Here is a 58,459-nt window from a genome sequence, read left to right as displayed (position 1 = left end):
TTACAGGATTGCAGAAGAACAGAGGGAAAGGAGCAGGATATGTGCTTGAGCTCAAAATAGAACTCAGTACCACACCACACACACCTCTCCTCCCAGAGCCTTGGGCACTTGAACTACAGAAATCACTCCCATAATCCCAATGCTTCAAGACTTTGAACTGCTTACATCGAGACAGAGAACTGAGGAACAGAGGGAGCAGGATAAGACACCAGGACATGACATGGTGAATGGGGGAAAGGGAGCAGGGATGGGTGTAATTGACTCCAAAAATCCTCAGGGAAAGAGCTCAGCATCAAGCTAGGATCATGTATGTCCACCTAAAAGTCAACTAGGGCAAAGGCCTAGGCTGCTGAATTGTAAATTGAAGTGTTAGAAGAGGCTGAGACCCTTTGAGATCTAGCCCCAAAGGAAACCACCATCAAAGAGGACAGAGTCAGAAAGTGAGTAATAAGGGAAAATGAGTTGGAGTCGAGGAAGATTGAAATTACCAAAGATTTCAGGAAACAGACAAATAAAAAAGGAAAAACATTAACAACAGAGGAAGATGTGGCCCCTAGATCTAACAAATGAGTTTAGACATCTATAAATAAATACTGCAAAACAAAGAAAAACAATTCCAACACTTAATGAGACAGAGGATCTTGCGGAGTGTGAACAGAACCTGGAACCACAATATGTTGTTTGTGAGTGGTTCAAAAGAGAAATGAGCGGAGCCAAGATGGCAGAGTAAAAGCAGTGACATGCTTGAGCTCTCCCTCAAACGCCTCCAAATATCTATAAAAAATGGCTCTAAACAAATTCTAAAGCAGCAGAACCCACAAAAAGACAGAGTGAAACAAATTTACAGCCCAAGACAGCCTGGATGGTTGATTGGAAAGGTATATTGCGCCATGCGGGTAGAGGAGCACAGCTCTGCGTTGGCGTGCAGGCAAGGCAGGCCTCAGCAAACCTGGAGCGGGCCTCAGGGAACTAAATCACAGGCAGCTGTAGTGGTTTCCAGACTTCTCAACCCACAAACGCCAAAGACAACTTAGAAGGTCAGTAGGAAAAGTCTGTGTCTGTGGTGAGAGAGAGAGAAGCGTGGTGGTCTCAGCTCCAGTCCCCCAGCTTAGTCCCAGAGCAGCGGCTGCTTCCTGAGCTTCCAGCCCACAGACTGAGGGGGAATGGAGTGGCTGATCAGAGGGGGATTGCAAGGATCTCTCTGCTGGTGCAGAATTCTCTTGCTTTGCCTGTGCTTGGATCTGGATCAGTTCTCGGTGTTGGTCCTGGGGCGAGGAGGAGAACTGGCGTGGTGGAAATTGTAACGGCTGTAAAGAGGAAATCCTCATAGTTCCAAGACAGAAAAGAGTGCTTGTGGTCACTCATAGACCACACCACAGGTCAGGAAAGGAGTAAACACCTCGCCCTTGATCACAGCACCTTGGAAGAACTGAAAATTTACAGGTCCCTAGAAGTATCTCTGAAAACAGCTGCACAAAATCCCCAAAGCTTGGGATAGTACATTCTCCACACTGGAAGCAGACCCCTACCTTAACAAAGAGTTTATAACTCAAGTAAGTGGCTGGGATTATAAGCAGGCAGTGCAAAAAGAATCATATCCTAGAATCTTACTTTGATGACAAAGAAGATCAAACATACAACCAGAAGAAGACAACAAAGTCAAAGCTTCTACATCCAAAGTCTCCAAGAAAAATATGGATTGGTCCCAGGCCATAGAAGAGCTCAAAAGAGAAATGAGAAGTATGAGAGCAGAATTTATGGTCTGCACAGCAAAAATAATGAGCAGACTGGCATCTGCATTAGCAAATTTCTCCAAAGAAACAAAAGATAAAACAATAGATTGGGAATGCAAAAACATGGAAATGAAGGATGATCTAGAAGAAGAGAAGCAAAAAACAGTAACACTAAAAAAAAAATATGTTTACTATCCAAGCAAAACATACTGATTCCAAAGTCAGGATGCACAGAGACAACCTAAGAATCATATGTCTTCCAGAAGATGAAAAAAAAATGTGAATGCCATAATGCAAGAATAATGCATGAGAACTGCCCAGAGATTCTAAATGCAGAAAATGAAATACCAGTTGAAAGAATTCATAAATCATTTCCAGAAGAGAAAAACACCTCAAGGCTGTAAACTTGAAGACACATAGCAGTTAAATGTAATAATTCAATTCAGAAGCAAGTTCAGTAAGTGATCAAGAGAAAGGCTTTCAAAAGCAAAGGAAAGGAAAATCAAATAACACAAAATCATTCTGCATTCTCCAAAAGACGCAGGAATGAAATAATGTGTTCCAAAGATAAATGAAACTCAGTATGCAGCTCGGGGTAAACTACCTTGCCAATGTGAACTCAATCATAAATGAAAAAAGATGGATGTTCAATAATAAAGAAGTGTTTGAAACATTCTTAGAAAGAAAATCAGGACAGAAGAGACTGTTTGTTTCTCAAACACGCCAAATAATAGAAATGTCGGAGGTGTGCATAAATGCAGTAACCAAGGACAGCAACGGCAACAGGACGACAGCAGGGAGATTTTTGTTGTTCAGTCATTTTCAGTCATGTCCAACTCTTTGTGACCCCATTTGAGGTTTTCCTTGCAAAGATACTGCAGTGGCTCTCCATTTCCCTCTCCAGCTCATTTTACAGATGAAGAAACTAAGGTAAACAGGGCTAAGTTATTTGCCCAGGGTCACACAGTTAGTAAGTATCTGAGGCCAGATCTGAACTCAGGAAGATGAGTCCTTCTGACTCTAGGCACAGCACAGCAGAGAGCTACTTCTTTCTGAATGTACACAAGTGGTGGAGATAATGGCAAAGGCAAAAGTTCAGTAGAGATAAAAGGGAAGAAGCAGTTCTGAGACTTTATGGACAGAGCCCTGTCTACAAGCCAGTCAATATTTTTTGTGAGCCTATATTACAAAATGGGAGGAGTAAACAAAAGAGAGAGAGAGCAGAAAGATAGAATAAAATATGTGATGGACCCAGGTCAAAGGAAGGACTGGCAGTGAGGGGAAGGTAACCCTTGGGGCCTCAGAAAGAGAAGAGCCTTCAGGAAGGGAAAAAGGATTGAAAAGTTGGGATTGGGGAGGAAGGAGACCTCTCTTTGGTCATGGGAGGGATTCCACTGATGAATGCTCCTGTGGGTGAAGAAAAATGTTCTATGCAGGAAGATGGAGACCATATTCTGGGTGTGGTCTGGGGGATCTGGTACTTAAAAAGACCACTCATCCTACCTTGGGAAAGCGGGAGCTGGAACTCCTAGGGGCAACTGACACCTGGGGGAGTGAAAGGTTATGAACCTAGAGAGCAGACTTTGCAGCAAATGGAGAAAAAAGAGAAGCAGGGGGAGAGCACAGATTAATGGTAGGCTGCATAATCAAGGATATGTTAGAGGCAGGTGGGCAGGGGAAGGGAGAACGGGGGTACCATTGGGCAATGATGACTGCACCTCTCTGATACTTAGGAGAATTGATAGTGCTCTGGGAGTGAAGCCCAACGGAAAAGGAGAATAACATAGGGCTAGCTGTACCATGCAATGGCAAAAACTGCCTATGGGGGAGAGCCCAGAATAGATGCCTTCGAAGTTTTGATTGCCTAAGGCATGCACAGAAAAGGGAGAGATCAGATAATTATCGGGGTCATGAGCAAGAGAATGGAGATCTAGGGTGGACAGAGAGAGAGGATGGATAATGAAGAGAATAAGAGAAATCCTTTCGGAAAAGAGGCACAAAAAAACGAAATTTAAAAAACAAGGAACAAGGCTAGTTGAAAGGGAGGAAAGGAAGAGAAAATCTATCTGATGGAGAGGGGATATAAGGGGGGAAGAATTATATAACCAGATAAAAGCAGGAATGAAAAAGGAACTAAGGAGCAAAATACAAAAGGGAAAGGCATGACAAATGAGAGTGTGGGGTCAAAAGTGAGGGGAAAAAAGCCAGTGAGAATGGGCCACAGTTTAAAAATAAAAGATTAAGGTAAAGTAACTGAAGGAATATGGTACTGTGTTTAGAGCGAAAGAGAGGGGAGGAAACCATAACCCCGATATTGGAGACAAATGGAGGAAAATACAAACATAACTTTCACAATTTTAAATGTGCATGGATTGAACAATCCAATAAAATAAAAAGAGTGACAGATTAGATAAGAAAACAAAATCCTACAATTTGTTGTTTATAAGAAACACATTTTAAAAATCTAAAGATATACATAAAATAAAACTGAGGGGATGGGGTGGGGTTGAGGGCAGGAATGTACCATTCATCAAATGAATCCAAAAAAGCAGAAGTTGCAATCATGCTACCTGACAAAGCAAAAACAAATATTCAAAAAACAAAAAGGAATAAACAAGGAAACTACATTAAATACCAAAAAGAATCGTCGACTGAACAAAAAGAAAAGGAACTGCAGACAATAAACTAATATTAATAATAAATGTATGCTCAAAATGTCTTATCCAAGGGGCAGCTAGGTGGTGCAGTGGATAGAGCACTGGCCCTGGATTCAGGAGGACCTGAGTTCAAATCTGGCCTCAGACACATAACACTTACTAGCTGTGTGACCCTTGGCAAGTCACTTAACTCCATTGCCTAGCTCCCCTCCCAAAAAAAAAAAAAGTCTTATCCAAATTCATAAAGGAAATTTTATCTGAGCTACAAGAAGACACAGACAGTAACACAATAGTGGAAAGAGACTTCAAGTCTAACAGAAAGACAAGCAAACAAAATATGGAACTGAGCATATTGCTAGAGAAACTCAAGTGAAAAGGCTTACAGTATCTTCTAAATGATACTACAAAAGAATTTACATATTTCTCAGAACCACATAGAGCTTTTATAAAAATTGACCATGTAGGGCACAGAGATACTACAATGTAAAGAGACAGAAATACCTAATAGAAGCTTTACAGACCATAATACAATAAAAATAGTAATTGGTTCAGGAACAACAGACCCAAATCTTAAATGAGTGAGTTAAAAAAAAACAAATCATAGAAACAACTAATAATTATGTAAAAGAAAATTATAATGATGAAACATCACATCAAAATTTCTAGGATTCAGAGCTAAAGTAGTCCTCAAGGGATAAAATTATGTCTCCACAAATGTACATTAACAAATAGAAAAAAGAAATATAGAACAATAGAAAAAGCAAAATAGAAAATATTTATTCTAAGAATCCTACGAAGCGTATGCATAGAGTGATCTTTTTTCAAGCCACAAAAAGCATCTATTTAAAAACAAAAACAAGCATTATATGAAATGAGGATACCCTGGAACTCTTTCCAACAAATACAGGAGTGAAACAAGGATGCTCACTCTCCCCACTATTATTTGATGTAGTTCTGGACATTCTAGGAACAGAAAGAAAGCCAAGAGAAAGAATTAAGGCATAAAGATTGGTAAAGAAGAGATAAAAACCATCCCTATTTGCTGATGACATAATGGTATAGTTTGAAAATCCTAGAAAATCAGCAAAGATACTAATTGAGACAATGGCTTCAGCAAAGGTGCAAACTACCAAAAAATAGAAACCTTCAAAAGTCAACAATATTTCTAATAATAATAACAAAACCCAAGAAGCAATAATAGAAAGGAAATCTCATTCCAAATAAAGACGAAATACATAAAATATCTGGGGATCAACCTACCGAAGCACACAAAAGACTTGTATAGATTCAATTACAATGTGCTCCTTAAAGAAAAAAAGAACAACTTAAATAGCTGGAGGGATAATCAGTTTTCATGGCTGGGCTGTGCCAATATAATAAAACTGGCAATACTAGTCAAATTCATTTACGCTTTTAGTGCTATGCCAATCAAATTACCAAAGGGATACTTTACAGAATTTGACAAAATAATTACAAAATTCATTTGGAGAAACAAAAGATCTAGAATATCAAGGGAAATGATGAAAAGAAGTTGAGATGAAGTAGGAATAAAGCTTCCAGACCTCAAAGTGTGTTATAAAGCAACAGTCATCAAAATCATGTTAAAACGATATCTTGTTCTGGTCCCTCTGACTATCCTCCCATTCCTAGTCAGTATAGTTAAATAAGTTTATAAGTAGCCAGTATAAAGGAGTACGATTAATGAAGTAAGTATGGCAAATGGGGAACCTGTAAGTCACATACAAACTGTTCCAAAGATCAAAGGAGTATAATTTGCAAATTTTATCAGATATTAAGCAAAATTCACATCCCGATACTATGTGCTGGATCAGGGGAAGCTGTCTAGGCTCTGCTGTCAGGACCTTTTGGTCCTGTGATATGTAAATCCCAGACAAATTCTAAACCTCCACAGTAAGAACCAGCAGATCACCAAAAGGTGCTGACAATTTTGAGATGATATGGGCACATTAACTTTAAAGTTTTACTGACAACTTTGAAATTATTTTGGTATGTTAATGAACAAACTCCAAGGTGTCACAGATAAGAGTTGGCCTGTTCCCTTCAAAACTCTATAAAAACAAGACCTCAGAATCCTGGCAGCCTCTCCCTCTATGCCCCCACAGCCCTCTTCCATGGCCATTGGTCTGTGCAGACTAGTGCTCCCAACTCCAATCCATGGTTAGATGAGTGATAACCTTTGCTTCTCCCCCTCCCATTCTCTTCCCCATGCCACCTGCCTTCCTTCACCATCCCATCCCCTGTCCCCACAACATCTGCCTCTGTACCCCTTTCACTGCTTTTCTTTAAACTTTCTGTGCTGTTTGCCCCCACACTCTCTGTGGTTTTGAAAGTGTAATTATAGCTGTTTCCTGCTATCGTGGGCTTTCCTGGTTAGCACCTACAGAATCAGGCGTACCTACCCTCATTTCATGATTTCATAAATTAATCATCAATTCAAAAAACATCTGGTTTGGGTTAAAGAGAGATCAATGGAACTGATTAGACAAAGGGAGATTCAGAAGCAACAGAACTCAGTAACCCAGTGTTTTTGATAAAGTGGAAATATAAGGTACCTAGGAAAAAGCTCCCTATTTGAAAAAAACTGCTGGGAAAACTGAGAAGCAATCTGGAAGAAATTAAGAATAGACCAACACCTTATGCCGCATTCCATGATACATTCTAAATAGATAAGTTATCTTAGATGTATTAAACATCAGACATTAAAAAAAAATTAGAATAGAAGCAGATAATATACAATTCACAGCTATGGGTAGGAGAGGTATTCTTAACCAAATAGGAGACAGAGGCAATTACAAAAGGCAAAAAAATAGATAACTTCGATTAATCGAAAATAAAAGACTTCTGCAGAGATAAAATTGATGCACCTAGAAAGGAAGTGATCAAATGGGATAAAATCTTTATATCAAATTTCTCTAAGAGTTTGGTGTCCAAATATGTTATATACATATATACACACATATGTTTATATAATTTATGTATATAAATATGTATTTAGTCATGTATATATAAAACATATGTAATAATATTTACGTGTGTGTGTGTGTGTGTGTGTGTATGACTAATTGCTCTTCCCCAATAGATAAGTGGTCCAAGGATGTGAACAATTTAAAAAAAAGAACTGCAAAGTATTCATAGCTACATGAAAAATGCTCCAAATCACTAGTAAAAGAGAGATGAATCAAAACAATCCCTAAAGTTTCACCTCACACTCTGTAAACTGACAAAAATGACCCAAAAAATAGCAGTAATCAATGTTGGAGGGGTTGTAGAAATTTAAAAATACTATTGGTTATATAGGCTGGGTCTCTGGGAGAGGGACAGGGAGGGATACTCTAGATAAACCTGCGTGATGTAAGAAATAGAAGACATCAATGAAGACTTATTAAAAATAATAATAAAATTAAGAGATGGACGGCAGGTAAAGATTATCAAGAATAGGAAAATTATCAAGAATAAGTCATGCCAAATTAATTTCATTTCCTTTTTTTAAAAAACAGAATTATTAAACTTGTACCTGGGAAAAATGCTACGGATATAGCTTTTTTGGATTTTAGCAATGTTTTTGACAAAGTATCTTATGATATTCTTGTGGAGAAGACAGAGGGGTATGAATTAGCTGATAAAACAAGCAGATGGATTCAGATTTAGTTGGATGGCTAGATTCAGAGAGTAGATGGTTATGGCCCAATACCAACGTGGCAGGAGGTCTCCGGTGAAGTGATCAGTGTTTTAACATTTTTATCAGTTGTTTCAGTCCATGTAAGCCCAGAACTTGGGGTGTTGGGTTATAGGTTATATTAGGAGTAACAGGAGTCTTTTTATTTGACTTGTGGAAAATAACACACTCGTAGTCTTGCTTCTTACAGGCCTGGTCAGAGAAAAGGGACAAGCACCATCTACTGGAGGAGAGTTGAACTGCAGACAACAGCAAGCAGTTAAGATCAGAAAGCAGATGGCTTACCCATATACCATCATAACTCGGGGGAGAACCAAGCTGTGGAAAGCAGCAAAGCAAAGGCAGAGTTAACTTCATTCAGATGTAGTCCAACAAGCATTTATGCAGTCCCTACTTTGGGCGAGGAGAGAAAACAAACTGACAAAAACATTCCTGGCCTCAGGAAACTTGAATCCTAATGGTGGGGATCCATGGGTTATATTTCTGCATAATAATTCATGGAGGAAGGAGACAGAGCTAACAAGGGATAACAAGTTTTCTACTGCAGGTGTCTCCTAAGCCTGGAAGGAATCTGAGGACTATAAGAAGCAGAGACCAGCAAAGAGTGCATTCCAGACAGGGGGAGATAGCCCATGAAAGGGAATGGATTGTGGAATTTGGGGTAAAGGAAGTAGATCAGTTTGGAAGGAACATTGAGTATGTGTAATAAACTAGAAAGGAAAACTGGAGCCAGGTTGCAAAGGACTTTAAATACCAAAGTGAGAAGTTAGTGTTTTATTCTAGAAAAAAGTTGTGAGCCATGGAAGGTCCTTGAGCATTTCCCTGGGTAGTGCAATGGATAGAGCATCAGTGCCTGGATTCAAGAAGATCTGAGTTCAAATTCAGCCTCAGACACTTACTAGCTGTGTGACCTTGGGCAGGTCACTTAACTTGCTTACCTCAGTCTTCTTATCTGTAAAATGCAAATAATAACAGCACCTACCTTTGAGGGTTATTATGAGGATTAAATGATATAATTATTGTAAGTAGCTTAGCACAGTACCTGGCACACAGTAAGCCCTGAGAATATCAAAATTGATTCCATATCATTTTCTTATTGATCTTCTTTACAAGTAATTGATTTTGTCCTGTAATGCTTAAGTCATGACTCTTTGTCTCTGAATTTAGCTCAGAGATTCAGCTGGCCTGTAATAGATTACATTTAAAAATCCAGATCTCCTTCTAATTACTGATCTAGTCTTGCATCAAGGAGTTTAACTGGCCTTGGAGGACGCAGGTAGACTCAAGGGAGTCAGGCCTAGTATCTTTACACCACCAAGCTATCCTTCAAGGAACTCTGCTTTGCTGTCCAAAAGGGTCTGGTCTGTTATCTCTAAATCTTGCAGCTACATTCAAATAATGAACACTTCTTACTCTCATGAAAGAAGTGGGAGCAGCTCGGTGGCGCAGTAGATGGCGCACCGGCCTTGAAGTCAGGAGGACCTGAGTTCAAATCCAGCCTCAGACCAAACGCTTGACACTTACTAGCTGTGTGACCCTGGGTAAGTCATTTAACCACAATTGCCTAAAAACAAAACAAAAAAAAGAAAGAAAGAAAGAAAGAAGAAGGGGAGAGGTGTCATTACTAGATCCCAGTAAGAAATTTCCAACTGATTAAGTAGTCCCTGTGCCTCAGCTTTGTAAGCAATCATGTTGTTTCCAATTTCGTGATGTCACCTACCTTGTTCTATTCTTTGTTCTGTACTCCCCAAAACCTGTAAAAGGGGAGTTGTCCTTTGGCTCAGGGTCTTTGGCATAAGTAGAAGCAATCCATTGACCCCCTTGTTGACAAACAGCATGCCCCTGATAACAAACGTTATCTTGCTTAGAGAATTGCCTCCATTTACCCATTTGTTAAATTTCATTCATAAAAGTTTATGATGGCAGTGGTAGGATAGAGGTAGTGGCTCCAGTCCCCCTCAAGTTTCCTGAAGAGCCCCTTTCTTCTCGAGTACTCTCTGGTGAGATTTTTGTCCCTGAAAGGGGGAGTTTTTTCTGAAGGACTATGAGTTGACATCTGGCTCTTCCCACCATCTTAAATCCACAGTTCTGACTCCAACTTTAAGGTGAGCATCTTTGTTGGGAAAAAATGCAGCTTTTTGTCTATGTCTTTTTGGAATGTTATTTGTGTTCAGTGTGATAATATAGTTTAGTGTGTGTTTTATTTGCTGTAGAGGTTGCGAACATAAGATGTGGAAATAATTGGAGAGAGAGAGAGAGAAAGAGAGAGAGAGAGAGAGAGAGAGAGAGAGAGAGAGAGAGAGAGAGAGAGAGAGAGATGAAGATAAAAGCCCAGGTCTGTTCTCCATGATGGGCCTCTAATAGAACATTTTATTAGGGAAGATTTCTCAAAGTAAGATGAGAAATAGATAAACTTGAACCTGCAGTAGCCTTTGATATCCCTTATTTCTGGGAGTTTGTAGGGGTTTCCTATAGCCCCAAGTGTGTTACAGTGTCATTCAGAATTTAGTGGGACCTGGGGCCTTAAATGGTCCAGAGTTGGTGATCTGAAGGAGGACAAATTCAAAATTGATTCCAAATCTTTTTGTCTAAGAGCACAATCTCCAATGACCAAACTGAATAACGCAATATATAAGACTATCAGTGGCATTTAGTTGAATTGAATCCGTAAAAGATTTATTTGAGCAGAGGAGGTAAATTATTAGGAAAGATAATTATTCAGAAGGCTGGTAACTAGTACCTTACCAGTAAAGAAATATCTCTCACAGCTGTCTCTGTGTCTGTGTCTCTGCAACTGTGTCTGTATGTGATCTGTCTGCACCTTCAGAACAAGTATCTCCTTCTCTTTACTTTCCTAAGCTTTAGTGAAGTCCTGGGAGTGCAAGGGGAAAGACAGATAAGAAATAAGGAAATGTTTTCCCTCAGACTGTAGAAATGACATCATAAACTAAGTAGAAACTGAGTTTGTGACCAAAATGTAAATTTTCTGCTGTGAATCTCCAAATTATGGTAATGATTTTTTTTCACCAAGTCAATCATTTGGCCATATTTTTATTGACTACATATATAAACATATACATTACATGCTACAAAAAAATTTTTTAAAAAAGATTTTTAACTGTCAAGAAAGTGTATAGTGTTATAATATGACACATGTTTATATTTTGTTTCAAATTGGTTTACTCATCACCCTTTCCAAACCATTAACAGTGAAATGTTACTAAAGGATAATTAAAAATGATCTATTTGCTTTATTAACAAGAATTCCAACAAATTAGCCAGAATTAATCATGTCAAACATTAACATTGAAAGAACGGGGCTTTGCTGAAAGGAGATTATATAAAACAATAGCAGCCAATTAAAGTTTTCTTTTGTTCTGTGATGTAATGGACGTTTGCAATTAAATAGTGCACTAATATTTTGCTTCCGAAGAGCATTTATAGAAGACATTTGATTTCTTGAGGTCCAGCAACTGCCCATGCACAACCGAATCTTAATGTTCCAATAGAAGAATCTCTGCTTTTATGGTCACAGACAACCCACCATTAAAAATGCTCATGATTTGGGCAGATATGTAGGTCCCAATAATTTTACATGCAACAAAATTATATAACCATTACAAGCCAATCTGAAAGTCAAATGCAAAGCAAAATGCAAAGTTCTCCATCAAGTCTAACAGTTTTATCCACAAAGATTTTTCAAATCCCATACTTCTGGGGAAACACCATTGAGTTAATATGCATTTAGGTTTTAACAATCTGTGCTCATTCACTGAAACCTGACTAACCAATTAGACAAAGCAGAACAAAATGAGCTAAATCTAGTAATTCAGTCATTTACTGAGTGCCTATGTGCATAGCACTGCGCTAACACATAAAGAAAAACTGAAGATTAAAGGTCTCTCAAGTTTTACTGTAGTGTGAGGTAAAACTATTATCTTAATTACAGTCAACTCAAATATTTGCATTGGATTCTCTCACTAACCCAAGGCAGAACACAGCATGATTCTGGGATGCTTGCTTTTCCCTCCACCATCTTTTGGCCTGCTCAGCGATCACAAACTCTCATCTTTTATTAACCTATGAAAACATGATTAGGAAGGTAAACAAATAAAAAAATGTAATAAAACATGTGCTACAAGGCCAAATGTAAATGTGTTTATGTTATCGACACCATTGTTCCCTGCAATTAAGCAGGGACAAGTGGGAATCGATTGTCCTCCCCTGGCTTCATTCAACTCATATCCCTCTGCCAGGAACTTTTGAAGCATCTGAAGTCATCTCAGGGAACATACTTTAAAATCACTTCCTTTTTTTTGGGGGGGGGTGTCTCTGACACATTTTTTAAAACATTTGTAAAAGGCTCACGATCAACCAACATGCATTTATTAAGCACCTTCACATACCAGGCCCTACGTTCTGGGTTTGTGTACTCGAAGCGTTCTGGAACATTTTTGGTCATAACTGTGTACTTGGAACACTTCACCCAATAAGAAAATCACCAATGTCGTGGTTAGTAAGGTTTGAACCTTACATCTGAACACAAAGAAAAACAATGACAGCTGATAATTCAGCCAGTTTACATGTGAGCTACTTCGTAGTAAATTCTCCACTGTGAATCTCCAAATAATGGTAATGATTTTATTTTATTTTTTGAAATGCTGAAATGGTGGATAGAGCACCGGCCCTGAAGTCGGGAGGACCTGAGTTCAAATCTGGCCTCAGCCCAAACACTTGACACTTACTAGCTGTGTGACCCTGGGCAAGTCACTTAACCCCAATTGCCTAAAAAAGAGAAAAAGAAAAAAAGAAAAAAGAAATGCTGAAATATTCTACTAAATTCTGGGTTAACATTCTTTAGAATGTGCTTTAAGAGAAATAACCCAATATGACAGAGTTATTGTTTTGCAGCTAGGAGAAAAAAGGTCATTTTCCTGATTAGGGAGCAGCTTGCTTGGAGGGTTTTCAGTGAAGTCTCAAATTAAAGGGAAAAAAATAGACTACAGCTCATATTTTAAATATTGACTCTGGTTGATAAAAAAGAGAAAAAAATTGTGTAAATGAGGGATATAAATTTTATTAGAAAACCTAATTGCATATTTTGGAGTTTTACAAATTAAAGTGAAGTAGAAATCAATTTAGAAAAAAACTTTTGAACTGGTTTGTGTTTTGAAATTAGAAATTTTGCTGTAAATTATGTGAGATTCCTGCCCACTTTTATAATAATTCATGTATTTGAATTTTTAAGAGCTGTTCTGCTTCTTGCCCACAAAAAGAGGAGATTATTTAAGAAAGCAACTTGAAATGTAAGTAAAATTTTATTTGGATAAATGCTTTGTGTTACATCTCTGAATACTATAACAGAACTTAATTGTTTTTTAAATAGATCAGGTTTTGTAAGCTGTTTAAATATTTTTATAATTACTGAAGAACATCTAAATGGATTTTTTAAACTAGCAACCAAAATTAGCACTGTGAGAAACATTGTACCAAATTCTCTTTCCTTCTGGATAAAGGAGGGAAAGATGAGGTGCTTTCATTCCTCAAGGAATAACAATTGCAGTTGATCGGCCATAATATCGCACCTTGAGAATAAAAGTCTTTCGTAAGTCGTGAGTTTTGTTTAAGAACAATGTGTGCTAAAATTATCTTTCTGAGATTTTAACTATCGCCAGATCTAAACTAAGTTAAAATGTACTTTTAATGGGATAATTGGGGTAGATTAAAACCTAATATCAGACTGCTATTTTACATCTTTGGCAGTGGATTAGCTGGAAATAGCAGGCCCTATAATATGAAATGCTTGGAATAAATGACTCTTGTAAAAAATATATAATCCAAAATAATTGAAATTACAACTTGAGATTCTGTGTTATATCATTTGGGAAATAGATTTAGGTGTGATTGATTTTATTCTGGTCTCCTTTTAAGCAAAATTTGTCTCTCCTAATAGGACAAACATAATAAGTCAGATTTTATTCTACTATTTGGCTTTAAGACAAAATGTTGAAGAAATGCTTAGATTAGGAATTTTGTTAATTATGTGATCTTAAAACAAGCCACCTCAGGTTTTTTTTCCCATTCTGTAAGCTATATGAGGATAGTGCCTATATTGTTTTGATAATTCATTGTATTAACAATATTGTTAAAGTGATAAATTCTTTTTAAATCTGGATTCCTGTGGGTTATATATTTAATTGTTAAAAGGGTGGTGTAAACTGTTCAAAACTGTTCATTAGGGTGACAGTGGATAATGATAATAATAATTTTGCTGTGAATTTGACATGGCAGGAATCTCTTAAAAATGTCTTCATTTGTGAAACAAAGGGTTCTAAGATCCCACTAGCCCTCTAAGTACAGTAAGGAATTTTAGCAACAATGGCTTATAATGTTTAGCCCTGCATGCTTGAATTGACCCAACAAAACAGTTGTAAAGTTAAACTAGTAAAGATATATAAACAGAGATAATCTCTTAGCAATTTTACTATGAGATTTATTTGTCTTACGTGATCTCACTTGACCTATTTATATGGTATTTTTTGCTAACTGGGTCTTTAATGAAATATGTTTTGTACCAATACTTTCTCCAAGCTATGAGGATTGTGAATTTAAAAGCCACTTGTAATAGGATGAATAATTTTCTATGTAAGGGTAATTTGGAAATCCTTTGACTAAGTTAATATCAGCTGATTAATGTGAAGTTTTGTTTTATGTTTTAAATTCATGATGTAACTATTATTATCATGTTTCTATATTTTCTTGTATTGTAAACTCTGGGAAACCATTATATAAAAAATGTTAAGAGAATGGTAATTTTATTTCATTAAGGATTTTATTTTTTTAAATTTGGATATTGTGAAATGATTAACTAAGTTATTGGGGTTATTGTGTAAGACCTATAAAGCATTCAACTGGACATATTTTAAAAGGGAAAAATATAATTGCTTACTTTTGGAAAAGAAAAGTAGTAGGAGAAAGACCTTGTAAAAAAAAATCTTCTCATGTATAAGCCTGCCAAACTCTGACTGAAAGAGGTCACGCAAAGCCTATCAGCCCTGTGAAAGAATTACTAAATTGGTTTGTTTAGAGAACAGGATCCCCCTCTACATTACAAGCACTCTTTGAATAAGTGGAAATTTTTTCAGGTTTGTATATGGCATGTAAGTTATTTGTGTGCTGATCTGTGATTATGAAAATTATTAATTTATATCTGCAATGATCTATACTGGAGTTACATCTTTGACTTAGTCTTTTTTTTGGGGGGGGGGTAGGCAGTGGGGTTAAGTGACTTGCCCAGGGTCACACAGCTACTAAGTGTTATGTGTCTGAGGCCAGATTTGAACTCAGGTCCTCCTGAATCCAGGGCCGATGCTCTATCCACTCCACCACCTAGCAGCCCCCTTACTTAGTCTTAACAGACCCCAGTCTTGAAGATTTTATTTTGTTCTAGGGGTTAATATACAATACCTTAAGAGATGACTGTATATTAGTCTGCAAACTGATGTCAGCTTTTTCGGAAAGATTCTTTTTGAATAAACTATCATATATTCACTATGTGAATTTACACCATAGAATTTGCTTTGTTAAGTTCTACTAATGACTTTTTCCATTAGAACAAGTTTTAAGCTGTATTTGAAAAAGGGAAATAACCCCAAAAAATGAATGTTAAATAATCTTTTGTGTAACTTTTGTAGAAGGCCTGATAAATTTTTATTTGTTAGTTAATTTATTGCAACGACTTGAGAGTATTGATAACAGTTGTGCCCAGCCCTACTGTGATTAGTGGAATTTTGCTGTTTGAGGCGAAATCTTTTGGGACCATGATTTTTCTTGTTGAACTTTGTTTTCAGTATCCTTCCACCACTTCAAGAAAAATGCCCCTAGCTCAGTGGGACCAAAGTCTGTGATCTAAGGCCCAAGGATATCTGTCCCTGGGGAAAAGGTTAGGAGGGTAACCTTGAAATGGCTAAGGAAGACCCCTCTTGACTCAGTTTCCCATACAATTCTTTCCACCTGGTGAATTCTGAGCCTGGCTATGGTATCCTGTCATACACTTGGCTGCTTATAGTGTTCTTGCCTGCAATTAAATGGAACTAAATACTTTTTTTATCCTATTATACACGTATTGAGTCATTCTGTGTCTTTTACACTCTGGCCCGAAAGACTAGCATTCATGCTGCTATAGTGATTCCAGTCTGCTTCTTCCCCTCATGGCAAACCTCTATTACCAGGGTAAGATAATCTGTACTTTCTTTTATCTAATATATCTTGCTGTTGCAACACCCTAGCACCTTTTACAGTTTTTAATCTGGAATTATAGTCATTTCCTTACTCTAAACAACTACATAGATGAATACTTGGCCTTGTCATAAGCCTATTTATGCTTATATATGCATGCACAAGATATGGTCCTTGTAATATCTCAAAATCATATAAGAATCATTAAGCAATGATGCAAAAGAATAAGGAACCAAAATATAGATCTACTCATTAGATCAGGTTAAAATCAGAAACATTTTGTGTGTAGAACATGTCCCAAGTACAGACATGTTTTACTGTAAGACAACTCTTTGATGTACACTGGTCTTTGTATACAATTTTATATTAATCACTTCTTATTGTATGTGTCTTTTGTTATTACTTGAGTAAAATTAGCAACTTTTGAGTAACTTCGTTTGAGTGATAGAAGTCATCTACTTATGTTTTTATGTAAGAATTAGATCCTTATCAGTCTCTAATTCTCCTAAGGGGAGAAATGAAATTAAATTGGAAATAATTGAATTGGAATTAATTGAGTTCTAAAAAGTAAAAATTTGGAGTTCTAAAAAAGTATGAAGTAAAAAATTGAATAAAAATGTTGAGAAAGCAACAAGATTAGATGATGATATATGCAATTTTGAAGGTTTTAAGAGTTCTGCCTTCTATGGCATTTTAAAGTATTTAGCTTTTGATTTCTTCGCAATTTAATTTCTTAAATATATCAATGTAACAAATTGCTAACTTACATTACAGGCAGTTACATTATACTGGAATCAATGCCAATTTAGACAAGCACTCTTAGCCTTAGCTTGTATGTCTACTTTGGTAAATAGTAAAAGGAATCATTTTCAAGTCAGATCCTCATAGATATTTTTAAAGATTCTTTTCTTTAGCTTATTGGAAGGGTTTATTTCAAGGCTTTAGAAAAAGATACAAACAGCAAGGGGGTATTTAAGAATTGAAATTCTCATTGCGGGAAGGGGTATTCAAAATGCATGCCATCTTGGGATGGGGGAAGGGGAGAGATGGGGAGAAAATTTGGAATTCAAAATCTTGTGGAAGTGAACACTGAAAACTAAAAATTAATTTTTTTTAAAAAGGTCCTCTCCAGACCCCTCCTCCAGCTACCCCAAACTACTTGGCCATTCCTAGATCTTTACCACAGTCTCTCTGTATGTAAGATCTATCTTGTCTCCATTAAGGGGCTCAGATTCAGTCTTGCCTGCTTGTCAATACAAGTGTCACAAATGTCACACAGATGCCTTAGGAGTCTGGCCAATATGGTGGATCTTTAATAAACCATGTCTTTGGCTAAAAAAAAAAAAGAATTGAAATTCTCTGAAGTTTTAAGTGAACTATGGCTTCCTAATTGAATATTCTTCTCATAGGTATATTGTTTATAAGATCAAAACCACAAGGTTTCAGCTTGTTTTCACCACATGAATTAATGATTAGAGAAGTGGAATATAAGAAGCTATACTAAAGTGCATTGAGATGTTTTATAAAAGACTGTAGCAAGAACTTCTAAGAATATACAAGTGACATGGAATCAGATAAACAACTTTACTGAAGAGGAACCCCTTCAGAGATGCCCTGAGAAAAAGATTTATTCCAGAATGCCCAAGATAAGATGCTACCAGAGAACAGATAACTATGTGGGACATCTGGGATCCAAGTTGAAATGTGCTGATAAAATGGACATTGGGAATGGGTTACTGGGATACTAGGACAGCCGATGTTAGTTCATTATCGTATTACTTCTGCTTTTGCTTCAACATACCTATGTTCGCTGAGTTTTTTTTAGTTGCCTTGAGACAAATTACTCTCTTCTCTGAATTCAGTCCATGGTTTTAGATATTCTTACTATGGTTTATGTCATGATTAATCTGTCTTGTTATTCTTTTTTCAACTTTTCAATAGTTACTGTGTTAAAGTCTCCACTGGAGAAATCTGTGTTACTGCACCCTACGGTTGATAATGATTACGTTAAAGATCTTATAGGATTAGCTATAGATAGGTGATCTATTTTGTGTGTATGTGTGCACACGCATGCGTGCAAAGGGAGAAACTGAGAAGATTAAGGTTGATTCTGTATCATTTTCTTATTGATCTTATTTACAAGCAATTGATTTTGTCCTGTAACTGCTTTTGTCCTATAATTGCTTAAGTTATGGCTCTTTGACTCTGAACTTAATTCAGAGATTTGGCTGGCCTGTGATGTAAAATTCCAACTCTCCTTCTAATTATTGATCTAGCCTTGCCTCAAGGAATTTAACTGACCTTGGAGGATGTGTGTGAAGACAAGAGAGTGAGGGAGGTCTAGTATCTTTACACCGCCAAGCTATCCTTCAAGTAAGTCTGCTTCGTTGTCCAAGAGGGTCTGATCCAACAGTGGGGAACCCGTGGCCTCAAGGCCACATGAATCCAATCTGGATTTAGTCAAAGGACTGCACCTGAGTACATACAAGGCCACATGTGGCCTCAAGGTTGCCTTGTTCCCTGTGCCTCAGCTCTGTAACCCATCATGTTGTTCCCAATTTCACGATGTCCCTACCCTGTTCTGTTCTTTGTTCTGTAACCCCTTATTGACAGGCAGCATGCCCCTGTTAATAAATGTTATTTTGCTTAAAGAATTACCTCAGTTCACCCTTTTGTAAAATTTCCCACACAACAGCACTGTACAAATGTTGCTATCATTATGTTGTGATAATAGGGAGACAGAGAGGAGATTCTTATACCATATGCTTTATTGGTTAAAAAAAAAAAAGGATGGGATCAGGTGCTCCATGTCTCTGCTCTAACAAGGGACACTTGTCAACATATGTAGCTCCAGTCAGGCCCAGGGTTTTTCTTTATCTTTCTAGGTACCAAGGCTTCCTCTTCTTCATTTATAGAGAAATATCCTGGTTTATAGTTTGGGGTAATGGTATGAAGGTGGAAAAATTGTTAGAAGGGAAAGTGGAGCTGACAGGGGAACCACTCTCATCGACAGGGACAGTGCTGGGGGTATCAGGAGCTTGGGTGGTTCCTTCCAAGGTGAGAAAATTGTTAGAAGAGACAGTGGAGCTAACAGGGGAACTACTCTCATCGACAGGGACAGTGCTGGGGGTATCAGGAGCCTGAGTAGTTGTTTCCAAGATGGGGGTGGTCTGGGGAGGGCTGCTACCAACAGATGGGATGGCAGTATTTCTAGCAGCTGAGGAAGTCTTCTTCAGCAACTGGGAAATAAAGAGGTTCACCTTGAATGCATTCTGACTGTTGGAACTAGAAGTAGGATTTGGGCTTTCCTCCAAAGCATAGGAAGTGATAGTAAGAGGTGCCTGAATTTTTCGCTGAGAGGTCTTCCCTCCAGGGGTTGAAGTGGAAACATCAGGAAAAGTCTGGAAGCTTGTTAGAGATGGAAGAGTTAAGGGGACCGCTAGAATAAAAGCAGAAAGAGCTGATTGGAATCCCATTTCTGACTGTCCCCCTTCCCAAAGCTCTCACCAAGCCTACTTAGGATTATATTTCTTAGCCTTTAAGGACTCAGCCTCCCCATTCCCAGTTCTTCTCCTCCTGCCCCAGAGGCATTTAAAAACAGCTCTGAGTTATGAATGACTCAGAAGGCATCATCCCACTTTTAAAAGCTCCCAACTTCTATCCTTTGTGCTTAACCCACAGCTATGGCCTTTCTGACCATATCCTCAACAACGTCTTTTTGTCCTCATGAGCAAATTGGGCTCAAAGCACTCTGAAGGAGAAACCACTGGGCCCAGAAGAGACACCCCCTGAGTATTCACACTGGGCAGGGCACTGGACAAATGAGGCCTTAAGACAGAGTGGAAAACACTCTGAGGTCCAGAAGGCCTAGATTCTAGTCCCAGCCCTCCCACTGACTGTATAAACTCAGGCAAGCGCTTGACCCCTCTGGGCCTCATCTATAAAATGAGGTGATTGAACTAGGATGGCCTCTAAGCTTCTTTCCAGCTTGATCACCATCTTCCAACTTCTAGTCCCTCCCCTACCCCCCTCCCCTAGCCAAAGATATCAGAGTAAACGCAGGTCCCATTGTATGTCTGCTGCAAGACTCATGTCTTGCCTGAGGTTCCTGAGCCCTAGGGCCTGATTAGGAAGGGCCCACCCTGGCCCAGGTTCCCTTGCTGCTAGAAGACATTTTACTTACTGCTGGAAGTCAGGAGGGCATCCTTTAATGCCTTCACGAGGGGAAAGGGGCCCTGCCCACAAAAGGAGCCACTGAAGTCATCCAAATCCAAGGACCACACCATGGCTCCCCCATAGTTTTCGTCCTTTATGAACCACGCCTGTGAACGTAAGCGAATGTTAGCCCACTGACTGTTCTGAGCACCATCAGCTTTTGGTGCTGTGCGAGAGAGAAAGGAAGAAGGAGACACAGTCTCTGACCTTGGGGAGCCCCCAGGCTGTTTGGGAGATAACCAACCCAGGAGAGCACTAAGAGAGGAGCCGGTGAACCCACTTCTCCCCTTGTAGCATGGCAGAAGAGTGAATATACCCCGCAAGGCAAGTTCCGTACTTTCCTCTTCCACTCCTTTGGGGCAAGGATAAGTCAAAAGAGTCTTTCCTTGCCTCAGTCTTCTGAGGATTACTTTACAAAAACATTCTAAACTCATGCACACACTCATGCAGCTGCCTCTCCTGTGTCCCTCACTGCCTCCATGTATTTTTCTTAAATACTAGAGTGAAAGCCAGCATAGCATAACAGATAGAGAGCCGGCCTCTAAGTCAGGAAGACTCAGGTTCAAGTTCTGCCTATGACCCACATATTGGTTATGTGGTCCTGAATAAATCACATAACTCTCTAAGATGCAAGGGTACCTCTATTTTGGTAGAAGGGACTCTGCAGTGGGAACTTCTTACAGCCATGAAATCACGGACGCAGTACAAAATAAAATACCAGAGTCAGAAGAACTGCCCAACTTCTATTCCTGATCCTAGGATTAATTAGCAATAGGATTTGGACAAATTAACCTCTCTGGGCTTTACTTCCCTGGTTTGTAAGTTATTTTGGTACAGGATGACATAGTGGGGGGGTGGGGGGGAACCACTGGATTTGGAGTCAAACTAGGTTTGAATCCCAGTTCTACCCCACCTCTATTTGTGTCTTTTACAGGCATCAATTTCCTGCTCTGTACAAAGAGAGGTCCTCTGAACTAGATGTCCTCTGCGGTTTGGTCCAACTCTCCATCTATGATTCTGTGATCACCAAGGTCCCTTCTAACACTAGAAAACTTTTGTCTCTAAAAAACAGACACACTCCAAAACCCTTTGCTCTTCTCACTCTACATTTTCTGCCTCTCTTCATAGCTTCAGCTGTGACCTCCATGGGGATGACTGCCAAACTGTCCCCTGTCCTCAACTCTCTTCTGGGTTTCAGTCTTCTATCTCCAATTGCCTCCTAGACATCTCCACCCGAATGCCCCACCTCAAACTCAATATATCTGACACCAAGCTTCAGATTTCTACCTCCCTCCTTTTAATAGTAACCTCATTCTTCTTGTCAACCAGCTTGTAAATCCTTATCTCCTCCCTCAAAATAGGTGGGCCTTTGCAACACGAGAAGCTGGTTGCACTGTGCCAATCTCCAAATCCATCCCAGTCTATTCTCTTCTTTCTAGTTCATTCCTAACCCAGGTCACTGTCCACCTGTATAGCCCATCCCAGAGATAAGGACCGATGGATCAACTGATGGAAAGGCCAGCCAACTACATGTCATAGGGGTAGCTAGGTGGCACAGTGGATAGAGCACTGGCCCTGGAATCAGGAGGACCTGAGTTCAAATCCGGCCTCAGATACATGACACCTACTAGCTGTGTGACCCTGGGCAAGTCACTTAACCCAATTTGCCTCACCAAAAAACAAAACAAAACAAAAACCACATGTCATAGTCCAAATAAAGGGCAGTTTTCTCTAGTTCATCCTGAATGAATAACTAGGCTGATTTCATTGGAGCATTCATGAATCTTGCTGAAGACACCCTGTAATTTCCTGGGGGCTTGATGAAATCAAAACAATATTGTCCACATACGGGACCATCTGGAGTACATCATATATCACCATCTAGAGAAAAGTCCTCTTCCGTTTGGACCTTGTGCAAAACATCTTCCCCGGGGATTATTTCATCCTTTGTATTTCTGTGCCTAGAACCCAGCACAGTGCACGGCACAGGGCAGGCACTTAATAAACTCCTGTTGATTAACTGGCTGATGATAGTGGTAAACACTTTTGGCAGACTGACGTCATCTCAATTTATGCATCACTTGGCATTAACAATAAGAGGATCACTGAATTGAATTCTAGCTCTGTGGTTGCATTAATTAAAGACGCTTTTGTTCTTACCATAGGCATAAGGGACTGAAAGCCTGTACGGCTGTGTATTGCTATACTAAATCAGGGTTTTTTTTGGTAAAAAAAAAATATTTAATAAATAGCACAGGGAAGTGGGATCTTGTCATTAAAGGTCTCATATATGTAGTATCTAAAGATAAAGAAGAGGAGGAGGAAGAAAAAGGAGGAGGAGGTGAAGAATCAGAAGAAGAAGTAAAAGGAGAAGAAGGAAGAGGAGGAGGAGGAGATTCATGGGAATAAGAGCCAGCTTGTATTTTTCTTGGTTTCATGAGTAACCATGAAATACACATCATTTAAGGTCTAACCTGCCAGGGAAAAGCCTCTGTACTTCAGTTTGTCCTCAGACAGCAGACTCAACAACAGTCTGTTGCCAATATTATATTTTAAGCCTTTCCGGCTTCGTAGAAACTATGAAAGCTTAAGAGTTCAGACTTTATCCTAAAGACAGTCAGGAATAAGTTGGGTGGACCTAGAGTAAGGAAGATCTGAGTTCAAATCTTGATTCAGATACATCCTAGCTGTGAGACCCTGGACAAATCACTTAACATCTTTCCACCTCAATTTTCTCATCTGCAAAATGGGAATAATAACAGCACCTATTGCATCGGGTGGTTGTGAGGACTAAATGAGACAAGATATGTAAAGTACTTTGCAAACCTTAAAAGTCCTATCCACACACTAGTTATAATTAATTGTTAGCAGCAAGGGAAAGAGGTGTGCAAAGAGATGTTTTCAGAAGGTTCATCTGGCAGTCCTTTATAACATCCATTCTAATGCCTCGCTGTGGCACGCAGTTGACCTGGGGTGTCCGTGTCTTTGGGTTCTCAGCTTCAAACTCGGCTGGCACAGCTTTTGATAATACAGGATCTATACAACTCGATGAGTGCCAGGCATTTAAGGGGGACTGCCAGATCTGGGTTAAGTACATGTTTGAATCATTAGTATCCAGACACCTTAGCATGAATCAGCAGATCTGACCCTCTGCCAGGGTTAGATAGGTAGGTGAGCAGGTGCTCAAAAACCTTTCATGACTTCCCTGTTGCCTAGAGGATAAAGCTGAAATGCCCTCCATAACAAAGCCCCAGCCTTCATTTCAATCTTACTCCCCTGCACCAGCCTTCTGCTCCAGATGTACTGGTGTACTCACTGAACACTCCATTTGCATGCCTCCCCCTCGGACTCTGCTCCTGGCCCTCTGCCTGCTTAGCTACAAGCACACACTTCCCTTTATTACAGAGAAAGATGTTAATGTATTTGGGCTGGGATGGAAGGCAGAAGAAGAGACTGGAGCCTGGAGGAAGATAAGTGGTGATCCATAAAGATGGTCAAAGGCCAAGCCCCTGCACTTCGAGCTGGCCAGACTATGGCACTCTTCCATTGTTTGGAAGAGCACTATGTTCGTCATGCCCATCACTCGATCTGGTGTTCAGAGGGCACTGGATGGATGGCCATAGTGCAAAAATGATCCCTGAAGCAAGAGGAAGGAGATAGTCCTTCTTCGAGCATTCTTAGCCTAAAGCCAGGCTTGTGAGAAAGCATGAAGTCTGAAAAGCCTATCTTTCATGCCCTCCCAACTTCAAGCATTAAGCACTGTCCTCCTTCTTCACTTCCCATCAGGTAACCTCCTAGCTGCCAGGGCTCCACAGCTGATTGGTGCCCTATGTTCTGACCTCTTTCTCTATTTCCTCACTGCTGTCAAGCCTGCTCTACCACCTATCTAACTTTGGGAAACGACCAGATCCACCAATTCATGCCAAGGTGCACATAACTAATGCAACCTTTATCCAAAGGAATGAACTGTGAAGTGACTGAAGGGGAGAAAGCTAGACATCAGTATCATGTCAAAAGGGGAGAACAGGGGCTTTCCTGGGACGTCCACACCAAATCCCATGACAAAACCAGCTGTCTACTTCCCAAAACACTGTAACACTCCAGCTCTCTGTCACTGTCACACACACACACACACACACACACACACACACACACACACACACACACAAACTACTCACAGAATTGAATTTTAAGTGGATGTAGGAATATGGAACACACTGGGTCCAGTTATATGTCACCAAGAATTGGCGCCCCATGGAAACTTGAGAAGAAGGAAGAATGAGGTCCTTACTTTGGAAATAAAGCTGTAGACATCATCATAGCCAACCCAATCACTCTTCTTGTAAGCATAGGAGACTTTCTGCTCCTTAATCCATTGTATTGTGGCTCCCTTGAGAAAGGGACAGATCTGTCAGCAGAGCACAGATAAGAGAAGGGTGTATGAATGAAAGATACAGGCAGAGGTGATGGGTACAGAGGGAGAGGCCTATGGGGCCACACACCCTTCCTAAGAAGTGAAGACTAACTGGGCAAACATGGAATGACTATGGTGGAGGGAAGGAAACTCATCAAGGGGTGAATAAGGGCATGTGTTTTGGGATGGAGGGGAGGAAGAAGAGGGAAGGACTTTAGGACTATCCATTCTCTCCAGAAGGCAGAGATTAACCAGGTAGTTAGCCAGTAGTGATAACCACAGCTCCCATTTATATGGTTTACAAAGCCTTTCCCTTCTGATCATCTCTAAACTCTGTGAGATAAGAAAGGATGGATTTAGAAGCACCTATTTCTATTTCCTCCCCTCCTCCCCCTGATCACAGGGCAAAATACACCATCCCCACTCCTACCCCAAACATATACATGTTGGGATTCTCCCCAGCATTCCCAAGGTCTCAGACCTCCATCACCTTGACTGTTTTCCCCAGGCACATGCACCCCAACTAAACGGAAATGCCCAGAATGTAGCATTCTCCCAAAGGTAACCCTTGCCCTCTATGGAAGGTCTACCCCAATCACCTCATAGTAAGCCAAAAACCCAGATTCCTGGGTATAATTCCCAGGGGATGATGGCCCAAAAGCAGGAGCCCCTACTCCATGGTTGGAGCTCAGGATGTCAAAGGTCCGTCCATAGGCAGGAAACCCCATGATGAGCTTCTCTGGCGGAGCACCCTTCTTCTTCCATATCTTCATAGCAACTTCCTGCAGAGGTGAGAAGAGATTCCCATCCACTCTTTGTTAGTGAGGGCCCCACCAATTCCCGTCGTCACAGAAGTGGGAACCAGCCCAAGTCCACCTTCTTACACAATTTAAGTAGTCTACTTTATTATTCTCCCAATTCCTTCCATACAGGGGGCTGTTGTGCCCAGTGACCACTTCCCAACTTCCATGGAAATCATAAGTCAAGACACTGATATAGTCCAAAAGCCTGGAAGGGAAAGTTATATAAGAACATGAAGATTTAGACAAGCAGTTCCCATTCTAAAAAAAAGGCAGATTTTCTATCCCAAAGTTGTTCCTTTGCTTTCTGACCTTGTTGCTTTCTCCTAATCCATGCTGTAGGACTGAGATATCTGCCATACTTTTTCTCCCCATCATTCCAGAAGCCTTAAAATTCGCCTTCCTCTATGAAGTCCTCCTGGACTTATATAGGCTGCCTGCCTATAGAGCTCCCACATATCTCCCATTACTCTTCACCTTGAAACACATTCCTCTTATTGGGTAACCAGTATAAACACCCAATGCTGTTTTAAAAAAAAATTTACTTTTTTGGTCCATCATCCATTTGGGCCAGACTCTACATCTTGGACTGTGTACAGCCAGAAGGCAGGAACCAAGTCTATCTGATGCTTTTTGTGTAGGGTCCAACCCAAGATTTGCATTGTGGTGGTGATTAAGGTGAATTTCAAGATGAACTCCACATCTTCTTGCTGGGAAAGCCTTGGCTACGTAGATGACAAATCTCCCTTCCTCCTCAACTCTACTACACTCATGTTAGGGCAAGCTGGAAGCTTTTCTGCCTGCCTGGGTTCAGGTAACAACCCTCCCCTGACACTCTGATATCTGACTCCAGCCAGGGTCACTGTTTCCTCACCTTGCAATGGTTGACACATCATAGGCATGGTTGATGATGTTGTGGTCACCAGACACAGCTGCAGTGAGCAGCAGCCTGTTTCGCTTGGTGGCCTGGGCCTCATTACGGAAGGCAACCACAAGTTCCTAGAGAGATGTGACAGAGGGAGAGGCAGGCAGAGGGAGGAAGGTAAAGAGAGGTGAAGCAAGGGAGACAGGCAGAGAGAAGGGGGCAGATGTGAGGGGCAAGGCAGGGGAGACAGACAGACGATGAAGAGGAGGCAAGGCAGAAGAAAAGAGACAAGGAAAGAGGGGAGGAAGGAGAGAGAGAGAGAGAGAGAGGAGAACGTAAAAGAGAAAGGAGAGAAAATGCATGCGGGGGGACAAATAGAGAAATAGAAAAGGAGAGGCAATAGTTAGGGAGACAGTATCAGAGAGAAAGGCAAATGGAGGCAGACAGGGAGGGAGAGAGAAAGTAGCAGTTAAAAGCCAGAGGGAAAACAAAAAGGACTACTATAGGGACCCCTGCCCAGCAGCACCCCCCCTTTCTGTCAAGCATCTTAAGTGTAGTATTTTATTTGTTGCCAGAAAACCCACCATTTCTATCCCCCCTACTATGGGGAAGATGGTACTGGCTCAGGAGTCTCCCCTCAGGGAATCTTCACTCCTGTTCCAGAGTCTCCTTCCCCCGTACAGCCCCCAGAAAGTGACTTTACTTGAATCAAGGAGGTGAATCGGCCACGATCCTCTTTGGGACTGCCCCTAAATGTGGGGTACTGGAAGAAAAGGTCAAGGCCGTCAAAGTCATGCTTCCGCAAGAAGTCTGTGACCGAGAAAATGAAAGTTTGTCGGTTCTCAAATGTGGAGAGCATCCTGGTGAATCTGTGGGGAAGACCTAGGAATCAGGAAGGTGCCATCCCTATAGGATCCCTGGGTCCCACAGGGTCTCCCGGGCAGAACTCCATAGAAAAACCAAGCTGTGTGCCAGCTGAAATGGGCAAGGCTCAAAGGGAAGGGCAGGCTAGAAACTTAGAAAACAAGCATTGGTCTTGTCTTTGTTTTGTTTTCTGAGTGTTCGGGGCCAGCCTGAGCCCCAGCCCCACTGCTGAGCGGGAAGATATTTTTAAAATCCTACGTTCCTGCCCCTGTAGGTAAAAATAAAATCATAGATCTAGAGCAAGGCTCAGAAGTTATCTTGTCCAACTCCATCTTTTTACAGATGAGGAAACTGAGACCCAAGAAAGTAAAATAACTTGTCCAAAGTCACAGAGATAGTAAGCACCAGAGGAAGCATTTGAACTCAGTCCTCTGGATCCAAAGCCAGGACTCTCCACTATGCCAGACTGCCTCTCAACCAGAAAACAATAATAATTTGTATTCAAATGGCCCTCTGATATTTACAGAGCACTTTCCTCATGATAGTAGGGAGTGCACATATTATGATCATCATTTTACAGATATGGAAACTGAAATTCAAAAATGGACTACCCAAGGTTACATAGTTCAGAGCTCTGACTCAAAGCTAAGTCTCCTGACTCCAAATCCAGGGCTCTTTCCACTGCACTAGTCAAGTCAACAAGCATTTATTCAGCACCTACTACATGCCAGGCACTGTACTGAGAATATAAAGAAAGGCAAAAAACAGTTCCTGATCCCAAGAACTTCACAGTCTAATGAGGGGAAAACCATAAAAACAACTGTATACAAATGAGATGTGTATATATATATATATATATATATATATATATATATATATATATATATATATATATATCACACACATATATATATATACACATACATGATAAATTGGAGATAATCACCAGAGGGAGGGCACTAGCATTAAGGGGCCTGGGTGCAGATCGTAGGATTTTAGCTGGGTCTTGAAAGAAGCTAGAGAAGTCAGGCAGCAGAGAGAGGGGAGAGAATTCCAAGTATGGGGGACAACCAGTGAAAACGCCCAGAGTCTGGAGATGGAGTGTCTTGTGCGAGAAGCAGCCAGGAGGCCAGCGTCACGGGATCGGAGAGTACGTGATGTGAAGTAAGGGGGTAACAGACTTAAGAGGTAATAGGGAATCCGGTTATGAAGGGTCTTGGAAGCCAGAAGATTTTATTTTCGACCCTAGAGGTGATAGGGAGCCAGTGGAGTGTATTGAGTAAGAGAGGTGACATGGTCAGACCTTCACTCTGGAAAAATCCACCTTGAAAGCAGAGTGAAGGATGGGTTGGAGATGCTGGAGGCAGGGAGGCTGACCAGCAGGCTGCTGCAAAACTCCAGGCGTGAAGCGATAAGAGCTTGTGATAGCGGGGCGGCAGTGTCTATTGCCTCTCTTACGGGATGTGGAAGGGACTTGGCGATTTCACAGCAACTCCCAAATGAGGGAAAGGCAGGTCACTGTGTTTTCTGCAGCTTATGAGTCTTAGAGAATTGCCTGGGGAACTAAGAGGTGAAGCGTCTTGCTCAGGGTCACACAGCTGTTATATACGAGTCAGAGAAGGGATTGGAATCTGAGTCTTTTGGCTCCAGGAGTGGCTTTTCATCCACCAACTCCCTCTTTCACTACTACTACTACTGCTGCTGCTGCTACTACTACTACTACTATCACTAATAATAATAATAACAACAACAATAATAGGAATTTCTATCTGTTAAGGGGAACTGCAGAAAGCCTGTGGGGAGAGACCTCTTGGGATAAATAAGGGCATAGCGTACTCTAATTTTCCTAGTTGCAGAGGCAGCCTGAGCCCCAGCCCTAGCCTCAGTGGACCCAGATTATAGCCAAGTCCTCACTGGCCATACCTTCTACATATCCATAGCACCTGCTCCACCAGCTCTCAGCTTCTAGCCTCATTCTAGCCACCCTGTTCACCAATCCCAATTCTTCCTCAGCCCAAAGAGGTAATGACTTAACATTCCCACCTGTTTGTGCCAAAGTACCAGCCCCCAATGGACAGCAGTATATGTAGCTCCTTGTTTCTGTTATGGGGAAGAAGGAGATAGAGGGAATTACAGCCAGCTCTCAGTTATCTACCTTCATAGGGCTCAGAGAAGTATAGCCAATGAGTAGCCAAACTAAGACTTGAACCCAGTTCTCCTGACTCCAAATCATTTTTATTCACCTCTGGATAGACCTAGAAAACAAGCAAATTCCAAGACAGTTGTTTCCCATTAATTGTCTTTTCTTTGAATTGGCTTTTACTTTCTTTCCACCTGTATTTATAAATGGGAAAACTCCCTCTTCCATGGAAAGGGCAGAATAGAGGGTCAGGCTCAAGGGAAGTACCAGGCAGAACAGGAAGTCAGGCATGAAGAACACATCTAATCTTTAAACACAGCCTCTATTCTGGTCTTTGCCATTAGCCAAGTACCCAGCTTCCCCAACATCTCTCAGGGCAGCTATGGAAACACAACAGGGTAGGACCATAGAATGCTAGACCCAAAGGGGGCCTGAGATGCTTGTTTTATTTCTTAAGTTCAGAATAAAATGTTAAAAATAAAAATAAATAGATAAAATGGGAGCCTGAGAGATACTCAAGACTGATCTCATTTTATAGATGGGGAAACCAAAGCCTATAGAAAAGCACGTTGGCCCGTTAGTAACAGGGCCAGGATTAGAACCTCAATCTCCTTACTAAAACAGTCTGGTCCTCTCCCCACTACTCCACAGTGACTTCACACAGAAAGATGTCTGACCTTTCCTTGAGACTCTTAAGCTGCGGGTACATTTTCTCCTCATCATTCCTCTCTGTGGGGGTAATCCTGTTGTTCTGCATCGATGCAAAGGCATACACCAGGTGGGTGCAGAGATAGGGGTCCAGGTCCTCCGGGAAGAGGAAGGCAGGGCTTGGGCGGTACTGGGCCCAGCTAGTGAGGTAACAGACCAGTTTGAAGGCTGTACCTGGCATGGGAAAGCATGCATTACTGGGGAAAGAACTAAGTGGTGGTCTCCCCAGGGCAGGCCAGACACCATCCTCAGGGAGCCAAGCCACCAGGCTGACTCATACCCTCTTAGAAATGGAAGAGATTAGAGAGGCCAACTAGCCTGAAATATCATTTTACAGCTGAGGAAATTAAGTTTAAGGGAGGTGAAGGGGCTCAGCCCACACAGTCCAGGACTTGAGTGACAAAACCAGGATTTGAACCCAGGTGCTCTGACTCCAAATCCTTTGTATTTCCCACTGAGCCTTCTGCCTTCTGAGAAAAGCCGGGTCATCACCATGGCTTCTCCAAGATTCCTTGTGTATAGTTAGATGCGGCAAGAATGAGCTGCTGGAGTGGGGATGATGTTCTGTGCTTTCTCATCCCCCAAGACCTCCAAGCCAGGATGCCTTCTCCATTAAAATGGGAGGAAGTATGCCTCCCCTCCCCAAGAAAGACATTAGAAGTTTAGAGAGCTTGACAGTATGTGAAACTCCTTAGCCCTAGGGGGAATTGAGGGTGAGGGTGGGGAGATAGTGTGGGAAGGGGAGAGATTGTGCTGTATTCTTACCCAGCTGGAGCTGGAGCAGGAGGGCCAAACCTGCAGGAGAAACAGGAAAATATTACACACACACACACACACACACACACACACACACACACACACACACCCATTGCTAGCTAGGGAGGCAGATAACCTGGTTATAAACCCCAGCTTTGTTACTTCCCACATGCATGACCCTCACCTTTCTGGACCTAGCTGACTCATCTGGACTAGGTAACAATTGTCATCATTATCATAACAGCTAACATATCCACTACCAGTGTTCAGTCATTTCAGTCATATCCGACTCTTTGCGAACCCATTTGGGGTTTTCTTGTCAAAGATGCTAGAGTACTTTGCCATTTCCTTCTCCAGCTCATTTTACAGATGAGGAAACTGAGGCAAACTGTTGAATGCCTTGCCCAGGGTCACACAACTAGTAAATGTCTGAGGGCAGATTTGAACTCAGGTCTTCCTAACTCCAGGCCCAGCACTCTAGCCACTGTGCCACCTACTTGCCCCCATAACATATTCATAGTACTTTCAAAGGTACACACACATACACAAATATATACATACATATATATATACATATGTATATGTATATATAATTTGAGGTCCCTTAAAGCTCTAAAACTATGAACCTAAGGTATTATATACAAACACATACCTATGTGCAAACAGAAATGCATATAAGAGCATACACACATACATATGTGAACACATTTGCCCACACAGCATATAAACAGGCTTGAATATGCCCACATTCAAAATACAAAGCAATGTACACATAACAGGAAAAATCAGAGGAGCCTCTTAATCTGCTGGGACTATGTGAACAAAATAACAAGAACAGCTGGTGCCTGTATAGCGTTTTAAGATTTGCAAAGCATGCCAATTAAATCCTGCACCTTATCCCATTTAGGCCTCCCAACAAACACTTAGGAGGTGAAGAGCACAATGTTGTTATTCCCCTTTTGTAGATGAAGAAACCAAGTCCAGATGAGATGATAGGATTTGCCCAGAGTCTCACAAGTAGGAACCCTCAAATACACAAATACAAATGCAACTCCCCTTTCCCAAGGATGGGGCAAACACAGCAGCACACAGCCTTGCACAGATACAGGGATACTTTGCAGAATACCCAGTAGCAATACCATAGTCCAGCCCTCCTAAAGGATCCTAATCTTAATCCTAAAGATTAAGATGGTCTTTCCTCTGTGAGGCGTAGATCATTTGGCAGGGCAGACCAACGGGCGAGTGAGAGTGACAACTTCTCTGTGGGTGCCGAGTGGACCTAGACACACTTACCAGCCCAGAGCAGCAGTCTTGCCATGTTGGAAGCCCTCAAGCAGCGAAGCCAAAGTGCGGAGTTGATTTTTATGAGCTACTGAGGGCGTATCTTCAAAGGCCAGTCTAGCCCCAAGCCCAGCAGAGTCCTGTTGCAATCACTGGTGATTCATGGGCCCCTGTCACTTGTTGCAGGAACAGGTTGCCCCAGAGTCACAGTGCCCCCAAGGCCTCCTGGCAGCCCTGCATAGCCCACCTGCAGGTCGTAAAGCAAATGTCCTGTCAACATAGGACTGAGATTCCCAGCATTTTGAGCTCCTGCCAGGGTCTCTAAACTGCCCCCTCCTTGGTACTGAGCCCTTCCCCCACTTCTACCACCAATATGTCAAAGATTTTAGAGAAGGGACCTTAGTGGGACCTAGTACAACCCCTCATTTTACAGATAAGGACATCAAAGCCTAGGGAAGCTAAGAGACATGCCCAAAGTCACATCAGCCCCCATCTTTGGCCCTCATCCTCACTTCCCTATCACTCTTTTCATACTCCAGCTTTCTCTCCTTGATAGAATGTGAACTCTTTGAGAATAGGGACCATGTTTTTATCTTTCTTTGTATCTTCAGGGTACACAGATTAGTACAATGCATAGAGTAGTGGGATTGGAGTCAGGAAGACCAGAGTTCAAATCCAGACACTTACTAGCTGTATGACTCAGGTAAATTACTGAACCTCTATTTCCCTATCTGTAAAATTCGGATAATAAGAGAGCCTAATTTTCACCGGGTAGTTGTAAGGATAAAGCAAACTAACATTTGTAGAGTGCTTTGACAACCTTAAAGTACGATATAAATGCTAACCATTACCATTATTAGCACAGTGCCTGGAACACAGTAAACCTTTAATAAATTGTTTATTCATTAACTGGGGGTCAGTTCCAATATCTGGCACTTAGATCTCTTACCTACTGACCCCTCCCTGGCAAATATATAACTCAAAATCAAGGCACTGAAGATGTCTGGACAGACTTTCTCAGTCCAATTCAGTTCTCATTGATACTTGGGACCCTTTTTTGATACTCGACCACCCCTTCCTAGTCCTTAGTTTCTTCTTTCCCTCCTTTCCTGCTGCCCCACCCTGCTCCAACCAGAGTCACTCCTCATGCTTTGACTATACACAAAGATTGGGAAATTTGAAAACCTCTCTGTCGAGCAATATAAAGCTCTGAAGAAATCTCTACATGTTTTAAAACACTTTAGCATCACACCTCTAGCACTATTACATTTTGATTTCCCTTATTCATGAAACATACTTAAAAAGTTTTTATTTCAATTAATACACATTTTTCTTCTTCCTACTCCCTTACTACCTCCCCTCTCCCCTGGGTGGGGAAAAGGGAGCCCCCTGTAACAAAGTCAAACAGAACAAATTTCCCCATTGGCCATGTCTTTTTCTGCTTCATGAGCCCATCCCTTCTGTGTTAGGGGGTGGGTTGCATTCTTCGTCATTGATCCTCTGGAATTGTGGTTGATCATTGCATCAGAGTTCCTAAGTCTTTTAAAATTCTTCATTGTTTTCCCAGGTATGCTCTCTTCACCATATCAGTTCATACAAGTCTTTCCATGTTTCTCTGAAACCATCTTTCTCCGTTCTTTACACCATGGTATTCCATTACATTCATATACCATAATTTGTTCAGCCCATTCCCCAATTGAAAGGACCTTAGTTTCTATGGTTGGGTTTTTTGTTGTTTTGTTTTGGGTTTTTGCCACTACAAAAAAGCTGTTACAGATTTTTTTTGTATAAGACTTTTTCTTCTTTCATTGACCTTTTTGGGGTTATAGGTCTAATAGTATTAATGATGGTTGGATCAAGGAGTATGCAGAGTCTAGTTAATTTGGGCATCAAACTGCTTTCCAGAAAGTCTGGATCAATTCACACTTCCACCAACAGTGCCTCAGTATATTTATTTTCCCAAAGCTCCTCCAACATTTATCCTTTTTTTGGGGGGGGGGGTAATTGGCAAATTAAACATTGCCAACTTGATGGGTCTAAGGTGGAACTTGCTTTAATTTTCATTTCTCTTAATAGTGATTTGGAGCATTTTTCCACAGTTATAAACAGGTTGAATTTCTTCCTGACAACCACCCTTGACCATCCTTTAGCCACTTATATCACTGCTTGCCTTAACTATTGCAATAACTTTTTTGGCCCCATCTCAGATGGGAGATATTTACTCATTTCCACCCTCAGCATCTCCCCCATCATCCACAAGCCATTAATGCTCACCAATAACATTTTCAAATTCTCTCTCAAAATACTATGTGCTTCTGGGCCTAACAACAAACTCACTGAAGACTTATTTAGCATATCCTTATTCTAGTTCCCATTCCGGGTTCCCCATTTTTGCTTTCTCACTCTGAAGACAATTTTCCTTAGTAGAGAAAATGCCTTGTATCCATCCTATTGCCTTTCCACCCATACCAAGCACTGGTCTTAATCCCTGTCTGGATCTTCTATTTGCCCACTTTTTATTGCATAAGCATTTATCACAAATCTAAGCCCATTCCTGGTTTTACTCTTCCTGATGCTATTTTTATAAAATTTTTGCAACTCTTCTTTAAGCAATGGGACCCTCACTAATCTGCCTAGAAATGATTTGGTTGTTTTCACCAAATCAAGGCTAAAAGTCAGACTACATAAGTTTTCTTCTCCTCTACCACAAACTCAAAGAGGAAGTGGTCATTTCTACATCATCCCCTAATTCTATGGGTTCCCATCATTTCCTCCCCATTCATCATGTGGTAAGAGTAAGATCTAACACAGAATTTCTTCTTGTTAGTTCTTTCACCGTTTGAAGGATGAAACTGTCATTATAGTGAGTCAGAAATAGATGAGCTACTATTTTTCGTAGACAGCTCCAGTTATGCCTAGATAATTGACCTTTGTGCCAGGTATGTGATATTTCCCAAATTTATCTAGTTCTTTCTGTCCAGACGGTCTGTAACATACTCAGATGACAAAATCACTTCTAATGATCTTCACCTAAATGAATTAAATGCTTTCTCGCTCTGGCTCCTGGATTTACTTTATTAATATACCTACTTAATATACAATATTACTTCACTCCATGTTTTACCTATGTGATTTCTTTTGAATAATGTATACCCATAACAGCAGCTAGATGGTGCAGTAGAGCAAGCACTGGACCTGCAGCGAAGAATATCCAAGTTAAAATTTGGCCTCAGATACTTAGGAGCTATGTGACACTGGGCAAGTCAACTAGTTTGCCTCAGTTGCCTTAAATGTAAAATGGGAATCATACTAGCACCTACTTCCCAGCTTGTTGTAAGGACCAGATGAGATATTGTAAAGCACAATGCCTGGCACTTAATGCTGGTTTCTTCTCCTTCCTGCTATTCAGAACCACATTCCAATCAATCATAGGTCTCACTCAATGATCTAAGGTGAAATTTGCTACTTCGACCTAGGACTTCATTTATCTTGCTTGTTTACACTGACATTTGTGTATAGATGTTTTTTTCCTGCTGGTTCATTCCTTGGATTTTGCCTCCTATAAACCTGTGATACTCCTTCCTATACTGAAGCTACTTCCTGCTCCAAGATTTTCAGTTCAAATTTTTTTTCAATTAGATTTCTAAAACACAAGACAAAAGCATTCTTACCAGCCTTTTTATGCTGAAAATCAAGGGCCTCCTTGAGACCAAAAAAATGACTTAGGGGCAACACAGATGTGGCTTTTGACAGTGCTGTAGTAGACAGACTCAGAGACTGATTTATGAGACTGGAGCTTTTTTTTAAAAGTTCTGGCTACTGGTGAAGATACTTCACATGAAGGGTACTAGGGCACTTCTACACTGGGAGAAGAAGCAGCTCTAGCTATAGCATCAGTGAGGAGCCTGCCACAGACTTAAGGTGCTACGAGATTTCACAGACATCCAAGAGAAACAATTTCAACTTGGCCTGGGGTGGGACCAGGGTCAAGGTCAACTGAGATAGACAAGAAGTCCCAAATGTCACAAATACACAAGAAAGTTAAGGGCATGGCCCTCCTGCTCAAACCCAAGAGCTCATGAAGACCTAGCACAAAAAGGATTAAACCCATTGTTTTCAAACAGTTGAATGTAGGGCTATGTGTATATAATCTATGCAGGGCATTGTTTTGCTTTTCCAGTGTAACTTGTGTGATATGCAGGTGTGCTGGAGATGTGGGGGAGAACAGGTAGGAAGGGAGAACACCCAGGAAAGCAACTAGTCCTGGCCTCTTGTGTCAAAATGAAGGTAGTGCAAGGTTTCTAGCACCTTCCCCCATTATCTTGTTTATTCTGCATGTAGCTTGTTTGTACATGTCTGTTGTCTCCTCCATTAGACCACATACAAGCTCCTTGAGGGCAGAATTGTCTTTTGCCCCCTTCTTGTATCCCCAGAGCTTAGCATAGCACCCAGCACATAGCAGGTACCGAATGTTTACTGACTGATCCAGTTACAAACTCTATTCCTGACAAACTGGAGGCAGTTTCTCCCTAGGGATGTTGTTTGGACACTTCCACTATTACCAAAGAGCAGTTGATGAACTCAATGGTTCAGTTTCCTCCTCTGTAACATGGGAAAGACAAGAACAGATTATATAGGCCTTGGGAAAGGGTAGAGCACTAACAAAAAGTAGACCCATCAAAGAGTACAGCTGGAAAGGTTCATAGCATGAGTTAGAATGGAAAGAATACCCATGCATCTAGTCCAAACTCATTTTACAGACGTGGAAACTGAGGCCCAAAGACACCTGCTTAAGTTCCCATAGTCAGGTGGCGGAGTTCTAAGTCCTTCCAGATACTTTGACTTCAAACCCAGTGCCCTGTACTGCATCATGCTTTCACTCAGACTACTTAATCCACCCCCTTCATGGTACAAGAGAAAACTGAGCCCTAAAAAGAAGTGACTTGTCCACAGCCACACAACCAGTTGGTTGATGAGATAGATAACTTAGTGGTCACTTTTTTTGTGTAGGATGAACAGGGATAAATTACCTTGCGAGGGAACCTTCACAGGTTGGCTGTGCTCAGCCTGAGGTTTCCATCATTTCCTAAGGCAGGGGTTCTTAACCTAGGTCTGAGAACTCAGACGCAAAACCAAAGTCAGATCATTCAAACACAACCAGTTTTCTTCATATTCCCAGACTTGACTTTATACATTTAAAAACACTATTTTAGAAGGTCCACAGGATTCGCTCGACTGCCATGGGAGCCATGAGACACACGAGACAAAGATGATACAGAAACCCCGCCCCCCCCAACAGCACCAAGCATAGGGACTGTGACCTAATGCTGGATGTGGAAACAGAAGGATTAGACCCAAATACCAGCTTAACCTTTTCTTAGGCAGCCTTGGGCAAGTCAGTTAGCCTCACTTGGGCCTGTGAACTTTCAGGCCATACTTCATCTACTCTCCCCCACCTACATATCCACCAACAGCCAGATTCAGCCAGTCTTTTAGCCTTCAACAGAACTCAAGTCACGTCTTTTTAACAATTTTCCTTCTTTCCTTGCCAGATGCTTCACTTTAACCACTCCAAAACCCACCAGCTGTTTCAAGCTTTAGTTGCGTATCACACCCTACTTATACAATCTGATACCCATCAGGACACTGTTTTATGCAAACTTGGTATGTATCTCTCAGTGCCTAGTAGTAAGATTGGCAGATTTTAAAACAGACCTTTGATTTTATTAGATTGGTGAGAAAACACCCTCTACCAGCACAAACTAGCAACCATGTTTGGAATTTAGCATAGTTTGTATGTCTCAGGGACAGGACTTAAATTCAGGGCCATACTGCCTGCACACTTCTACTGACTGCAAAATTAAGTCACTCATATGTCTAAGTGGTGTTAAGATCTGCTTTCTGATTCTTTTATCTCCCTCTGCATTTATGGAACTTTTGCTAATTAAAAAAAATTACAGGAAAAAGATACCTCATCCCCATATTTTACACCGATTAATCACACCTGTGCACAGTAGTTTAGTTTGCAAAACATCCTTAATATGCATTATCTCACTGCAAATTCACAAACCTATGTATAGCTAGCTAACAGCTAATATTTATATAGCACCTACTATGTACTAAGTGCTTCACAAACATCTCATTTGATCCTCAAAAAAAACCTTTTCAAGGTAGATGCTGTATCCCCATTTTACAGTGGAGGAAACCAAGGCAATAGAAATGAAGTAACTTGCCCAAAGTCACAGTCAGTGGGTGTCTGAGACTGGATTTGAATTCAGGGTTGCTTGATTCGACCCAACTCTATCTTCTGTGCCATCTAGCTGCCTTTAGGTAGAGCATTTATCATCCTCATCCCAAACCCAACAAGCATTCAATGCCTACTATGTGCTAGGTATTAGGGATTCAAAAAAAATGAAAAGCAGACCTTGCCCTCAAAGGCTTTACTGATGTCAAATGGAGAAAGCATAAAGATCCCAGCAACCACTAAATAATAAAGCAAAAATTAAATTAGTTAAGCTTTAAAGAGACAGGAAACAAATCATTACTGATGCGGGAGTCATTCCTGAATCAGCTGTCCGTGATGGTGAAAAACACATCAACTTCTTGGGGCAAAGATAAAAATTAATAGAAGACAAGAAAAATCATTTTTTTAAAATGATATGCAAAAATGACTCCATCTTGACCTTTAAAATAAGCTACTGATATTGAAAGATGGACAGAGGAACAGATATTGACAACAATTTTCTAAAAAGGTTTAATCAATGCCAATCAACTGCCAGCCGAGGTCAAGTGGTCACCAGGCAAAGGCTGGAAGGCCTGCCTCATCAGCTGTTCTGTCAAGAAGATTCCTGTTCAGCTACAAGATTAACTGAAATACCCAAGGAGATGAAGCTTGTAGCTAAGGTGCAAGGTGAGAAGTCAAACCCAAATTTCCTGTAGAATCACAGCAAGACAGGATATGTGCCCTCCATCCTTCTTATAACACACGCAAGCTTCAAAACACAAACACAACACACACTCTCTCTCTCACACACACACACACACACCCCAAAACCCAAAACAGAGAACTTTATTTCGCCAAGTCACCTAAGATTCTCCACTGGGATGGCTCTTGGCAATGGAATCTCTTATCATTGACATGGCCCCAACCACAGTAAGCCAACTCCTGAAAGCTGAGAAGCCTCAGGAGGTGCTGGTCAGGGCAGGTTGGTATCAGAGGAGCAGATCCCAAAGCCCTCCCCTCTAGTCTGTCAGTTTTCTGTCTTGCACCCACCTCCCATTCTCTCCTCAAATGCCTCTGGATGTTCCCAAACCAACTCTAAGCCACCCCCTTCTGGCATCTCGCCAAAAGAAAACATTGAACTAGTCTCTTAGGATTAGGGCAAGAAGGTAGCAAGGAATCTCCCTGAGTGCTGTGGCTGCACTATGGGAAGAGGGTCCCAACAACCTAGGAAAAATAGAGCTTTTTCCTTCCTGCTCAGCCACAGAAGGATTCACATGAAGAGAAAGAAACCACTTCAGGTGGCTGAGGCAAGAGGTTGTCCTAGGGTTACCCAAGCTGGGAAAGGCTTTTGAAGAGTTTCTCCATTTCTGTCTCAGATCAATAACCACAATAACCAAAAACCCCAAAGGGCACACAAGGAACACCATTCCTAGGACACAGGGATGCCTAAATCTCAGTTGATTCCCAGGATTCTGCAAATTCCTCACCACCAGAGGGAAATGAAGACACATTTCTCTACCCCTTTATGTACTTTTTGGGAAGGAGGAGGAACAAGGGGAGGTAACTACATGTGGGAACAGACAGTCCCGATTACCATTTTTTAAAAATTTAAATATAATCTAAAAAAATAAATGGCTGTCTCCGTATCACTCTACAGGACCCCAGGCACAGAAGCTTGGTGCCTCAACTGCTCTGCTTTAACATATCAAACCTGCTACATACAGGACATGTCTTCTCACAAACCAAGGGGTAGGTAGGTATGGATTTGTAGGAGTTTTGCCTTTTTTTCCTCAAATCTACTTGCTGGCACCACTGCGATCAGGAACTGTAACTGGATCTGAGGGTACAGTGTGGTGCAAGACCTGATGGTCCCAGCCCACAGTCGTGAGCAGAAAGTGGTTGAGTGGGGACCATGTAGCATCTCTCACAAAGTCTCTGTGGGCTCGGCTTCTGAACCTGGAAAGGAAAGAGAACATTGAACATGGCATAATGGAAAAGGACTAAAGTAAGGGAGAAACGCGATTTAGATGGGTCTAGAATGTCATTTGAAGAGGGCATATTATATCACCTTACAACACCCACTGGCCACAGAATAAAAGCATTTTAAAGCTGGAAGTGTGTGTTTAGACTGTCTTGTTTAACCTCATCATGTTAAAGAAGAAGAAAAGTGAGGTCTAGAAAGAAGTAATTTGTCTAACGTCCCAAAGGCAGCAGCAAAGTGAGGACTAGAACTTGTGCTCCCTGGTCTGGGGCTCTTACCACGATACCCAACTGCTGCTCCCAATACATAGGTATGTTCACGGCACATATATTTGTCTCTTGGAAAGGAAGAGTCTCTGTAACTCTTGCTGAGACTCTGGCTGGGAAGGCCCCAAGAGTTAATTAATCCCCTTTCCACCCCTCACCCTTGCCGGTGCAAAGTGCTAGTTTCAGGTTGACCCCGGTCCTTGGAAGCTCAAATACCTCTCCTTTCTTCATCATACTAACATAGGTGATGGGGACAGACCTTCCAACTGGCTTTTTAAAGCCCTGCTGTCTGAGATACCCCAAGGATGGTAGGGACCTGAACAGTCATGCTGGCTAACCCACACCCCAATAGGAATTCCTGTGTCAGGCCCATGATTCCACTATATACTTACATCTCTGCAAGGCCAGAGTCAAGCACAGCTACAGAACAGTCTTCACTGAGGGACGCCAGGAGGGGACTACTGTAAAGAAGACAGGGCAAGAACAGCAGAGTTGGCAGCTCCCTCACTAGCCAAAAGGAGGAGATGCTGGGCCACTGTTCACAGTCTTCAATGTGGCATCAGGAAAGCTGGAGAAGGGATGGGGCTAGAACAGAGGATGGATCCCTGGGCCCCACACTCAGCCTGCAGCTTCTGCCAAAACAAAGTTTCCCCCTCTACACCAACTACAACTGGACACACAGTAAGGAGGGCAGTACTCCCTCAGTGACCTATCTACAACCCAAATAACTAGTCCTGGTGGTGTTTTGCTCAGCTCTCACAGTCAGACCAGTCTGGGCCTCAGAGACCACCTGACCAGCCAGGACAGGACTTGTTTCTAGATGTAAACATCAACCCTCTTGCCCCCACTAACAACACACAAGGCATATACGTGGCTATCAAGGGCAGAAAGGCCAGTACCTGTCTTGTGAGAACACCAGCTTTGTGACGCTCTGGGAGTGCACAGAGGAGCTGAGCATAGTTTTAGGGTTCTTGATGTCCACAAGGAAGACAGTGCCATTCTCATCACCTACAGGGAAGAACCAAGATGGCATCTGTGTGAAAGGCCTCACTGCTGTTTTCAGCCTAGAATCAATACTCAATTACCTATTTTCTACAGTGCCTCTTTGTGGGTTTCCTGTGGCCCATCTCAAATTCAAACTAGCCCCTCAACCAACTTTTGCCCACCCCACAGAAGCCCCTTGGTCAGTCATAAGCTTCCATGTGCTCAGGAGTGGCTAACATAAAAGAAGGCGCAAACAATCATGAAGGAGAGGTTGCTACGGGGAGAAATCACAATGCTTTCCAAAGCCCAGTCTAAATCCCTTCACACTTGCATCCCTGTACGGGTCCAGAATGGATCATAAATCACGGCCAGCCAACCTCCCTCCTGGGCCCAGAGGCACAAAAGTACAAGAGGCAGGATAGCTACAACAAAGGAATACAAGAGGACAACCACCTTAGCCCCAGAGCTTGATATCCTTAAGAAACAAGCACCAAGACTTCTTACCAAAAGCAAAAACTTTTTCCTTCTGAGGATGCCAGGCCAGTGAGGTAGGAAGGTGATGGGAGGCACTTTGGCCTGAGAAAGTGAGAACAGCAGAGAGAAATGAACAAAACCAAGAGGATGTTGGTAACAGCAACGTTATTCAAAGAGTAACTGTGAATAACTAAGCTGTTCTGAGCAATATGATCATTGAAATCAACTACAAAGGACTTATTTTATCTACCTCCAGAGAAAAAACTGATAAATCAAAGTATGTATTGTATGGTTCCACATATATATTTATATCAAATGTTCTCTAATGCAGGGTTGGGAGGGAAGGAGACAATTCAGAACTCAAAATACAACAAAAATAAATATAAGATTTTTTAAAAGTGAGAGCAAGAGAACTGAAAATCCTTAGAGTTAGAAAGTCCAACTGTTCTCTTCCCCAACCACATCCTTTATCCATATTTCAGTCTTGGGCCTGATAATAGATACACTCTCCTCTGATCCTATACTTCTCCAAGACACTAGCAAGAAAGGTAAACTGATAAAACAAGTCTCTTCCCCCTCTACCCTAAGAGAACTCAGTCCAGTCCCCCACCCACCTACTATCGTGGTGAATGCGACAGAACCTGTCCAGGAAAGAAGGGATCTCCCTTCTCTGCCACTTGGAGGGACTGGATAACCAGAAACCCACAGTAGGGTTCCGGCAAACTACGGGACAAATCCAGCAGCCACTTTTCATGTAGTCCTCTTGAGTTAATAATGATTTTTGCATTTTTAGTGTATTTACAAATATAAAAAAAATCATTCTTAGTTCCAGGGTCCATACAAAAACAGGTGGCTGCCATAGTTTGCTGACCTCTGTCCTAGAGGGCAGAGAAGGTTGTTTCACTGTAAGAGACCTGTTGATCTTTGACAGCCAAAGTCACTGGGCCTTTCCTAACACCACCATTCGGACTCACCAATATGTGAAGCTGGCTTGGGGCACCGGATATCCCAAAGTAAAATTCTATTGTCCTGGAAGTAATAACAGAAGAAAATGCTTCATGATCAGCATGGTGTAATGGAAAGAACAATGGACTTAAAATCACAAGTCCTGAGTTCATACCTCAGCTCCGACACTTTCTACCAGGCGTGACCCAGGGGCATTTTCCCCTTCTCTGGGCCTCAGTTCCTCGAATGTAAAATAAGGCTCTCTCCCAGTTCTTAATCTCTAAGATAACCACTTCAGGCTCAAGCTGTACCGAGTCTGTTAAACACTTTGGATATGGGCCAAGGGAGAGTATCATCTTACCTCACTGCATGACAGGAACTTAGACTCCTTGTAGGGACAAGCAGCAACACAGGAGACTTGGCCAGAGTGACCTATGAAGGAAAGGTGGGCCCAACCATCACAACCAGATATAAGCAGAGAGGCCGGACCAAACTGGCACCAGCAGAAAAAAACTACCTGGCCTCAAGATGGGATTCACAATTACCATGTTTAAAGATGTGGACAAGATACAAGCAGAACTGGAATGAGTTTGCAGGAAATGGAGAGCAAGATGGATCACAGACATTAACTAAGCCAGAAGGCTGCCCATCATACGTCAGAGGGTGTAGGCTCCAACCCCACCTCAAGTCTTTCCTACTGTGAACTTGGGCTTGAGATCTCCCCTCTCTAAAATGAAGGTTAGTTCACACGGTCTCAGAGCTCCTTTCACCTCTAGGTCTACCTAGGATCCTCAGCTGCTTCCCCTGGAGGAAGTGGAGAACGGTGAAGACTCGTGAGGCTTCAGGCAGAACATCCAAGCTTTAGGATGTGAAGGGCACCAGAAGCATGGTGGAGAGACTGAGAACAGAGAAAACGTCTTCTCCTTAAAGCAGAAGGATGAATATGTGATTTCCTAATGGCCCGGTAGATGCTAATGAGGCCTTATCCATCAATACACAAAGCTTTTAGCATGAAAATCTAATTCAAAAACTCAAAGGAACCAAGATGGCAAAGATGGAAGTGGGAGGCAAAACTCACCTCTATAGGAGTTCAGCATTTTCTCTCCAGGGAGGTCCCAAACTTTTATGCTAAAGAGGAAAAAAAAACCCTACATTCATTCTTAAACAGAACAGTTTATAAAAGTATATGTTCAAGTACAGGTAATAAAATACAGTTTAGAAAAGTTCAAAAGGTTTCCACTTTACTCAATTCCTTATCTGGAATACTCATGCTAAAGTCTGTTAGGATGGCCTGCTGTTTCGAAGGTGTCCTTGTATTTTGAATGTCTTAATTATTACCCATGTTCTTTTAATGAATGAACTAGAATTACTTAGTGGGTTGAAAAGGGGCACGAGCAAGGATAAGAGGAGGAACTCACCAGAAGTCCTTGCTGCCACTTACAGCCTGTGTGCCATTTATCAGAACGCTAACACTGGTCACTATGTCATCATGTTCATATTTGCAGAACTTGTTGACAATGAGCGTCTCGCCCTCATCCAGTTCCCAAAGTTCCACAGCACCTAGAAGATGTGAGGGCTGGAATCATTCCAGGCAGGTCTACAGATTCACAGGGCAGCAAAGTTCACTTCTAGGACTCTGTGGACCCGCCTATGGCTCCTGTTCTATACAGCAACAAAGCAAATTAATCTTCAGTAAGAACAACTACAGGATGATGCCACATGATTTTATATTGGTGCTTGTTTCCTAGAAGAATGGTCTGACCAAAGAGGGAAAGGATAGAAGGGAAAACAGTTATTGGCCTTCTGGTAGGAAAAAAAAAATTAAAGAACCAGCTCCCAAAGGGAGAGGAATCTGTTCCCCTGGGGTCTTCCATGCAGATATCTGGCCAGTGTGACTAATCAATCTAGCTTGAAACCTTGAAAACGTTTGTCTAGGGGACTAGGGAAGATAAGTCATGAATATGAGACAAGTCAGAGGCTGGAAAACAAGAACACTTATGGAAAGTTCAGTCTTTGATATCCCTTTTCTATCTATCCCAATACCAAAATCTCAACTGAAAATGACCACCTCTCCAGAGGACAGAGGAAGTAGCCCCCTTCCCTCCTCTCTTTAGAGAGCCAGGGGACTGGGCCTATGGAATGTTTCCTGAGCTCTTGGGCCGGGTCAGTTGGCTTCACTTAACTGTTTTTCTGTTACCAGGGAGAATTCTATGGGGGGAGGGGAGGTCATTGGGAAACAACTGTAGTGTAGAAAGCAAAAAAAGCATCAATAAAACATTTGTTCAAAAACTGTGCTGAAAAGATCGACATACAGAGTCGGACTGGGCAGGCTGGAGGGGTCCATGACAACCAGGAGCAGGAGGCCCTGAAGGAAACAACCCCAGCCAGGCTGGGGGCTCCTGGCAGGCAAACCTGGCTTCCTCCCTTTCTATGCCCAGAGCCTGGCATACGGCTCACCCGCAGCAGGGAGCTGAGATCTTCACAAGCCAGCTAAGGGGAATTCATTTAAACAAACTTTCCGTGCATGACCCCAAGATGAGATGACTCCGAGGGGTTCGTATTCCACCTCCTGGCCTCGTGGACAAGCCCTTCCACGGGTCTGGGCTTCAGCCTGCCCGGAGGCACCTACCTCGAGACGGTGGGTCGGGCTCCGACCTAAGGAAGAGGCTTTGCCCACAAAGCCCGAGCATCTGTCAGGGGCTCTCGGCGTCATCACCTCCCGAGGGCAGGTGGAGGCGAAATCCGAAGCTAGCACCCCCGGCCCTGGGTGACTACAGCGCCTCCCCGCCTCCCCTCCTCCCCCGCTAAATGGCCCCCTCGGGGATACTCACCGGAGTCGGAGCCCACGAAGATGCCACGGTCCCCGACCCAGGCAAGGTCGGACAGCCCTGCTTCGGTCTGGACTCCCGCTGAACAGAAGCCCTCGTTGGGGGCCGAGAGGGGGTCCTTGAACAGCCACAAGGAGCCGGCCCAGCTGCGGCCGCTGAGGCTGGACGCGCCCAGAAGCAGGGAGCTATCTGCGGGGAGAGAAGGCGGCCGGGCCGCAGGTCAGAGCGGCCGGAGGCGGGGGGGGGGCGGGGGACAGGCCAGGCCGGGGTCGGGCGGGGCTCACCGGACCGGTAGCGCGCCGCCTCCAGCTGCCGCTCCATACAGGCCGGCGCGTTGGGAGGTAGGTTCCATTCCTGGGAGGCAGGAGGCAAGTATATCGGCGGAGGCACCGGCGGCTCCGGCTGCCCCTGCGGATCCGGCGGCGGCTGCGACTCCTCCCGCATGTCCAGACGGCTCAGGCTCTCGTCTTCTCTCGGTCCCGGGCTCCACTCCCCACGTGGTGTCCACTCGGGCTCCCCGCCCCTCTCCGGCCGAGAGGCCGGAGCCCCTGCTTCTCGCGAGACTCGCCTCCCCGGCCCCGCCCCCTTCGCTTTCCGTTAGCCCCTGGGTTCTGGTTAGGCTTCGTTCTCCATCCTCCCACCTCCCCCCACCCTTCCGCCCCGGGTTCCCTTTTGCTCTCGCGAGAATTGGTGCTGGAGACGGGAGGAGCGGAGATTGGACGATTCGAGAAAGCGTTTAATCCTCCTCCTTCTCTCGCGAGGTTTGCTCTCCGCCATCTTAGTGCGGCGGCTGGCAAGGTCTCCCCGCCGGGGTCACAGGGACGTAGAAGCTGCTGAACGGACTTTTGGTGGACATGCTGTCCCGGTTGGCGCTGCACGCTGCCGGCGCCGTGGGTGAGGAGCCCGGCCGGGAGTCACGGGGTCGGAGCTGGAGAGGAGAATGTCCTTGGGGCGGCGGCCACAGCAGGGGTTGGGGGAGGACCCTGGAAGGGTCGCGGGGAGCCGCGGGAAGGGCGCGGGCGGGGAGGCCTGGGACCGCGACTCCCGCTGACCCCAGCTCTGTGTCCTCGCAGCTCCGGCGCTCAAGAACGCGGCCCCACTGGCTCCGGGGTAAGTACCGCCCGCCGCCCTTGGTTGGGGGCTGGGCAGCGCCAGGCCCGAACGGGCCTTGACCGGGATCCTGCCTAGCAGCCCGGGAGCGCTGGGCCGGATCCGGGCTTCCAGCCCACTCGCACGAGCAAAACGCTTAACTCGTCCGAGCCTAGCCTCCAAGGAGGGGGCTGCCACGCAGGCCCTCTGGCTGATGCTCTGCCACGCTTTTGTAGCCCCAGGTTGGAAGGGGTCAGTGTTTGAGACTTAGCGTCCTCGAGGTCGGCTTCTCCCCTCGTGACCTTGGACTGCTAGGCTTCTCCGACCCTCCCTCCTTCGGGTACTAGTCCCCAGCATAGCCCGGGAGGGCAGGGCAGGGCAGGGGGAGAGCCCAGAGCCTGGTTGGGTCTCCCAGGTGCATCCTGAGCGTCCAGTTACTGTTAAAGGGAAAAGTTGATCTAGCAGTCTTGTATTTGCATGTTTTAAGAGAAGGTCAGTTTTTATATGTTTTCTTGTAAAAAAGAAAAGTAGAAGCAGTATTGCCTAGTGGTTAGAGCTGTTCTTGAAGACAAGAAGACTGGGGTTCAGGTCCCACTTTGACAAGTACTGGCTCCCTGACTTGGGAAAAATCACTCAGTTTTTCTATGCTCTAGATATCTCTCCAAGACGGTACTTTGAGTCAAGTCACAAGTTTGGTCCTTATCCTTTTTCCATTTTGGGGTTTGGTTGGGTTTTTTTTAATGTACCTGGAGGGTATATTCTTGCTGACGTGAGTGTTGGTATAGTTTTAGAGGTGAAAGAGGACACATAGTGACACATAGAGGACATTAATGATAGATAACAAATCTATAGTAATTAGAAAAGAATTGCTTGCAGAAAGCAAGGATGGTTACATTAAGACTGCCAAGCTTGTTGACTGACCTTGTTTTTGTTTTTTGTTGTTAATAACTTTAACTGACAGCAATCAAATAAGCAAAATCTTAACCTAAAATCAGGCAGTTTATACTTGGGGTTTTTTAGGGGGTATATTAAACTATTGAATTAAAGGAGCATTCTAGGCATTTTACATCTTGTTTTTAGTCAGGCATCATAACGGTTTGCCATGATGCATTGGCCAAAAAGACCGAAGAATGTGGCTCATATAATCATAGGTAGGTGGATCCTTGGACAGTTGTTATACCAAGAGAGTATGGATAAATGTACATGTCTCCATTTGGATGGTGATCTTAGCGGTGTGCAGCAGGACTTTTGCCCTTGGTCATGTCCTGATAACTTCCAATTCTTTCTTCCTGAGGCTGTTTAAAGCCACTTTTGGAGAAATAGCATGTGATTGTTAGCCTTTTCCCTGCCGTTTTTTATTTGATTATTTTTGCATGCTGCCACAGGTAGGATTCAAAGCTGGACCTAGTATAGCATCAATTTGGAGTCCAGAGAGACCCATGTCTGTGACATTTGGAAGCTCTGTGAATTTGGGCAAGCCTCTTAACTTCAACGAGTCTCAGTGAGCATATGCCTTCTAGTCCCACTCACTACTAACTAGCCATATCTCCCTACAGAGCATATCTGCAGCACCTTTTTTTTTCTTTTTGGCTCTGCAGCACCTCTTTAAGAATGTTTGTTGTGAAGTTCAAATACATGCAACATTTTCTCAACCTTTAAAATACTGGACAAACGTCAGGTATCATTTAAGGTTGTTTTTTGGTTTTGTTTATTTTTTTTTTTCCGGTACCATAAATGAAAGACATGGAAGGAATGCTTACTAAATCAGCTGGCAGATAGCTAATGTTAGACCAAATATAGTTCACTCTCGTAAGAGGAGAAATTATTGAAAGTAAAGAAACGTGTAAACTGAGAAAACAATTATTCTACCCTAGCCCTCCATATTTTAAGATAGAGAGTTCTTATTCCAGATCTTCTGTAGACTTTTCACAGCCAAGCAGGAGGCTAACACAGACAGACTCTCATTTGCTCTCAATTCCCCGCTTCACTAATTTTATTTCTAGGACAACCTTCATTCAGTTGAAAGTTTAGAAACACTACTGCTCCTTTGGATCCACAGCAGAGGTGCCTCCTTCCTGTACCTATCCGGTCTGATAAAACATTCCATAAGAAGCCACCCCAAGGTCACAGGGAAATGGCCTGAGCTATGCAGAACAACCTAGGAACACTGGGAAGAGGGGCATTCTGCCTGCCTGCCCCTCTTGCTTTTCCCCAGCCTTGTGTATATGAAGAGGAGGGGGAATTAGGAACAGAATGTATGTAGATTCTGACGTGAAAGTATGAGGAGAAATCTGCATTCTTTATGTTGTGCTGACCAGCACTTGCTTAAGAGCGCTCGAATTTTGTCCATGCTAGGTTTGGAGGAAAAGTAAAAAGCACATTCAGATGAATAGAGCATTTAGGATGACAGGATATGGGTTCAGATCCAGATAGTCTGAAAACCCACAAGATGAAATTTAACTGATTTAAATGTGAAGAAGTCCTGCACTTATCTACTTACCTTGAAAAGATTATCACAAGCTTAGAATGGAAGACACATAGCTTGTTATCATTCATGAGGGGGAAAAAAAACCTAAATAAGGTTGTGGATCTTAAAAAGTAATTCAGCACTGATCAGTGTACACACACACACATCCCCTGCCTCTTGAAGATATTAACCTAAAGAGTAAAACTCAACACACACAAAGAGCAGTTGAAGAAATCACGAGTATTACTCCGGAAAAGGGAAGTTTGCACAGAAAGAGTAGGATAGTTCCTTCCTAATATCTCTAAGAGCCTTCTGGAAAAATGATTGTGTTCTTGGTCCTGAATTCAAAGGAGAGGACTAGGACCAATGGGTAACAGTTAGTAGAAGCCAGATATTCACTCAGTATAAGGAATTCTTAAGAATTCGAGCTGTCCAACATGGAATTTAGATTGTACAGGGGTAGAGAACCTGCAGCCTCCAGGCCACATCGTGGCCTTCTAGATCCTTGGGTGTGGCCTTTGGACTGAGTCCAAGTTTTACAGAATAAATCCTTTTATTAAGGGGATTTGTTCCATGAAGTTTGGATTCAATGAAAGGGCCACACTACATGTGGCCTCAAGGCTGCAGATTAGAAAGATAACAGGCTTCCGGTTGTGGGATGTGTTCAAAGCAGGTTATCAAGAGATGTTGAAGAAAAGAACCATATATTGGTGAGCAGTTTGGCTTAGTTAACCTCTGTAAGGAAGACATAGCTGGTTAATGGTAATGAGTGGCACTAGAAGGCAGATCAGTGCTCCATTCAGTACTGTCTCCATTCTACCTGTTGGGAAAACTGAGTCAGCACCTCTTCTTTGATAGCAAGAATTTCTACTGAAATTTCATGTACCATGTTATTTCTCTATTAGAAGCAATTCTTGCTATATATAAATCACATTATACAAATTTAAAGAATTCTGAAAGAAATTAGCATTCTTTAAAAAAAAGAAAAGAAAAGAAAACCTATTTTAAGTTTACTGTGCTCTCTGCTCCTGCCCCTGAACTCTGCATTCTGTGGCCTTCCATCTTCCCCACCACCAAAAATAAATCCTCCAAGTGAAAGCAGAGAAACAGACATATGGATATCTCTGCCACCAGTGGATCAGGGACTTGGCTTAAGACATATAACATGGAGAGAGGAGATCTTTGCCCCACTCCATTCAGCACCCATGTATCTATCATTCTGTGCTTGGGTACCATATGTCTGGTCCTGGCCCCAGTGTGTGTCCATGTTCAGCTCCCATGTGTCTACCCCCCCCACGTGTTGTTTCTCTCAGTTCTGGCCAGGCCCCCAGGTGACTGGCCCCAATCCCTAAGTGTTCTTTCTGCTCTCATTTCTTTGTCCCTAGCTCCCATGTCCATCAGGATACTGTTTTATGTAAACTTGGCATGTATTTCTCAGTGCCTGGTAGTAGCCCCCTTTCCACCTTCCCTATGTGTTCAGACAAATAAGATCTAGGGAACATTTGATTTATGTAAAGTAAGAACTGTCTGTGTGCCTCTTTTGCTCTACACAGGGTGCTTCAGGCAACCAGAATTTTTCACACAGCTTCTCCCCGTCTGGCTCCTTTGCCTCCTCTTCCTGAGTACGGAGGGAAAGTTCGTCATGGGTTGATTCCTGAGGAATTCTTTGAGTTTATGTATCCTAAAACTGGAGTTACAGGTAAGCAAACTTTCCTGCAGAGATGATTCAGTCTGATGTTTGCAATAGCAATAGTTTTTGGTGCATGGCTTTGGTGTCATTTCTGCCTTTTCATCGTGCCTTGTCAATTTGTTTGGATAACCAAAAACAAAAATTGGTCCCTTTCTATTTTATACTCTTTAAAGGTTGTAACCTGTTTCTTCTTGACTTATTCTAACTAAAAGTGGTTGCTATGACTACTGAGAAACTATTTCTGCACTTCATAAAGCCTGACATTGTTTCTTCATCCATTAAAATATTCAAGGGCATACCATGTGCATAATAACTTCTTTGATGTAGAGAAGATAAAGTCAGGGCTTACTAGGTATCTGACAGAGATAAGACATACAAGGAAGTTAAGAAGCTATAAAGTGTATATTTGCCAAAATGAGTGGCTAAAAACAAATCAGACAGCATTATCTCTGGCAGGTCCTACCAAGTTGGAGAAACTTAAGTCTAAGTTTCTAACTGTTGTCTAAGCACCAGCCAACCTGAGTGTAGGAGATGAGTTACCGTACCGGTGATTATTTTTTAACCACAGCAACTAAGGTGCTTTAGGGTTGTGACTTGCATTGTAGCAAAAAGTACCCCCTCTGACAGGATCATGGACTTTTTCCAAATATTTTTAGTGCAAAGGTACTATGAAAATAAGGTACTAAATATGGGTAGGAGTGGATAGATTTCACACTTACCCAATACTGTTTTTGTTTGGGGGCTGTTAAGAAATCACTTTGACAACAGTGATTATTGAATATCTTTGATGTGTAGTTTTTCTAAATGATAGGGTTTTTCATGCAGTAAAGTGAACTGATTTTTAAAAGAATTTTTACTTAGCCTAGTCTTCAGTCATTCTGAAACTTCATTTAGTCCTTATTTCTAATACTATACAGAAGTTCTCATAAATAATTCTTTTTCTTTCAGGTCCTTACGTATTGGCCACTGGACTTATGCTGTATCTTCTCTCTAAAGAAATCTATGTTATTACTGGTGAGACAGTTGCTGCTATAGGAACATTGGGGATCTACATTTATGCAGTTAAAAAATATGGTGCCTCTGTAGCAGCTTTTGCTGATAAACTCAGAGAGGTATGGATGGAAATTTGATTTTTCCCATTTTAGTTTTGGACAGAAGTTTAGAAATTATCAGTAGGGCCTTCAATTGATCTATTTGGATATAAAATGTATTCTAAGAGGAGCTATTTTGGGGGAGAAAATTAAGTAATTATTGCAGACTTTTCTACCAATGTTACTTAGCCTAAAATGACTTAAACTATCAACACTCTCCAGATATTCCCATATGTAATAACCTGTTTTATAGCAGTGATAATAAGCAGCTATAACCTGATCAAGTCCTGTGGAGTCATATTTTCCATGTTTACTAAAATTCTTGATTACTTTTTAGTTTTAGATTGGTTTCTTTCAGATGTTGGGCTGTTGTCTCTTCATCTCTTTGGTTTCCGTGAAAGTTGTGTTCATTTTTTCTTTGCACACGTGCCTTAACTTTGAAAGGGGAAAATAGATCAGTACTTATTATCATTAGCTTTTTCACTAATCTTTTCATAAATATCTTAATTGCAGGACCAGTTGGCTGCGGCAGAAGCATTGAAACAGACTTCCATAAAAAATATCCAAGATGCAATTGACTTGGAAAAGAAACAGCAAGCCCTGGTTGCCCAGCGTCACTACCTTTTTGATGTCCAGAGGGTAGGTTTTTTTAGGATTTAAAAAGCACTTTTCCCACATGAGAAAATCACACCTCCTGAGAAGTCAGTACATCAGATTCAGGAAAACAATGCCAACTAGGTAAAATTTCAGTATATGTGCCTGATATGTAGAAATATGATAATTCTTTTTTGGAGGATTATATTCAATTTATTAAGTATTCCATTCACTTCTACCATGTGCTAATAACTAGCGAACGAAAGTGTCTAGTGCATGCCTATATCCAGATTACAGAATGACAAAAGCAGGTTCTTGGGACATGGACAAATCAGAAATTAAATATTTGGGTAGTTTTAATCTAGTGTTTCAAGACCACAGGTCCTTGCTTGTTAATGTTGCATTTATCACTCATATACAAGTCAGGGACCACCTGCCACTTCATGTGTGGTTAATTTCGTACCCAGTCTGGCTAAGATTTTTATTTTCAAAATCATTAAATTTTAAGGAAAACAAACCTACCAAAAAAAAAGCCTCTCATCTTTTATGTAGTATAGGGAAGAGTGATGCCCATAACGTTCTCTGGCACAAATCTTGAAAACACCATGTGGTTCTTTGACTCCAAAAGTAAGCTTTCTCCCCTTCTTTAGAACAACATTGCCATGACACTCGAAGTCTTTTACCGTGAGAGGCTGCATAAAGCGTACACGGAGGTGAAGAATCGCCTGGACTATCAGATCGCCAAGCAGAACATGATGCGACGCAAGGAGCAAGAACACATGATTGCTTGGGTGGAGAACCACGTGGTGAAGAGCATCTCTGCTCAGCAGGTAGTAGATTGTTGCTGTGTCTGGTGAATGTGGGTCCTGGAGCTGGCCAGTGGCCTTTAGGATGAAGAAAGTGAAGCCCACCTGGTGGGCCTTTTAATCTGGAGAAGGGCATATTCAGAAGAAGTTAGTGCATAACTGGTGTCAAATTCTTCCTTTCTCAAAATCTAATCTGTAAAAGAGATCTTTTATCTTAAGTTGTAGGTACAGTTGTTCTCCACAGTCACCTACCTGGCTGTTGGGACTATAAGGGAATAATTTCCTGTCGTTGTTTATGCCATGTTCTGTCACCTTCGTTTCTATTCAGAAATGACTGAGCAACCAATTTATGCCTATTGAATGCTTTCTTTTTCTTTAAAAAAAAAGTTTATTCTCTTTTTTACATTCCTCTCACTTCCTGTTGATTTCTCTTCTCTCTCCCCACAAGAAGGGACCCTCCTTTGTAGCAAACATATAAAACTTTAAGAGATTTGTATAAACTGATTCAGAATTAAGCAGAATGAGGAGAACCATTTATATGACCATAATAATGGGAAGGAAAACAACATTCAAAAACTTCATAAAAGTCACATGAAACATACCTCGTGTTTTAGTTGGGGAGGAGGTGGAATACACAGAGATGGTCAGATGTGGCCAATCTGTTCATTCGTTTTACATGTTTGTTGTTTTCCTTCCCATTATTATGGTGGTTATAGAAATGCTTCTTGATCTGCTTAATTCTGAATCAGTTCATACAAATCTTGTTTCTTTGGATTCTTTTTGTTCATTTCACAATATTCCAATAAATTCATATGCCACTGTTTGGCCACTTCCTAATCAATAATTACTTTCCTAGTAGGACTTCGGTGCATATGGTCTGATTGTTTCTGTGGAAGGGGTTGACTAGGTAGCAAGCATCTGTATCTGTGGGGTTTGGGAGCAGGGGCAGAGAAGAAAGTATTTAAGGGCATACCATGTGCATAATAACTTCTTTGATATATGGAAGATAAGGTCAGGGCTTACTAGGTATCTGACAGGGATAAGACATACAAGGAGGTTAAGAAACTTAAGAACATGGTTGGGATATGACTGAAGGTTCCAGGAGCCAGCGATCACTTACACATACGCACAAGCAGCACTTGTAGTGGGCCATGTGCTAGGTAGGTTTACTCGTGCTCCCAGCCTTATCTTCAGTTCCCTTCCCTGGATAACCAACTGCTTCTCTTAGTCATCTCAAACCCTAGTTAGTTATGACGCTGTAATGGGAGAAACTCTGTTGAGGTGTTGGGGTGTGTGTTAGACCTTGTAGATCTCGGAGAGCCAAAGAATTTCAGAATTAGGTGGTAACTTAGAGCTGTCTTATCTACATACCTTACTATATAAATTAAAGGTCTGAGTAGAACAGGCCTGCACAACCTGCAGCCACCAAAGGATGGATTTCAGGCAGCCTGAAAAAAATGTAGAGGAAAACGTCCTTTGTGTGTAGAGGAAATCTATAGGCAGGCTGCAGGTTGTGCAGGCCTGTGGTAGACCTTGAATATTTTGTGAAAAACTAACCCATTTTCTCTTTCTTTGTCACAGGAAAAGGAAACAATTGCCAAGTGCATCTCAGATCTAAAGTTGCTAGCAAAGAAGGCCCAAGCACAATCACAGTCGGTTCTGTAAAACTATTTCATCATAATTAAGACAGTGAAGAGCAGTTTTTACTAGCGTTGTAGAAGCTGGATTTTTGTGACCCTCAATAAAAATCTTTCTCTGAACATTGTAATACCATCCCTCCTAAAGCTGAGCCGAAACCTTTCTTAGAGATATGAGGTTTGGAAATAGGAGGAGCGTGACAGTTATTTTATTGGAAGGTCGCCTTTCAGCCCAACTGCTGTATGTTTTGATGTAATTGAAAAACTTGAATGAAGTTTAGAACACTACCAAAAATTCCCAAATTATATCTTAAATTTTAATTTTGGATCAATCTACCATCTTGAAATAAAATAACTGATACTCTTAAGGCATGGAGGCCTCATGAAATTTTTTCTTAAAAGATTTCATTAAAATTTAGTTTGTGATTACAGAAATATAATTTGCATCAGAGTCTCTGGAATTCTTAGAACTCATAGCTTACCATTTGATGATTGGGTTGTGCTAAAGAAGTTTGTTTTGACAATTATTTCAGAAAAGTATGCATAAGAAATTTGTCAAATGTTTTCCCATTGACTTCCATTGTAATCACCTCAAAGAGCATAGTTTAGTGTATAAAAAAGTTACACTAAGATTCTCAATAAGTCCATGTCAGAGGTCATGTATTAAAGTACTGTAATTAATTATATGATTGAGTCATTGAACTTTGTGGTCACACTTAAAAGGATATTGTAAAATATGCCATGTAATTTAATTCCCAATAGGACTGATATTTCAGCGACCACCGTGACTTGATTTTCACTTCAGTTGAGCTCTAAGCTATCAAATGTTGACCCTAATAATTAATAGTAATAGGAGTTTCTAAAGTCTCCTGTCTGATAAATAGCTTAATCATGAGGGATGTCTTAACTTTTACTTCAACTAATATTGAAGCCATTGGAGAAGAGCCCAAGTTTGTAACTTCCCCAAGTTAAGGAATTTTGTTTAAATGCCTGATGGCTTCTCTGAGGCTATTCCAGGTATTTATCCCATCTAATGAACTTCATTTCCACCTTTATCTGTCCTCCTCACTGGCTTTTAAGAAAATAAATCTGGGGGCAGCTAGGTGGCACAGTGGATAGAGCACCAGCCCTGAAGTCAGGAGGACCCGAGTTCAAATGCAGCCTCAGACACTTGACACTAGCTATGTGACCTTGGGGAAGTCAGTTAAACCCATTGCCTAGCAAAAAAAAAGAAAGAGAAAATAAATCTGGAGCAAACCTCAAAGGCATGGAATGCATGGCCCTCATTGTACAGACATAGGCCCAGAGGTGTGAAATAATCTGCCTAGAGTCATAGAATGGCAGAAAGGAAAGTAAACCCATTCCCTCTGACACTAAATCCAGCCTTCTTTCCACCACACCAGGCTGCTTGAAGGACTAGATGCAGATTTCCCTCTTTGGTATTCAAAGCCTTTCACAAGCTGACTCCCACTTAGCTTTCCAGGCTGATTTCTCATTCATCTCCCACACAGACCACCTTCCTGCCAGGCTGGCCTAATCACTTTTCCCAGTAGAAGGCATTCTACCTCCTGCCCTCATCCCTTGGCACAGACTGTTCCCGTTTCGGGGAATGCTCTGCATCTCGAGGTATTAGACTCCCTCCAGGGCTCCCAAGAGCTGCCTCCAACGGCAGGCCTTTCTGAATTCTAGCTGTCCTGCCTGAAGTTACATTGTACCTGTCTGCGTGTTGTTTCCCTTCAGGAGGATGTAAATTCCCTGAGGACACAGGCTGGCTCATTTTTTCTTTGTAACTGGGTCATAACAGTGCCTAATGAGTAGGCATTTAATGCACACTTAGTTGAGAGTCTGTCAGATATCTTGGTGAAAAATTGTACTGCATTATTCCCGTGGTCTACCAGTCTAGTACCCCTGTCAAAAAAAAAGGAAATGAAGTTAGTTGGGATGACTTTTTCTTATTACACATGCTTGTAATGATCATTACTTCATGTTTAGGGTTCACAAATCATTTAGTCATCCATTCTGCAATCCTACCTGAAATTTTTTAAAAAGAAAGAAAGTGGAAGGGCAGCTTGGTGGCACAGTGGATAGAGCACCAGCCCTGGAGTCAGGAGAACCTGAGTTCAAATTAGGTATCAGGCACTTAGTAGCTGTTAGCGCTCTGGGCAAATCACTTAACCCCCATTGCCTAGCCAAAACAAAAACAAACCAAAAAATGGAGTTGTACTAAGTAATCTCTGAGTTCCCCTCCAGCTTGGACTCTTTGATCCTATTACCTCTCTATTGCAGAAAGTGCAAGGAGAGAGGGAGCTAGAACCACATTTTGGGGGTGGGGGGAACAGGACTAGGCAATGGAGTTAAGTGACTCACCCAGGGTCACACAGCTAGCGTCAAGTGTCTGAGGTCACATTTGAATTCAGGTTCTCCTGATCCCATGGCCGGTTCTCTATCCAGTTAGAACCACATTTTATAGATGCTTTTGGTGCCCTGGGGTGCAGTTTGTTCTGGTTATATTTGTCAGGTCATGTAGAGTTTATATAGGGGCTTTAAAAATTTTATTTAAACATCTCACCTCTTTTCTTGAGGCAAAATGGTGTGATGGGAAGATCATCAGACTTGGAGGCAGGAAGGCGTGAGTTCAAATCCAGCCTGATTACTAATTTTGTAACATGGGGGAAATCACAACCCTTTTGCCTCAGTTTCCTCATCTGTAAAATGAGGATAATAATAGCACCTGCCACCTGGGGTTGTGAGAATCAGATAAGATGGTATCTAAAGTACTTTGCAAACTTAAAACACTGTATAAACGGCCAGCTATTATTAATAGCTTCCTAATTGGTTTTGTTGCCTCACCACTAAAGCACATTACCTGAGTAATTTTTCTTAAGCGAACATCTGACCACTGGTGGTCAACACCAGTGGCTTCCTTTCGCATTTAGTATAAACAAGAAACTCCATCCTTCACAATCTGGCCCCAACCCATCTTTCTAGTCTCATTAGCTATTGCTCCCCCTTTCAC

General features: G+C 42.0%; 3 protein-coding genes across 4 annotated transcripts; 1 reads left to right on the top strand and 2 right to left on the bottom strand.

Annotated features, from left to right (window-relative positions):
* Nucleotides 1-19,071: 19,071 nt before the first annotated feature.
* Nucleotides 19,072-39,001, bottom strand: LOC110218693 (chitinase-3-like protein 2). Of its 2 annotated transcripts, XM_021001538.2 has the most exons (12): nucleotides 38,793-39,001; nucleotides 32,381-32,615; nucleotides 31,097-31,126; nucleotides 30,301-30,505; nucleotides 29,527-29,583; nucleotides 27,323-27,488; nucleotides 26,629-26,753; nucleotides 25,839-25,962; nucleotides 25,554-25,736; nucleotides 24,832-24,948; nucleotides 20,509-20,647; nucleotides 19,072-19,764 (listed from the first exon to the last, which is right to left on the bottom strand). In XM_021001538.2, the coding sequence occupies exons 2-12, from the start codon at nucleotides 32,403-32,405 to the stop codon at nucleotides 19,235-19,237; spliced, it is 1,701 nt and encodes a 566-aa protein (XP_020857197.1). In that variant the 5' UTR covers nucleotides 32,406-32,615; nucleotides 38,793-39,001; the 3' UTR covers nucleotides 19,072-19,234. The 2 variants fall into 2 exon arrangements, with proteins under 2 accessions (XP_020857197.1, XP_020857222.1); XM_021001563.2 differs by lacking the exons at nucleotides 29,527-29,583; nucleotides 31,097-31,126; nucleotides 32,381-32,615; nucleotides 38,793-39,001 and adding an exon at nucleotides 29,639-29,738 and having other exon boundaries at nucleotides 30,301-30,388.
* Nucleotides 39,002-39,098: 97 nt separating this feature from the next.
* WDR77 (WD repeat domain 77) lies at nucleotides 39,099-46,633 on the bottom strand. The gene is made up of 10 exons (XM_021001577.2): nucleotides 46,354-46,633; nucleotides 46,073-46,258; nucleotides 44,660-44,801; nucleotides 44,320-44,369; nucleotides 43,603-43,673; nucleotides 43,271-43,325; nucleotides 42,327-42,398; nucleotides 41,738-41,846; nucleotides 41,231-41,299; nucleotides 39,099-40,547 (listed from the first exon to the last, which is right to left on the bottom strand). The coding sequence occupies exons 1-10, from the start codon at nucleotides 46,511-46,513 to the stop codon at nucleotides 40,388-40,390; spliced, it is 1,074 nt and encodes a 357-aa protein (XP_020857236.1). The 5' UTR covers nucleotides 46,514-46,633; the 3' UTR covers nucleotides 39,099-40,387.
* A 178-nt stretch (nucleotides 46,634-46,811) lies between these two features.
* ATP5PB (ATP synthase peripheral stalk-membrane subunit b) lies at nucleotides 46,812-55,815 on the top strand. The gene is made up of 7 exons (XM_021001592.2): nucleotides 46,812-46,963; nucleotides 47,143-47,179; nucleotides 51,179-51,324; nucleotides 52,264-52,427; nucleotides 52,920-53,045; nucleotides 53,651-53,830; nucleotides 55,388-55,815. The coding sequence occupies exons 1-7, from the start codon at nucleotides 46,924-46,926 to the stop codon at nucleotides 55,469-55,471; spliced, it is 777 nt and encodes a 258-aa protein (XP_020857251.1). The 5' UTR covers nucleotides 46,812-46,923; the 3' UTR covers nucleotides 55,472-55,815.
* The last annotated feature ends 2,644 nt before the right edge of the window (nucleotides 55,816-58,459 follow it).

This window comes from Phascolarctos cinereus, unplaced genomic scaffold (genome assembly GCF_003287225.1).
Source record: "Phascolarctos cinereus isolate Bilbo 61053 unplaced genomic scaffold, phaCin_HiC Scaffold_5;HRSCAF=322, whole genome shotgun sequence".
Taxonomy (NCBI): Eukaryota; Metazoa; Chordata; class Mammalia; order Diprotodontia; family Phascolarctidae; genus Phascolarctos; species Phascolarctos cinereus.
The sequence above is the reverse complement of the archived record's forward strand: the minus strand, read 5'-3'. Positions and strand labels throughout refer to the sequence as shown.

Bases quoted from the DNA above. Each gene is read 5' to 3' on its own strand.
- ATP5PB (XM_021001592.2), top strand. From the start codon at position 46,924: ATGCTGTCCCGGTTGGCGCTGCACGCTGCCGGCGCCGTGG. The intron at 46,964-47,142 runs GTGAGGAGCCCG...GTGTCCTCGCAG, and splicing joins GCACGCTGCCGGCGCCGTGG to CTCCGGCGCTCAAGAACGCG. The intron at 51,325-52,263 runs GTAAGCAAACTT...TTTTTCTTTCAG, and splicing joins TCCTAAAACTGGAGTTACAG to GTCCTTACGTATTGGCCACT.
- WDR77 (XM_021001577.2), bottom strand. From the start codon at position 46,513: ATGCGGGAGGAGTCGCAGCCGCCGCCGGATCCGCAGGGGCAGCCGGAG. The intron at 44,370-44,659 runs GTGAGTTCCTCC...TTTCCTCTTTAG, and splicing joins AGTGGCAGCAAGGACTTCTG to CATAAAAGTTTGGGACCTCC. The intron at 40,548-41,230 runs GTAAGTATATAG...TTTCCTTTCCAG, and splicing joins GACTCTGGCCTTGCAGAGAT to GTTCAGAAGCCGAGCCCACA.
- LOC110218693 (XM_021001538.2), bottom strand. From the start codon at position 32,405: ATGGCAAGACTGCTGCTCTGGGCTG. The intron at 24,949-25,553 runs GTGATTGGGGTA...CTCTGCTGACAG, and splicing joins GGTTTTTGGCTTACTATGAG to ATCTGTCCCTTTCTCAAGGG. The intron at 19,765-20,508 runs GTAAGTAAAATG...CTTTTATTCTAG, and splicing joins TGCCCTCCTGACTTCCAGCA to CGGTCCCCTTAACTCTTCCA.